Below are 69,520 nucleotides of genomic sequence, written 5' to 3'. Positions count from 1 at the left end.
AAATTCCCCAGACAGGCAGCCCTGATTGGAACATCAGACTTTCATTGAAAAAAAAAAACAAAACTAGTTTTTGCAAAACGATGATTTGGTGAGAGCATCTCATCAGGGGTCACTGAGTCCAGGCGGGGTTGGCAACACGGGCAGAGAAGCGGTTCCTACCTCAGTCTGCGTCCCTCCGAGACCTCGACCCTAGGAAGCCGTGGTTTTCTTAGTTTCGCAAGTAAGGGGTGTGTACATCTTGCTATTTTGAAAGTCAGAGATTTCCACCCAGAGTGTTCTAATTTGCACATTTCATTAAATAATTTAGATGTATGACCCGTCCTATTCAGTAAGAACTGAAATTGGAATATTTAATGGTAAGGAAAAGGCACCTGATTGGCCAAAGCATTTTTTTTTTTTTTGGCTACTCGATGATCATATTCGTGCACTAATGCCTGTTACTAACCGTGCACCCTAACCCGCCTGCCTGCGCCCCTACTAACACCGCATGCTCCCGCGGAGGCCGGCTTCCTTCTCGCTTGCTGTTCGTGACTCTGACTACTAAGTATGTTCACAAGCGCGTGACAGGGTCACGGAGGCTGGCCTGGATGCTTCTTTGGTTCCCTTCGGCCCTTTTCTCCACCCGGCAGGCTTGAGGGGGAGCCGAGCACACACAAGCTGTCGAGTCAGACGAGCTTGCCTGAGAACTCGAGCTCTTTGTCTGACGTGGGGCCGGGCACGGCCTCCCTCAGCCGTCTGTGAAACGGTGGCGTCTGTGAGAATTCTGGCGCAGGGACTGACGCGAGAAGAGCATCTTCTTGTTCGTTCCCAGTGTGCAGTGGGTCTCAGTAAATGGTGGCCAGCATCGTTTTTCCCCCAGAAGAATCCTCCGAGCTATGAATGAGATTTGCGGGTCCGTGTTTTGAGCTGGACCTCTAAGGCCCAGCCCCAGGGAGCCTCTGGATTTCACTGTGCTGTGTCACTTGGGATTCCCGACTGGTTGTTTCCTGGGCCGGAGCGGGCCGGCGGTTTGGCTGCATATGAGAGACCCCGGCGAGGCCAGGAAGGTCTCGAGCCTGAGGATGCCTGGTCCTCGTCTGTCCGTGGCACCGGGAGAGCCACGCTTCGTGGTGGTTTCCCGAAAGGACCCACCTGCTGGGTGCTCCCAACATTCTCTCTAGAATAAACCCTTTCCGTCACGATAGGGGTGTCTTTAGAAAGGGTAGTGAGGAGAATCGGGGCCCTCGGCAGAAGCCACCCTTCCTTGTTCACTGATCCTGTATCTAGTTTTCTCTTAGCTTTGTGATAGCACAGCGGGTGGGGCGTTTGCCTTGCACACGGCCAACCCAGGTTCGATTCCTCCATCCCTCTCGGAGAGCCCGGCAAGCTACCGAGAGTATCCCGCCCGCACGGCAGAGCCTGGCAAGCTCCCCGTGGCGTATTTGATATGCCAAAAACAGTAACAAGTCTCACAATGGAGACGTTACTGGTGCCCGCTCGAGCATATCGATGAACAACGGGACGACCGTGCGACAGTGCTTTCTACAGACAAGGGGGTCCGTGGCCACAGTTTGGCAGAGAGAGATTTGAGCTTCTCGGACAGGAGAGAGGGTGCGGAGGGGCAAGTTATGGCATGTCCGCCTCCGCGTGGCCAACCCTAGTTCAACCCCCAGACCCACGTGTAAACCCATTGCACTGCCAGGAGTGGCCTCTGAGCACGGAGCTAAGAGTAAGCCCCGGGCACAGCTGGTGTAGACCGAACCCACCACCACCATCAAACAAGCCCTAGAGACTTGTTCTTGCATCTGTATTCTTCTTAGACTTCATATGCGCTTTTCCGCATTGAAGTTTTTCTAACCATCTTTTTTTTTTTAATTAGTTTATTGATTTTTAATGAGTCACCATGAGATAGTGACAGACTTACAAACTTTTGTGCTTACGTTTCAGTCATACAGTGATCGAGTACCCATCCCTCCACCAGTGCCCATTCCCCACCACCAATGTTCCCAGTCTCCCTCCCGCCACCCCCACCCCTCCCTGCCCCCTGCCTCTGTGACAGTCACATTCCCTCTTTCTCTCTCTCTCCCCTTGGGGGTTATCTAACCATCTTTTTTTGGTTTTTGTTTTGTTTTGTTTTGTTTTGCTTTTTGGGGTCACACCCAGTGATGCACAGGGGTTACGCCTGGCTCTGCACTCAGGAATTACTCCTGGGGGTGCTCGGGGAACCCTATGGGATGCTGGAGATTGAACCCGGGTCGGCCACATGCAAGGCAAACGCCCTCCCCTCTCACTGTACTATTGCTCCAGCCCCTAACCATCATTTTTTTTTTTTTAATGGCTGTTTCATGAAGCAGCTACATATCGCTGATAGTCAGGCATTAATGGGGCCGAGATGTCTACTCACAGTTTATTTTCGTGAGCAGCTACTAAGCCGTGTGAAGGCACACACACACTGCCCTTGCTCATGAGCTCTCCTGTGACTAACACCAAGTTGACTCCAAGCCTCTGGGGTTCTGGAGAGCCTCGCCCCACCTCGCTGCGACAAGGGGAGTCACTGGGACTGGGCGGGGCGGGGAGCGTGGGCAGGGAGGGGTGATGGGGCCTGCAGTTGCCCCTGGCATGTTTCGCTTCCCGGAGGGGCTCGTGGCTCTGTGCCCTGTCCACGGGGCTCTCCTGACAGCCCAGGCGTGGCCAGCAAGGTCTGCTGCCTCAGGTCTGGTCACAGTGGAGGGAAGGATCCATCTTCTCAGGCTCAGGATCCTGAAGGCCAGCTCTGCCCTCGGAGGGCCGCACCCGCCATCCGAGCCCACTCTGAAGGGAACCTCCTCAGGCTCTGCCTCCGAGTTTTTCCCCCTCCTCCTCCTCCTCCTCCTCCTCCTCCTCCTCCTCCTCCTCCTCCTCCTCCTCCTCCTCCTCCTCCTCCTCCTCCTCCTCCTCCTCCTCCTCCTCCTCCTCCTCCTCCTCCTCCTCCTCCTCCTCCTCCTCCTCCTCCTCCTCCTCCTCCTCCTCCTCCTCCTCCTTCTCCTCCTCCTTCTTCTCCTTTTCCTCCTCCTTTTTCTCCTTCTCCTCCTTCTCCCCCTCCTACTCCTCCTCCTCCTCCTCCTCCTTCTCCTCCTCCTCCTCCTCCTTCTCCTCCTCCTCCTACTTCTCCTCCTTCTTCTCCTTCTCCTCCTCCTCCACCTCTTTCTTCTCCTTCTCCTCCTCCTCTTTCTTCTTCTTCCTCTTTCTCTTCTTTTTTAATATAATGGTATCCCTCATAGAACCGTAGCTCCAAGCAGGATACCCAAAGACCAATTCTTGGGGTACGTGAAAAGTACCTGACTTTGAAGCCAAGGAGTTTGGTGGTGGTTGTGGGTGGGGTCCCAGCAAAGGGGTTCAGAAAAATGCAGAGAGGTGGGTCAGAGTGATAGCACAGCGGGGAGGGTGTTTGCCTTGCATGCAGCTGACCCAGGTTCGATCCCCGGCATCTCATATGGCCCCCTGAGCACTACCAGGAGTCATTCCTGAGTGCAGAGCCAGGAGTAAACCCTGAGCATTGCTGGGTGTGACCCCAAAAGCAAAAATAGTTTAAAAAGAAAAGAAAATTGTGGAGAGGCTCCTGGGGGTATCAACTAGGACAGCCCCTTGTCCTTCCTCCTCGAAGGGGCCCGAATCTTTATGGTTCACGCCCATTTCTCCTCAGAGACTGTCTCCTTCAGGCACCTCCCATCCTGGATCTGGTCTGGCCCCTGTCCAGGCGCTGGCCGAGTGACCAGGCCTCGTGCTCCTGGGAAGCCCCCAGGGACAAGGCATTGCGTGAGGAAGTAGGGGAGGGTCGAGTCTCTGGGTGGATGCTCACCCGTGTCGCCAGGCCCGGTCTGGCATTCTCCTGCGGGAGGGAAGACTGAGCTGTCTTCATCCATCACCTGCCCGTCCCTCGGGCCAGCCAGACACAAGGGTCACCGCACCATTGACCTGTCCCTCTTCTGGGCGCTGGGGAGAGTCTGAGAGCGACATGGGCCTAGCCCCTGCTCTTCCCTCTTGCTGGCCTCTACCCTCCTGTGCACCCTGCACAGTGCCTGGGTTTGACAGTGACCACAGGCCCACCCCTTCAGGCTCCCGTGTCGTGCCCAGGAAACCGTCAGGAGTCAAGCGCGCGGAGAGAGACTTTTCCCAGAAGTGAATCGGTCTCACAGCTCACAAGTGAAGGGCCTGTGAGAGAAAACAGCCCCTAGCCAGGGCAGGCCTGGCCAAGTGAGCCTGCCGTGTCGAGCCTCCCACCCGCCTCCTGCCCCCGGGCCGAACTCCTCACAGGGTTCTCCTCCTCGCTTTCTCGAACCCGGGACTGCAGAAGAGAAGGGAGCGTGGGGGGCTTAAGTGAGGGCCTGTCCTGTCAGCTGCGGTCTCCTCAGGCAGGGCGCCTGAGGAAGCAGGTCGGTAGAGACGCCCCGGCCTCTCTGGGAGGTGGCCGTGGTTCCTGAAGTTGTCTGAGGAGATCTGAGGGTGTTTCCACCCATGCAATAAGATGTGAAGAAAAATAATTTTTTTTGAGGTAGAAGGACTTGAAAGAGAAGAAGTGACTCTGTGCAGGAGACAAGGCTGCTTGTCAGCTGCGGTCTCTTCAGGCAGGGCGCCTGAGGAAGCAGGTCGGTAGAGACGCCCCGGCCTCTCTGGGAGGTGGCCATGGTTCCTGAAGTTGTCTGAGGGGATCTGAGGTGTTTCCGCCCATGCAATAAGATGTGAAAAAAAAAAAAAGAAAGAATTTTGAGGTAGAAGGACTTGAAAGAGAAGAAGTGACTCTATGCAGGAGACGAGGCTGGTGGACGGCCTTGGTGGTGGCTGTCAGCCCCGGGGTGACTGCCCCAGGGGACTTTTGTCTGGAGACCGTCTCAGGTTGTCACCTTGGGAAGAGAAGACTCAGCATGCAGTGGCATCGAGCAGGGAACAGCAGGGCTGCGGGTAAATTCTGTGTGATGCTAAGGCTGGTCCCTCGACCCAGGATCAGGCACCTCAAATACCAGAGCCAGGTTAAAGGTCACAGCTGAGGGGCCCCCACCCTCAGTGGTGGAACTAAGAGGACAGTGCTCTTTGCTGCTCCTCAGTGCCTTCCAGAAGTTTCCGTTAGTGCCTCAGAGTCCTGTGGTCTCCTCTCCTGGCCCAGGGCGAGTAGCTCCTCTGAGGGCCGTACGTCTGAGCAGTGTCCAAAGCCCACAGGAAGGACCCCCCCATCCCCCCGCCCCCATGGCCAGCTGGGCAGGGCACACCCGACTGGGCCACAGAGATCTGCCTCAGCACCGAGGGCGAGGGATGGATGATTGTGTGCATGGCTGGACCCGTAGCCACCCAGCCCCCTCTTCTCCTCAGAGCGCCCCCCTTCCCACCCGCCCCGCCGCACCTCCACCCCGGGATGGCCGCTGGGGCGTTGCCGCCCACTGACCCCGTGTCTCCTCGTGTCTCTGTCCAGACGCCAACTCTAGGGTTTCGGATCCGCCTCGCAGCCTCTTCCCCGAGACGCATGCAGAGCCCACCAGCAGCAAAGACCTGCCCGGCCGCATCCTGCTGGACATGGACAATGACACAGAAAGCACGGCCCTGTGAGGACCCCCCCCCCCCGCCCCCTGCCCCTCCCCGGCAGGCGCACACCGCTCTGGCAGCCCACACAGCGACGGGCTTTCCGTGGAGGACGCGGAGGCGGCCACGCGAAGCTGGATGACCTGTGTCTCGAAGACCTCGGCTTCCCGGAGGCAGGAAGTCAGTCATGCCAAAAAGCGACACACAGACACAAAACAAAACAGAGCAAACAGAAACAAATCCCCGGCCATCCGTCCGTCCGTCCGTGGGAAGCGCGTCCTCTCGGAGACGAGGCCGGGGAAGCGACTGGGAATGACGCAAGGCGCCAACTCTATTTAATGAATCGGCCCGGATGATTCATCTCCAGACGAGCCCCCCTGCCGGCTGGCCGGGCCCTCAGCCGTGTGAGACCCTCTTGCAGACGCGTCCGGGATGACAGAGCGTCTTTTGTTTCTTCCCCGTTGCCCGCGCCACCCCCCCTCCCCCGCCTCCCTGCCCCGACCCTCGCCAGCTTTGGGGTGACCGCTGGATCCGTCACCTCAGCAAACCAGACGGGACTCGTGCTCTGTGGCATCCCCGGGACACAGACGCAGGAATGGACCGTCCTTTTTAAAAAAAAGAAAAAAGAAAAAAAAGGAAAAAAAATAAAACAACCAACAACAACGATGTAATTGCAACCTGATAAGGACCGAACGTTATTCTAGTTTCATGTTTAATTGAATTAAATATATTCTGTGGTTTATATAAAAAAAATTAATGGTTCTTGGAGGCAGAGCTGTGGGGAGAGCGTTTGTGTGGGGGAGTGTAATGAAATACCTTGGGAGGTAAGTTAGAATGATGGAGGGGACCTTTGGGGGTCGCGGGGGACCGTGAAGTGGGAAAGAAGAGAGAAGAAGGGGGCGGCAGTGAAACAGCCATCGGGTGCCCTGGAGGACGCTGGCGTCCCTCCGTGTTTGTGTCCTGTCATTCCTGATGAAGCGTCTCTTCCCACAGCTGGAAGCCGCCCCTTCCCTGGGTAGAGTCGCTCGTGAAGGGCGGGTGGGAGTCGCAGCGAGGATGAGGCTGTTGTTCCCCGGCCAAGACATGGGAAGAGGGGCTGGAACGATAGCACAGCGGGGAGGGCATTTGCCTTGCACGCGGCTGACCCGGGCTCGATTCCCAGCATCCCATAGGGTCCCCTGAGCACCGCCAGGAGTCATTCCTGAGTGCAGAGCCAGGAGGAACGCCTGAGCATCGCTGGGTGTGACCCAGAAAGCAATAAATAAATAAATAAATAGACGTGGGAATAGAGGGAGGCTCACTGGCCGGGCCACTGAGTCAGGCGGGGTGTGTCTGTGACCCAACCTGGCCTGTCTCTGGGCTCAGACACGGCATCTCTGTCCACTCGGAGCGGACGCAGCAGCTTTCCCTGGAAAAGGACAATCGCTTTCCCTCTGAACTCGGGCTTTCTCCTGCTTACTAATCACATGGGCAGTCGGGAGCTGGGGACCCGTTTTTTTTTTCTTTCTGTCTCATTGGTTGGGGGGGCGGGTGGGGGTGTTGGTTTGGACAGTGCCATGGGAACTGGACCCCGGCCTCAGCCCTCCCCACTGAGCCGCGTCCCGGCCCCAGGAACCCCTGGGCCCGGCCCTCGTTGGTCGTTGGTCAGTGGGCACTTTCCCCCGACCTCGTGCACCGTCTCACACAGTGCCGCCCTCCCAAGCTTGGCCGTGGTGTGAGTCTGGTCCGAGTGGTGGTCGCTCGGGGGCGGTGAGCCCCTGCCTCGGGAGCCCCCCTCCGTCTGTGATGCTCGCCCTGGGCCGGGCAGGACACAGGACACTGCAGACCAGGCCCCTGTAGGTGCTTGTCGCCCTCACCCGGGGAGGAGGCGCCTCACGCCCCTGCCCTAGGACCCCCCCCAGTTCCTGCCTCAAGGACGTAACCGAAGGGGGTGTCACAGGCGAGCACCAGGGAAAGGCCTCTCACCCCCGCCCCTCACTCAACCCCTTACCCACCCCCAAGCCCTATGCCCTGGCCTACCCCACCCCCTAGCCAAACCCCGTACCCCTACCCCAACTCCCAAGCTCTCTCCCCTAGCCCTACCCGCTACCCCACAGCCCTAATCCACAAACCGCTACTCCCTGCCACCCCCTCCTTCTCCACCCCCCGCCCCCTGTACCTCCTCCCTGCAATCATGCCATCACGACCCCCTGTGCTCAATGCTGCTCCCGCATCCTCGTGCCAGCCCTGCAGGGCTGCAGTCCGGGCCCCTCACCTTTCCCCAGGACCCCCCAGCGCAGGCTGCACCCCCTCCCCACACCCTCTGAATACGCATAGGTGCTTGACCGGGCCAGGCTGGGCCAGCGGGAAGCTGCCCATCTCCCCTTCCCGCCTCTCCCCTTCCCTGCCTGGCACCCACTGCCAGCCTGCCCCAGTGCCTTCCGGCCCCGCTTCATCTGGCTGTTGGAGACAGCGGTGGGTGGGGCCAGGGGCCGGGGCTGGGGGGGTGACTCCTGTGGTTCCTGGGTCCCCTGTGACCGCTACAGGAGGCACGTGCAGTCAGAGTGTGCGATCCCTGGGTCTCCTGGATCCCTGCAATAGCCTCTTTGTCCTTCTCTTGGACTCAGGCACACAGTGCTCCCCTGAATGGAGAGAGACTCTTGGGGGTCACCTTGGGGCACTTGCAGACAAACATCTGGCTTCGCCCACTGTGGTCTAGAAACAGGCCACGGTGACGGGCCAGCACACTCTTCTCTGACGTTCCTTCTCTGGAGGCTGGGGGCCTCCCCAGAGGGGCTGTGGGCCACCAGGGCTGCTACTCTAGCAGCAGTGCTCGGGCGATCGCGTGGGGCCAGGACCAAACCCAGGGCCCTGTCCCCCAAGGCACAATTTTCTGTGAAATTCCAGGATTCCAACCCAGGTGTGTTTTGCCAAGAGATTGGGAGGGGTGAGGGTCCGGGGAGAAAGCCTCGGGGAAACCGGCTTTCCTTCCCCGCCAAGGCTGCGGCAGCAAGGTCAGCCCTCGATCGCGGAAGGTCAGCTAGGGAGAAAGTTCAAGAGCTCAGCCCGGGGCTCGGAGAAGCAGCTGCTGTCGGCGGGAGGGCAGGGGTCTGTCTCTCCACCTCCCTGCATCTGCCGAAGGCGGGTGGCAAGACGAACTGGAACGGGGCACCCGCCTTTTGAGAGAAGGAAGCTTTTGCTCTTGTCCCCGCTCGTGCCCTCTGAAGAATGGAGCCCAGTGTCCCATTGAAAGTGACCCCCAGGAGGGGGCTGGAGCAATAGCACAGCGGGTAGGGCATTTGCCTTGCACGCAGCCGACCCGGGTTCGAATCCCAGCATCCCATAGGGTCCCCCGAGCACCGCCAGGAGTAATTCCTGAGTGCAGAGCCAGGAGGAACCCCTGTGCATCGCCGGGTATGACCCAAAAGGCAAAAAAAAAAAAAAAAAGAAAGTGACCCCCCAGGGGCTGGAGCGATAGCACATCGGAGAGGATGTTTTCCTTGCACGAGGCCAACCTGGGTTCGACTCCCAGCATCCCGTAGGGTCCCCTGAGCACTGCCAGGAGTGATTTCTAAGCACAGAGCCGGGTGTGACCCAAAAAGGCCAAAAAAAAAAGAAATAGAGCAGAATATGACCCCTAGGAGAGAGAGGGAGAGACACAGAGAGAGAAGAAAAGTATCTGCCATAGAGGCAGAACTGAAGGTGAGGGGTGGGGGAGGGAACTGGGGACATGGGTGGTGGGAAGTATCCACTGGTGAAGGGATGGGTGTTGCAACATTGCATGACTGACAGCCAATCATAGATAACCTGTAACTGTATCTCACAGTGATTCAGTTAAAAAATTAAAATTTGAGGGGCTGGAGCGATAGCACAGCGGGTAGGGCGTTTGCCTTGCCGACCCGGGTTTGATTCCCAGCATCCCATATGGTCCCCTGAGCAACGCCAGGAGTAACTCCTGAGTGCAAAGCCAGGAGGAACCCCTGTGCATCACCAGGTGTGACCCAAAAATCAAAAAAATCAGTTAATTAATTAATTAAAATTTGAAAAAAGTGATCCCCCCAGGGCCCAGGAGGTAACAGTGCTTAGGTTCCTGCTGGATTTTTTTTTTTTTTTTTTTGCTTTTTGGGTCACACCCAGCAATGCACAGGGGTTACTCCTGGCTCTGCACTCAGGAATGACTCCTGGCCGTGCTCAGGGGACCATATGGGATGCTGGGAGTCGAATCCGGGTCGGCCGCTTGCAAGGCAAACGCCCTCCCCACTGTGCTATCGCTCCAGCCCCTCCTGCTGGATTCGATCCTGGGCCTCACGGGGTCTCCTAAGGGTCATGGGTGCAGCCCTCAAGGCCCTTAGCAGGAGCCGTGCCCATGTGACCCTGGCTCCGTGGGGCCTCCCCTTGAGCCACCAGCCTGGTGGCCAAGAACTGCCTGTGGAGACCCCGGGGTCTCCTGAGCGCCATTCGAGAACCTTCTCTCCAATCCCACCAGCCCCCGCACCCCCCACAAAAAAATAAAAGTGATCCTTAGACTCCATGGTAAACAAAGTTTATTACTTTTTTCCTTTCACTTAAAAAAAAAAGGGGGGGGGGTGTGGAAAACAAAGCGAGAGCCGAGACCCCAGGTCAGGCGAAGTAGCCCCAGAGGAAGATGGCGGCGCTGAGGCAGAGGACCAGGTTGATGTCCAGGAAAGTCTTGACCAGCGGCTTCTCCTCCAGGGACATCCTGACGGGCTCCGCCTGGGCCTCGGGGGGCGGGGGCTCCTCCGGGCCTTTGCCCTCCATCCCGCACAGCCACAGCAGGGACTGGACCACTTTGGACCGCTTGGGGCTGGCCTCGCCTGGAAAGCAGCCCAGAGACGGGGGGTGAGGGCGGGCGGATGGGGGGGCGTGAGGAGGAGAGGCTGGGGTGGGGGGGCCACTCGCCTGCTGCGTGCCAGATGCTGGGTGAAACCTTCGAGAAAAGCCCCCCCCCCCATCCCCGAAGATCTGCGTGACGAAGGCTTTCCTTTGGGTTTAGTTTTGCTTTTCCTGCTTGTTTGGGGGCCACGTGCAGCGGTGCTCAGGGGGTCCTCCTGGCTCTGTGCTCAGGGGTTACTCTGGGCGGTGCTGGGGGACCTCGTGGGATGCGGGGTTAGAATCCAGGTTGGCCTTATGCAAGGCAAACGCCCTTCCCGTTGTATTACCGCTCTGGCCCCTTCTTTGGGTTTAAATGTTGGGGCTTTTTTGTTTGGGGGCCACGTCTGGGGGGTGCCCAGGGACTCTTTGTGACTGTGCTCAAGCAGGACCCCGGGAGATGCTCATGGGGAGCTTAGGTGGTGCAGGGGCCGCACCCAGGTAAGTCCTGAAGACTCGGTCAGGAGCGTTGCTAAGTTCTGACAGGGCCAGGGGCAATGGTTTCGGGGAAGAGGCGAGGGGTCCCCAGGGCTGGTGGGCGGGTACCGAGGAGACCCGGGTGTGACTGAGCGCCTCCACTTCACCTTGGCTGGGGGAAGCAGAGATGAGGCTGGGGGAAGCTTTCTCCCTGCAGAGCGGGGCCTGCGAGGCCCCTCCTGCACCCCCCTCCCCTCGCTGAGACCCCCTGAGTTTTCATAGTTCATGGGAGCCAGAAAGATAAAACAATGGGCAGGGCTCTCGCCTTGGGTGCCGCTGACCTGGGCTTGGTCCTCCAGCACCCAGTAGGGCCCGCTGGCCCCGCCAGGAGTGGGCCCTGGGTGCAGAGCCAGGAGGAAGCTCCGAGCAGTGTTGAGCTCGGAAACGGGACAGGGATGCAGGGGGGAGAGATGGTTGATTTACATTTGACAAAGCAGCAGGTGATGTCAAGGATCTGCATGCAGAAAGGCCTGGGTCTGAGCCTCAGCACCACCACCACACACACACACACACACACACACGCACATATACACACACATATACGCATACTATACACATATACACACATACATACACACAATTACACATATACACACACATAAACACATAAACACACATACGCACAACTACACATACACACATATACATACACACATGCACACATATACACACATACACACATACATACACACAATTACATATACACACATATACAAACACATACACATATACACATATATACACACATACACATACAATTACACATACACATACACATAAACACATGCACACATATACACACATGCACATATACACACATACACACATATACACACATACACACATACATACACACAATTACACATATACACACATAAACACATACACAATTACACAATTACACATACACAAACACATACACACGTACACATATATACACATATACATACACACATATACACACATACACACATGCACACACGAACACATATACACACATACACACATATACACACATGCACACACGAACACATACACACATACACATATATACACACATATACACACAATTACACATATACACACATACACACAGACATACAGACATGCACACATATATACACACATACACAAACACATATACACACATACACATACACAAACACATATACACACATACACAAACACACATACACACACAAAGTAAACAAGGCACAGATATAAAGTATATCTACACAGGTGTAACAGTATAAAAAACAGTACGTGGGCTGACCCCAAACCTGCTGTCTGGCAGTTGTGGGGCTGGGGGCCCCGTGGGGCTCCACGCCCTGTTTTGTAACCCCTCGAGCTGTTCTCATCCGCCTGCGGGTCCTGTGGACGGTCCTGGCTGGGGCGACCAGACCCCGGGCAGTGAGGGGCCTCCCAGTCCCCGCTCTGCTCAGGCCGGCCCCCGAGAGGCTCGTCCCGGGACTCAACTCACCACCGTGGGCTTTGGCAGAGCTTTCCGGGAGCCCCTCGGGCTGGACTCCGCTGCTGGCCACGGGCACCAGAGGGGGCGCGGGGGTGAGCGGCACCTGCTCCTTCTGCAGCACCGGGTCGTGACGGGTGGCCCAGGTCAGGCGGCTGACCTACAGCGCACAGGCTGGTCAGCGACACTGGCCCCCCCCTCCCCACCCCTGTCCCCACACGCTCACCCTCTCTGCAATCTGGGGGGCCGGCTCCCCCACCCACACGCCCTCTTCCTCCCGCAGCCTCTGTTCTCCTACCGGGATCTCAGGCTTCCCGGGTTTCTGTCCACCTGGGGAGTAGGGGGGACCGGCCCGGGCATTCAGCTTATCCCGATCTCCGGCCCCTGGGACCTGGTTCCTTAGCAGGGGAGCCGGTGTCTGGAGCTGACCCATCAGTGGGACGCAGGAACGTGGCCGGCGACGGTGGGGGCCCTTGGCTTCCTGGGCAGAAGAGGCTGCACCCCTCCGCCCTGCCCACCCACCCCAGCCCTGATCAGAAGAACGACGTCGGATGCAGCGTGCACGGTCTCCTGAACCCCAGCTGCCCTACCTCCCGGCCCCGGCTGTTTCTGCTTTCGGAAGTCCCCTCCTCTGTCCAGTTGGACTCTCCCGAGAAATGCCCAGTGGCCCCTAGGGGGTCCACCCATGGCCATTAGCCCCAGCTGGGCTGCCAATTCTACAGAGGGCCCCTGAGGATTTGGTGTTGTTCCATGGTACCCAGGGCCACCCTGGTGATGTACAGGGTACCCAGGTCAGACCCGTGCTGTGCAGCGGCCCTAACCACTGCACTCTCTCCCGGGCCCTCGGTCCCTCCCCTTGGCTTAAGCCAGTTTTCTGCCACAGCGAGGCTCTGCCTCAAACCCGAACGTACCATGTCGGTGGAAGGGGGTTCTGTGAGCCAGCTGACAGTGAACACGATGATCAGCGTGACCGAGGACAGGATCATGGAGAAGTAGAGGTAGTGGACCTTCACCACCTCCGGCCGCTCGTCCTTCTCGTCACACAGAGGCGCCACGTACACGAAGTCCAGGATCAGCCGGATCAAGCCGAGGAGGAGGCCGAAGATCAGCCCCGAGAAAGCCCCCTGCAAGGCAGAGCGAGGCCGTCTTAGGGCCCCGGGGCCGGCGAGGGCCTTCTGGAGGCCACCTCCAGAATCCGTCCCTCTGGCAATGGTCACAGAGGGCCAGTGAGTCAGAACCCACTGAATTTCTTTACCTTTCCCAAGGGAAAAAGGGGTCGCTCCCGTCTAACTTACTCTGTCCCTGTTAACCCAGCCTACCAGTTTGTCTTCTGTTCGTTTGTGTTTTGTTTGGGGGGCTACACCTGGCGATGCTCAGGGGTTCCTCTTGGCTCTACACTCAGGGATCACTCCTGTCGGTGCTCTAGGGACCACATGGGATGATGAGGATTGAACCCCAGTTGGCCACATGCACAGCAAGGGCCCTGCCCACTGACCCACTGTCCTTTTATTGGCCACACCCAGAGATGCTCAGGAGTTACTCCTGGCTCTGCACACAGGAATTACTCTTGGTAGCACTTGGGGGACCGTATGGGATGTTGAGGACCGAACCCGAGTTGGCCACATCCAAGGTGAAAACGCCCTCCCTGTCCGATCGCTCCGACCCACCTACCCACTATCCTATCATCGTTCCGGCCCAAGCCTCCAGGGTCAACGACAGAATGAACCTTCCAGGTCCAGACATCTCTGGAGGCTGCCGGTCCTCGCGCTCCCCCCTCCTCGTGGACCCTCGGACCCAGCCGTGGTGGGGAGGCGGGGCCAGAGCTACCTTCTCGTTCGTTCGCTTCCAGAAGCAGCCCAGGATGAAGACGATGGCCACCGGGGGCTGCAGGTAGGAGCTGATGGACTGGATATAAATGAAGAGCTGCCCCCCCTGGCTGGCCTGGACCACGGGGATCCAGAGGATGGAGATCAGAACCAGGAGCAGCACGAAGACCCTGGCAGAGACGGCCCCGTCAGTGGCGAGTTCTCCAGAATCCCCCTTTTTTTTGGGGGGGGGGTTGCTTTTTGGGTCCCACCCAGCAATGCATTTTGGGTCACACCGGGGATCACACTCCGGCTTTTTGGGTCACATCAGGGGTCACTCCTGGCTCGGGACCCAGGAATTAGCCTGGCAGTGCTCAGGGGACACTATGGGATGCCGAGGATCGAACCCAGGTTGGCCCTGTGCAAGGCAAACGTCCTCCCTGCTGTACAACTGCTCCAGCCCCTTCTCTTTTGTTTGTTTGTTTTTTTTTTCTTTTTGGGTCACACCCAGCAATGCTCAAGGGTTACTCCTGGCTTGCACTCAGGAATTACTCCTAGCAGTACTCAGGGGACTATATGGGATGCTGGGAATCGAACCCAGGTCCGCCACTTGCAACGCAAATGCCCTGCCCGCTGTGCTATTGCTCCGGCCCCTCTTTTATTCTTAATAGCACTGTCTTCCCGTTGCTCATCGATTTGCTCGAGCAGCCACCAGTCACGTCTCCATTGTGAGACTTGTTGTTACTGTTTTTGGCATATCGAATACGCCATGGGTTGCTTGCCAGGCTCTGCCATGCGGGCGAGATACTCTTGGTAGCTTGCCGGGCTTTCTGAGAGGGGCGGAGGAATCGAACCCGGGTCAGCCATGTGCAAGGCAAAGGCCCTACCCCCTGTGCTATGGCTCCAGTTCTTTATCCGCCCACCCAGGGACGGAGGTGCACATTTTTATTCTTAATAGCTTCACAAAATATAGAGGTTTTTTTTTTTTAATGGGGGAGAGGCACACACAGCAGTGCTCAGGGCTCCCTCCTGGCTGTGCCTCTAGAAGCCTGTCCTTTCACAGCAAGCCTCGGGCCTCCTGACAGTCTGCTCTGCAGAGCCACCCCCGGCAGCCCCCCGTGTCTGCTGCTGACTCAGCTTTCTGGACAGTTCAGAGCATGGTCTGAACTATGAGCTTCATGGCAGTATTCACTCCGAGAGGATGCACAGGCCGGCCGGGACCCTCCCCCATGACCGAGTATTTGCATTATTCCTCCTTTTCGGCTGCTGGGGGATGCTACTGTCAATGCTGGCTACAAACAATCCTGGTGTTTTCACTTCTAGTAGTTGCTTTGTTTTGTTTTCAATTTTTTTTTTTTTGGGTCACACCCGGCAATGCTCAGGGGTGACTCCTAGCTTTGCACTCAGGAATTACTCTTGGCAGTACATGGGGGACCATATGGGATGCCGGGGATTGAACCCAGGTCGGCCACGTGCAAGGCAAACGCCCTCCCCGCTGTGCTGTCCCTCCGGCCCTGTTCTTAATTGTATTAAAGAGCACTAATGCAATGTCTCTTTTTGTCTGTTTGTGTTTAAACCACACCCAGCTGTGCTCAGGGCTTACGTCTGGCTCTACACACTCCACCATCACTCCTGGTAGGACTTGGGGGACCACATGGGGTTCCGGGGTTCAAATCCGGGCTGGCCGTGTGCAAGGCTTGCCCTCTGCTCTATCTCTCCAGCCCTACGAGACAGTGTTGTGTTTTGATTTTTTTTTTGGTTTTTTGTTTTTGTTTTTGTTTTGCTTTTTGGGTCACACCTGGCGATGCACAGGGGTTACTCCTGGCTCTTCACTCAGGAATTACTCCTGGCGGTGCTCAGGGGACCATATGGGATGCTGGGAATCGAACCTGGGTCGGCCGCGTGCAAGGCAAACGCCCTACCCGCTGTGCTATTGCTCCAGCCCCCTGTGTTGTGTTTTTTTTTTTTAAAAAAAAAACTACCCAATTGTTATGAACCGGTGAAGCATTTCTCACTTCCATGTCTGAGTTTCCGTTTCCCCACCTCTCTGATCACAGCCGTTTTAGGGATTTTCCGTGGGAACTCACTAGTCTGTGGCCATTACAGCACCACAGGGCCATAGCTGGGCCCCAGCTCCTTACTCAGGGATCCAACTAGCAAACACGCATGTCCCTTTACCTACTTCCAACGCTCAGTGATCCAGAGTGATGTTTCCCACTGTCACTGTCATACTGAGCCCTTGGTAGCTTCTCAGTATCTGGTTTGCAAATCATAATGCCCAAAAGGAAGGAGAGAGGGAGGGAGAGAGAGAGAGAAGGAGAGAGAGAGACACAGACAGACAGACAGAGGGCGATAGAGATAGAGAAGGAGAGAGAGAAGGAGAGGAGGAGGAGGAGGAGGAGAGGGAGATGGAGAGAGAGGAAGAGGGAGAGAGGAGAGGAGGAGGAGAGAGAGAGATAGAGATAGAGAGGGAGAGAGAGGAGGAGAGGTGGAGAGAGAGGGAGAGAGAGAGAGAGAGAGAGAGAGAGAGAGAGAGAGAGAGAGAGAGAGGTGCCTGCCAGGCCAGGGAAGGGGAAGAGAACCGGGGACATTTGTGCTGGGAAATGTACACTGGCGAAGGCACACCACATGACTGAAACCCAATCATGAATAACTCTGTAACTGTGTATCTCACTATGCTTCAATTAAAATAAATAATTTTTTTTTAAAGAAGAACTCGCAAACACCTTTTTGTCATCAGCAACGTGCTTCTTATTCCCTTACTGCCATCCTTTTGTTCCCCGTGGGGGCCACATCCAGCAGTGACACGGGCGAGGGCTACCCCCAACGCTGCTGAACAGGGTTGTGCAGTGCCTGCGTCTGCACTGGAGCCGTACCCCAACCCCCTTTGGATATATTTTGAAGCGATTCAGACCTGGGGGGGGTCTTTATCTTATTTTTTTAGTAGATTATACTTTTCCTGCCATATCTAAGAACTTGGGCTGAAGCAATAGCATAGCGGTAGGGCGTTCGCCTTCCACGCGGCTGACCCAAGTTCGATTCCTCCGCCCCTCTCTGAGAGCCCGGCAAGCTACCAAGAGTATCGCGCCTGCATGGCAGAGCCTGGCAAGCTCCCCGTGGTGTATTGGATATGCCAAACACAGTAACAACAAGTCTCACAATGATGACGTTCCTGGTGCCCGCTCGAGCAAATCCATGAACAATGGGATGACAGTGACAGTGACAGTCATCTAAGAACTTGTTTCCAAACCCAGGCTGACAGAGCCCTCGGAGAATTTTTTTTTTCTTTTTTCTTTCTTTCCTTTCTTTTTTGGTTTTAGGGCCACACCCCGTGGTGCTCAGGGCTCACTCCTAGCTCTGTGCTCAGGGATCACTCCTGGAGTGTCAGGGGACTTTTATGCCATGCTGGGAGGGGACCTGGGTGCAAGTTCATGTGTGCCAGGCAAATGCCCTACCCCTGCCCTATCTCTCCTGCCTTAGGGCGCACTTTCTCGGGGGACAAAGTCCCAACCTGTTTATCAGCGCATAGCAGGACTTTGCAGAAGCCATGAGAGGGTGACCTTCGAGTCCCCTCCTCCTCGTGACCCACTTCCTATCTGTCCCTCGGCTTCTGATCCGGGCTGGGGGCTCCCTGTCTGGGTGCTAAGGGCTTCTCCTGGCCGCAGCCCCTCTGGGCTGGCACCTCCCTATTTCACTGACCCTTCCCTACCACTGGCTCCAGACGGGCAAAAACAGAGTCTGTGCCCGTTGCTGGTGTCTAAGCTGTTCCTGCAGGAGTGAACCACTGCACATCTTTTTCTTCTTTTTTTTTTTTAACAAATGCACTGTCATCCTGTTGTTCATCAATTTGCTTGAGCGGGCACCAGTAACATCTCCATTGTGAGACTTGTTACTGTTGTTGGCACATCGAATACGCTACGGGGAGCTTGCCAGGCTCTGCCATGCGGGCGGGATACTCTCGGTAGCTTGCCGGGCTCTCCGAGAGGGACAGATGAATCGAACCCGGGTCAGCCACATGCAAGGCAAACACCTACCCGCTATGCTATTGCTCCAGTCCAAATGCACTGTTGTTTGCAGTGTTTTTCTACAGGGGTCCAATTTCTTTTTTTTTTTTCTTGACTTTTTTTTTTTTTTTTTTTTTTTGCTTTTTGGATCACACCTGGAGATGCCCAGGGGTTACTCCTGGCTCTGCACTCAGGAATTATTCCTGGCAGTGCTAGAGGGACCATATGGGATGCTGGGAATTGAACCCAGGTTGGCCATATGCAAGGCAAATGCCCTATCCGCTGTGCTAACACTACAGCCCTTTCCTTGACTTAAAAAAAAAATGTTTAGTGAATCACCATGAGATACAGTTACAGACTTATATACTTTCGTGCTTATGTTTCAGTCACACAATGATCGAGTACCCATCCCTCCACCAGTGCCCATCCTCCACCGCCAATGTCCCCAATATCCCTCCCGCCACCCCCACCCCCGCCCTCGGTGGCAGGGCCTTCCCTTTTACTCTCTCTCTCCTGGGTGTTATGGTTCACAATACGGGCACTAAGCAGCCATCGTGTTCAGTCCATAGTCTACTTCCAGCACGCATCTCCCTCCCGAGCGAGCCCTCCAAGCACCCTTTACTTGGTGGTCCCTTCTCTACCTCCCACTGCACAACTCTCTTTCTTCCTCCCCCACTGAGCCCGCTGGGAAAGCTCGCCAGCTGGACTCTGCTTCTCCCCCTGGACTCCGGACGTTGGTCACCCTGCCCGGCCGCGCCCAGCGGACCCTCACCTGCCCACAATCAGCAGCTCCTTCTCAGAGGCCCGGGGCCGGAAGTGAGTCCAGAGGTCCATGGTGAAGATGGTGCTGGCACTGTTAAAGATGGAGGTCAGCGAGGACATAAGCGCAGCCACCATCACGGCCATCATGAGCCCGCGGAGTCCTGGAGGCAAAGGGAAGGCGGTGCCCTCAGGCGGGACCCGGGGCTCTGGGGAGGCGGAGCCCCAGGCCCCCCTCGGCTTTGTTCAGGGGTAGCCGCCCTCCAGCCCCAGAGTCTGTCCTCTCCCAGCTGTCCCCACGTCGTGTTGGGGGGACGAATCGGGGCCCAGCCAGGGCTCGGGACTCGGGGGGGGGGGCCTCACCTGTGGGCAGCAGTTCCAGCACGAGCTTGGGGTACGCGATGTCAGAGCAGCCCGAGGGGTTGCCGCACACTTTCTTGCAGATCTCAGGGACGGCGCATGCCACTTGGTCTGCAGAGACACAGAGCCCGGGGCTGAGCTGGCCGGAGCCAGCCCAGAGCCCGGACCCCGAGGAGCCCGGGGGAGCCCCGTGTGCTTGTCTTGGCTTCCATGTGGTTGCCCAGTGGCACTGGGCTATTGACGATGCCTCTAGATCATAGGCTGTGTGTGCATGTGCGTGCGTGTGCGTGTGCGTGCGTGTGTGTGTGTGTGTGTGTGTGTGTGTGTGTGTCTGGGGGAAGCCAGAGGAGCACTGTGACGTGATGGAGGGAGGTAACACTGGTGGAAGCTGTGGGGTTGGAATGTTTCTTGCATGCCATCAGCAATACTCTGGATCAAAGTTAAAAGCTTAAAAACTTTTTTTTTAACCTCTTTTGGGTCATACCCTTTGTTGCACAGGGGTTACTCCTGGCTCATGCACTCAGGAATTACTCCCGGTGGTGCTTGGGGGACCCTATGGGATGCTGGGAATTGAACCCGGGTCGGCTGCGTGCAAGGCAAACGCCCTCCCCGCTGTGCTATCACTTCAGCCCAAAAACTTAAAAACTTTTTCTTTTTTTTGGGGGGGGGGGTCTCACCTAGCAATGCACAGGGGTTACTCCTGGCTTTGCACTCAGGAGTCACCCCTGGCAGTGCTCAGAGGACCCTATGGGATGCTGAGGATCGAACCCTGGTTGACCACGTGCAAGGCAAACGCCCTCCCCACTGTGCTATCGCTCCAGCCCAAAGCTTAAAAACTTTTTAAATGGGGGCTGGAGCAATAGCATAGCGGGGAGGGTGTTTGCCTTGCATACGGCCTACCGGGGCTTGATTCCCAGCATCCCATAGGGTCCCCTGAGCACTGCCAGGAGTAATTCCTGAGTGCAGAGCCAGGAGTAACCCCTGTACATCGCCAGGTGTGACCCAAAAAGAAAAAAAAAACTTTTTAAATGACCCAACCTAGGGGCTGGAGTGATGGCACAGTGAGGAGGGCATTTGTCTTGTTTGTGGCTAACCTGGGTTCGATTCCCAGCATCCCATAGGGTCCCCCAACCAGTGCCAGGAGTGATTCCGGAGGGTAAATCCAGAAGGAACCCCTATGCTGTGCATCACTGGATGTGAACGCCCCCTACCCCCCCAAAAAAAAGACCCAGCCTAGAGCCCAGCACTAAGCCAGAGCACAGTGGGACCCAGGCCATCACCAGGACACTGACAGGGTCCTGGAGCCGTCACACCACCAGACTAAAAGCGGCCCAGCTTCTGTTCCAGGCCCATCTTCCTTGGTTCTCTTGGGCCGTCAAGGAGGGACAATGAGGCAACTTTGCTTCCTGAGATTCTCGACGGGGTTGATGGAGAGGAACGGGGTGCCCCTGAACGGTGGGGTCCCGCAGGCCGGAAGCTGTGCGTGGGCTCCCCCTCCTCGCACTCCCCAAAGACAGTGGAGACGGCTCAGCTCACTGCCAGCACCGGCTTCAAGCTCCATCCCTGACGCTCCCCCGCCCCGTCTCTGAAAGAGGACACACAGCCCTGGCAAGGCTGCCCCTCCCTGGAGGCGCCAGGATGCTCCGGTGTGCCCCGCAATTGGGACGTTCCTATCCCCGGTGCCTGCTCAGAGCTCTCGTCACCCAGTGCCCCTTCACGCTGGACTCCTACGTCCCTAGTCACCCCGGCAGGGATTTCCCTCTCTCTCCGCCTCTCTCTGCTATTTTGGGCTTTTTTGGTTTTTGCTTGTTTTTGTTTTTTTTTTCCTTTTCTTTTGGGGGACACACCCGGTGATGCTCAAGGATTCCTCCTGGCCCTGCATTTAGGAACTATTTCTGGCAGTGCTCAGGGGACCCGAGGGGATGTCGGGGATCGAACCCAGGTCAGCCGTGTGCACGGCAATCGCCCATACCTGCTGTCCTATCGCTCTGACCCCTCTTTCTGCCATTCTGGATCAACAGGGTGTTTCTCTGAGCACTCGTCTGAGATTCTTTTTTTTTTTTTGGCTCTTTTATTTGGAGGGGCTTCCCACGAGGTGCTCAGAAGACTGGCAGAGCCCCCCTGGTGATTCTCAGCCAGCTGGGCGTTGGTTTTATGCAAGGGCCTGAGCCTGCGGTGCTGCTGGGTCCCGGTGGGGCTGGGAATTCCCCAGGGGCCACCCTGGGCGCTGTCGGGGACAGGGAGGCTCCAGGGTGGTGCCTGGCGCTGCCTGGAGGACGGTGAGGTGCTGGGGATGGTAGCGGGGAAGGTGCTTGCCGTGCCCACAGCTCACCTGGGTTCAACCCCCGGCATCCCACCTGGTCCCCCAAGCACCACCAGGAGTGACTCCCGAGCACAGAGCCATGAGTCACCCCTGAGCATCGCCGGCTGCGGCCCCAAAGCCAAACAGAACCAAACCCGAACAAGAGGGGGTGGGGCGGGGGAAATGGTCACGGCATTTGATCGTAAGGAGGGGTCAGGGCGTGGGCCTAGGACAGGTCCAAGCCCGGGTCAATCCCTGGCACCACACAGGAGGGAGCCCTGAGCATGGGGCCAGGAGGAAGCCCCGAGTATTGCTGGGTGTGGCCCTCAAACAAAAAGGAGGAGGAAATGCCCCCAGGGAGGTGCAGGGTCTCCTCCCCTAGGGGGCCACCCCGGCCTCTCCCGGCCCTCCCCGGAGGGGGACAATTTGGTGCTCATGACCCCTGTCTCTTGCTCATCCCCGTGTGACCTTGCAGGGACAGTGGCCGGTTGGCCAGGTGTCTGAACACTTCCCCCCATGCCCCCTGCCCCTGCCCGTCCCTCCCGGGCGGCCTCTTCCCGCACTGGCCTCTCACCCGGGAAGAGGATTCGGCTGACCATGCCGGGAAACACCATCATGAACAGGGGCAGCACCTTCAGGTAGGCGGCCATCAGCGAGCCCCCCTTGGCGTGGGACAGGTCCTTGGCGGCCAGCGTCCGCTGGACAATCACCTGCGGAGAGGGTGGGGCTGGAGCTGAGAGGCCCTGGGCTTCCCTGGGGGGCTCTGGCTTCCCTCCGGGCTGCAGGCTGAGCCTCAGTGAGCCTCAGTCTCCATCCCGGGGGGAGGGGGGGCCTGGGAGGAGAAACGACCCTGTCTTCCCACCCACCCGTTCCTTTCCCAGGCCTGCTGGAATTGCGCAGGAAATGAGGAAGTGGGTCCCTTCTCTGGAAACCAGGATCGGGGACGGAGACTTCAGAGTTCGCCAGGCCCAGGGCAGATCTCCCTGGAATTTCGACCCAGGAGAGGCAAAGGAAAGGACGCCCACCAAAATGGGAGAGAATAATGGGGGGGGGGAGAGAGCCTCCCTCTCCCCCCCCCCCCCCGCATTACTGAGTGTATTGCAGGCTGTAGACATTAGCTCAAAAGAAAGAAAACCAGGAGAGGGGGCAGTGGGGGGAGGGAGGGAGAGAGTGAAAGAGAGACAGACAGATAGAGGGGGGGTGAGAGGGAGGGAGACAGAGAGAGAGAGAGGAGAAAGAAGACAGAGACAGAGGAGGGAGGGAGGAAGGGAGGGAGGGAGGGAGGGAGGGAGGGAGGAAAGAAGGGAGGGAGGGAGGGACGGAGGGAGAGAGACAGAGACAGAGACAGAAACAGAAATAAATTTTACTTTGCTGTTGTTTAGGGGCCACACCCAGCGGTACCCGGTACCCAGAGGGGTCTCTCTCTGTCTCTCTCTCTCTGTCTCTCTCTCTCCCCCCCCTTCTCCATCTCTGCACCCCGGTGTAAATTTGTAATGGCTGTAACAAAAGGACGAAGATGAGATCCTCGTGGCCCCTGTGTGTTGAGCCTCTTGGTTCCAGACAAGAGACAAGAGGCTGAGAGGCAGCGAAGAGTGTCCCCGGGTTAGGCAGCTGGGACGTGATTCCAGGCCTGGGATTGAAATGCCAGGCTGAGCTGGTCAGATGGGGGCGGCTCCGAGCGCCGAAGCACTTGCTCTGCAGGTAGGAGGCTTAGGTTTGATCCCGGACACCCGTGATCTCCAGAGCACTGCCAGGAGCACTCCCTGGCACAGAGCCAAAAGGAGCCCCGGGGCATCGCTGGGCATGGCCCCCAAATTTTAAAAAAATTACATAAATACAGCCCAGGCTGTGAGGTCAGGTCTCTCCCTCCCTCCTGAGGTTTGCTAGGGAGGCGTTGGGGGGGGGGGGGGAGGAGGAGGCCGTGGTTTCTCCCTTAAAGGGCCACAGCGCATGGCGCCCACTGCCCTGGTCCTAGCTTTATTTCTTGCTGTTTCCTTTACCACTCGGGAGCCTGACTCCATCATTTTGCTCTGTCACCCCGCCTCTGCATCACAGTTTCTGCGCGCCTCTTTATCTTTCCCCCCAGGGTGTTTCGTATACTCCCAAAGCAGTGCTCGGAGGGCCAGCACCACTCATGACAGTACTTCATAAATAAAACGGAGCTTCTCTGTAGCCAGGGGGAGGGGTCCGAGCTGTAACGCCTGCTTTCCATGCAGAAACTCTGAGTTTCTACTGAGAAGCTACTCCAGCCTTACTGTCCGGATAAAAATACTGAATGCCCTGAGCAAGCACCTTGACCTCTTAGCACCTGTATTGCAAACCATCACGCACAAAAGGAAAAGGAGAGAGAGAGCATGAAGGAAAGTGTCTCCCACAGGGGGAGACTGGGGGTGAGAGAGGGAGGGGGGGTGTTGGGGGATGGTGGGAGGGAAGCAGGGGACATTGATGGTGGGAAACGTACCATGGTGGGGCGATGGGTGCTGGGTCATTGTATGACCGAGACCCAATTATGAACAGTTTTGCAGTGGTCTATCTCACGAATATTCAATTAAAATTTTTTTTGATTTAAAAAAAAAAGCAATGTGGAGTTCATGCCCAGTTCAATCGGCTTAATCAATGACTGATTGGGGCTGGAGTGATAGCACAGCGGGTAGGGCGTTTGCCTCGCACGCGGCCGACCCGGGTTCAATTCCCAGCATCCCATATGGTCCCCTGAGCACCACCAGGAGTAATTCCTGAGTGCAGAGCCAGGAATAACCCTTATGCATCGCCGGGTGTGACCCAAAAAGAAAAAAAAAATCAATGACTGATTAAATAGCAGTACTCCTACTGTAAAAATAATTATGAAAAATAAAAAAGAGGGGCTGGAGCGATAGTACAGCAGGTAGGGTGTTTGCCTTGCACGTGGCCAACCCCAATTCGATTCCCAGCATCCCATATGGTCCCCCAAGCACCCTTGACTCACTCCCCAGTATCTTGTGGTTCCCCCCAGGCTCCCTAGGGATAACCCTTGAGTACTTTGCTGCAGTAGCCCCAGGAATGGTCCCCTCCTGCAAACCCTGCCCCTCCCCCCTCCAATTAATAAAACAAACACCAAAAGACTAAAGTCACGTCTCTTGCTTCCGGGCACTCGGAGGATGAACTCAGCTTTCCCAGGCAGGAGTCAGGTGAGGTCACAGACAGAGCAAGAGGGAGGAGGGACAGTCAGGGGCTCGGGGAAGGGGTGGGGGGGAAGCAGAGATGGAGAGAGGGATTAAAAACCCAGCCTCAGCCAGGCTGGGACACTCTGGCATGCGCCCCCCACCCCCCAGCCCCGTACCTGATCCGTGCACCAGTACCAGAGGGACGGGATGGACATCCCGAACAGGATCCCGGGCCACGGGAGGTCGGACGTCAGCGGGTCCCGGAACATGTGGAAGGCGTCCTCCCGGGGCAGCCCGCAGCTGCTGTTCTCGCTGCGGTTGCTGGCCACGGCCGAGAAGTACTTCTCCTGCAGGCCATCCAGCCCGCCCACCGCAGCGAAGCCTGCAGAATCAGACAGAAGCCCCAGTCGCCAGGAACTCACCCAGCGGGTGCCTCGGGAATGGCGGGGGGGGGGGGGGTCCCGATCAGGGCAGAATGTAGCCCTCGAGCACTGTCATCCCATTGCTCATCGATTTGCTCAAGCGGTCTCCATTGTGAGACTTGTTACTGTTTTTTTGGTATATCAAATATGCCAGGCTCTCCCATGCAGGCGAGAGGGATGGAGAAATCAAATCTGGGTCAGCCGGGTGCAAGGCAAACGCCCTACCTGCTGTGCTATCGCTCCAGCCCCAGGGCAGAATATAGGAGAGAAATTAGTCTTAAAGATTCTTAACTGGGGGGGGAGGGGTGTGCTGGAGTGATAGTACAGCAGGTAGGGTGTTTGCCTTGTACTCGGCCAACCCGGGTTCGATTCCCAGCATCCCATAGGGTCCCCTGAGCACCGCCAGGGGTAATTCCTGAGTGGAGTGCAGAGCCAGGAGTAACTCCTGTGCATCGCCAAGCGTGACCCAAAAAGAAAAAAAAAAAACCAAATGATTCTTAACTGAGGCTGGAGCGATAGTACAGCAGGAAGGGCGTTTGCCTTGCACGCGGCCAACCTGGGTTCAATCCCCGGCATCCCCTAGGGTCCCCTAAACACCACCAGGCGTAATTCCTGAGTGCAGAGCCAGGAGTTACCCCAGAGCATCGCCTGATGTGACCCAAAAATAGAAGAAAAAAAAAAAGATTCTTAACCTCCTCCTCCCCACATTTTTGTGCCTCTGGCAGCTACTGTGAAAAGCTTCTCTGAAAGATATGTCTAAGTGCTTGATGCAAAATACTAGGATGGTTAAAAGACATCGGTGTGGAGAGAGAGAGAGAAACAGAGGCAGCAACATGACAGGCTCATAGAGAAGCCAGAAGAAGCGAGGCCGAGGTTTCGGTTTCAGAATTCCTGGAATTGAGCACAGATACCTGGAATTGAGTCATGATTCCCCCTAAGTGAGATAGCCATGGTGAGGTCAACTAAGGGTGACCAGTCAGGTGCAGGTAGGGAAGCCCCCCCCCATGTAACCCATATGTAACACTTATGCAACCCTTATGAAACCCCAATTTATACCCAATCATCTAAGTACAAATAGTCGAAGCCCCCCAGACTGGCCAAAAGGGTGGTCCACGGAAAGTCCCTTTTATATACTGGTATGGGATTAAAAGCCCCTCACTTTTGAGACTCGGGCCGCTCGTTCCCAGAAGACTGCCGCTGTGTCAGGGAGCCAGACAAGGGCCCTCACTCAAGCTAGCCAGTAAAGACCCTTTGCTTATTGTATCGCAGCTTGTCTTTGTGTGATTCCTCTGGGGAGACCTTGGCCAGGTAGTGGAGCTACCGTCAAAAGATAAAAACTGGGAAAGGACAAAATCTTGTGGAAAGATAAAATCTGGGGACACTGGTGGAAGGAAAGTGACACTAATGGCGTGATCGATGATAGAACATTGTATGTCAGAAACCCAACTGGGAATAACTTTGTAATTCACAGTGCTTTCCATAAAGCAAATTTTTGAAGAAAAAAAAAGTGACTTTAAAATTTTTTTTCTCCATTTTTATTTTCCCCATGAAATAATCAGACCAAGCAATAGAGCTGACAACAATTTTGTTTCAAAGAAACCACAAACAAACAATACTTTGGTGCACTAGGTTTGATTTCTGGCACTGCACGTACACACACACACACACACACACACACACACACACACACACCTACTTGAGATATATTTTCTGCACCTAAGTCACAAGTGCTACTAATTTTACTGCAGCCTTTTGGCTACACTGACAATTAGAAAATGCTCAATTTTCATGATAGACTTTGAAAATTAGAGACAAAGTGTTACTCTAGCCCAGGTTACACCTCCCCTGATTTCCTGGGCTCCATGGGCTCCATGTTAAGAAACCTGCCCCCCAAAAAGCATCCCATGAGGGGAAATAGCTCAAAGGGCTGGAACCCATGGTTTTCATGCAGGATCAATCCCTGGGAATTGTTAGGAGTAGCTGTAAGCACCAGTGGGCACACCACACACACACACACACACACACTTAAAAAAAAAAACTTTTATGGGGCTGAAACAATAGCACAGCGGGGAGGTGTTTGCCTTGCACAAGGGGCAACCCAGGTTCGATTCCCAGCATCCCATAGGATCCCCCGAGCACCACTGCGGGTGTTTCCTGAGTGCAGAGCCAGGAGTAACCCCTGTGCATTGCCAGGTGTGATCCAAAAAAAAAAAAAAAACACTTTTTTTTTTTTAAAGAGAAATCTTCTCTGATATCACAGTATCCCAACAGTGAGTGGTCCGAGCAATTGCAGACCTTGAGCAAGTGACTTCCGCTCGGCAAGACTCACTTCCTTCCTCCCTGCTCGTAGAGGAAGTGGGTGCATCAGCTTCCTGGGGTTGGAATGGGGACGGGAGCAACTCGTGCGCAACGTGCAGCGTCTGGACCCAAAGGGTTGGTGTGTACTCTCGTTCCCTCGACGTTTTCCAGGTCATTCCTAAATAACATTATTCTCCTTGGATTACATTCTGGAAGGCTTGGGGCTTTCTTTTTCCTCCCTTTTCCTTCTTTATCCAGGAGAGGCACATGCTGTCCTCGGGAAGAGAGGACTTGTAACTCACCAGCTGCCTTATCTGCTCAAGATTGTGGTAAGCAATGGTTACGGGGGTGGGGGGGGGGGGTGTTCAGGAAGGAGCAGCAATTAGCCTGATGATAAAAACTGGGCCCGCTGAAAATCACTTGGTGGTGCTGGGGTGGGTGGGAATGTTTGTTTGTTATTTAATCAATAGTTGGCCCCGCCCATCCAGGAGCCGGTGAACATCACCCAGCCCATCGATCGATTTCTAGCAGGCAGAGAAGCCGAGACTGGACTTGCCCAGCCTGGGGAAAAACCAAGAGCGCAGAGCGTCAGCAACGTGAATGTGAATCACCGGGAATGACTAACATGCAATTTCTGAGCCACGGGTCTACAGTGCGGCCTCAGAATCTGCCTTTCACGGATGCGGGCCGGGCCCCAAGCCACACGGAGTAACAGTGATGCGAGAGCCCAGTTCCCGGGGCGTCCCCAAGAGTGAGTGACTCGAATATTCATCTTGTTTTCAGCCACTTTGCTGGATTGCTCTCTAGGCCAGCTTCTCTGCGCCTCTGACTTATCTAAATGGCCAAGTACCACCTGCAAATGGTGGTACGTGTGGCTCCTTCTCTCCACTGTGTGTGTTCATGGGTTTTCCGTTTTATTGGGTAAAGAGAAAGGCTGTTCGTGTCTGATTCTCATGGGGCTGCTCATTTTGGTCTTTAGTTCTTAAGGTTTTTACTTTTTCTTTTTTTTTTTAAGTTTTTTTTTTTTTAAATTTTTGTCTTCAAATTTGGTTCTTTAGATTTTCTTTCTCTTTGATTTGGTTTTGGGGGCCACACCTGGCATTGCTCAGGGTTTATTCCTGGCTCAGCACTCAGGGATCACTCCTGATGGGGGACCATATGGGGTTCCTGGGATCAAACCCATGTCGGCTGTGTGAAAGCAAGAGCCCTTTCCTCCATACTAGCATTCCAGCCCCCTCATTCAGGGTTTCCTAGAAAAATACAGACTTGAATATTTTTTGTTCAAACTTGTATACTCGGCACTCTGAGGTTTTATACTTACTGGTACAAAACTTAGTGTATCGTATTCTTATAACCTACTTTCCCTCCTCTATGCTTTTAGCTCCTTTTCTTGTTCCAAATTACACAGCCTTGTTTTTTTCTCCCTTTTCCTTGAACTGTGATAGTATTTTTATCACTGTCACTGTCACCCAGTTGCTCATTGATTTGCTCAAGCAGGCACCAGTAACATCTCCATTAGGAGATAGACTTGTTGTTACTGTTTTTGGCATATCGAATACGCCACGGGGAGCTTGCCAGGCTCTGCCATGTGGGCAGAATACTCTCAGTAGCTTGCCGGGCTCTCCAAGAGGGACAGAGGAATTGAACCCGGGTTGGCCACTTGTAAGGCAAACGTCCTACCCGCTGGGCTATCACTCCAGGAAAAGATATTAAAATCATTCCCTCTGTTGTTTTCCTTTTTAATTGACTAGATTATATTTTTCTCTTTATGGTCCTGGACAGCTGGCCTCTTTATCTAAAGTACAGCTTTGGCTTCATCCTTGAGGCTCAAAAATGTACTGTCTGCAGCACTATTTCTAAATTGCCTTTAATTACACTTTTTATGTTCTCTTTGACTCGGGCACAACTTAAAAGACTCTTTTTAAAAGTTTCCAACTCGTTAGCTATTTGTAAAATGGACACCCTTCCTAACGAGTTAACTTTAGTTTTGTTTTATCTGGGGGAGATCCTCTGAGCTGTGTTTAACATCGATGTTTTTTTGCCAAATTTTAAAAATTTTTCTATGGTTACTTTTTGTTGGGGGTCCACGCCCAGCTGTGCTCAGGGCTTACTCCTCGCTCTGTGCTCAAGGATCACTCCTGGAGGTGCTCGGCTATGCGGTCCTGGGGATTGAACCCTGACCAGCAAGCCGCATGCAAGTGCCATCTTTCTGGCCTCTGTTGACTTTTGTCTGTTTCTAAGTAACACCAGCAGTTCTCAGGGTTACTCCTACCTCTGTGCTCACGGATCACTCCTGGCAGTGCTCGGAGGACCGTATGGGACGCCAGGGATCAAAGCTGGCTCAGCGGCATGCGAGGCCGATGCCCTATTTGCTGTCCTATGGCTCTGGACCTGCCTAAAAGTTTTCTAAAGATGGTTCTTTGCCGATGGGAATGAAGGAGTCACTCTTGTCCTGCCAGCGGGGTGGGGATGGGGGAAATACATACCTGGAAGTGATCAGGGATCACTCCTGGGGGGCCTCAGGGGACCATATGGGGTGCTGGGGATTGAACCCGGGCCGGCTGTGAGCAAGATAAGGGCCCTTCCCCACTGTACGATCCTCTGGCTCAAAGTATTCACTCTTATGAGAGTGCTCACTCCTAACTTTAATCTGGTGGGTGCTCCCAAGCAGTGCTCGGAGAACCCAGGTCAGTTGGTCAGTTGGGTCTGCAGCTCAGAGCTAGAGCCCTCAGTGGTGTTACTCAGCTCTCTACTGCCAGGGACCCTCAGGACCACCCCAGCAGTGCTCTGGGGCATCGAGGGCTTCCCCCAGCGATGATCAGGAGAAACGTGATGCCAGGAGCAAACCCGGGTTCGAGCTCCTGCTCTCTCCCTGGCCCTCTTGTATCAAGTATAACTTCTAAATCCTTTGGGCTTTGTCTTCTTGCTCAGTCTCCTTTAAAGTATCTCCTTACTCGGGGCTGGAGCGATAGCACAGCGGGGAGGGCGTTTGCCTTGCACACGGCCAACCCGGGTTCGATTCCCAGCATCCTATAGGGTCCCCTGAGCACCGCCAGGGGTAATTCCTGATTTCCTTACTCTATTGACTTCTGGTGATTTCTCTTATTTCTTTTATTGTTGGCTTTTGGGCCACCTTCAGCGGTGCTTGGGATTGACTCCTGGCTCTGTGCTCAAGGCTGACTCCTGGCAGTGTTCAGGGCACCATATGTGACGTCAGGGATCAAAGCTGGGTTGGTCACGTGCAAGGTAAGTGCCTTTCTTGCTGAACTCTCACTTCAGACCTAATCTCTCTTATTTCTAACAATTTTTTCAACAACTTTTGTTAGAGTAAGTAACCTTGTTACTTAATCCATAAAGGTTATATCTTTGTTGTAAGTTGACTATGTTGTACCTTTTGTACTTTGACACAGTCCACTTGAAAATTTAACAAGGTTGGCTTTTTCACTGGTGGTGGGGTGGAGACACACTTGGTGATGCTCAGGGCCTCCTCCTGGCTCAGACTCAGGGACCACTCCCGAGTGCAGTCACAAGGTGTTGGCGAGTCTGGGCTGTAGTGGTGATCGGGACCACGTAGGGTGCTGGGGATCGGGCCTGGGCTCGCCATGTGCAAGGCAAGAGCCTTATCCACTGTACTGTGTCTCTAGCCCCTAAAATTGGCCTTTTTTTTTTTTTTGCTTTTTTTTAGGTCACACCTGGTGATGCACAGGGGTTACTCCTGGCTCTGCACTCAGAAATTACTCCTGGTGGTCCTCAGGGGACCATATGGGATTCTGGGAATCGAACCCAGGTTGGCCGAGTGCAAGGCAAACGCCCTACCCGCTGTGCTATCGCTCCAGCCCCTAAAATTGGCTTTTCTTAACCCAAACTGTGATCCTCGAGTTCGGATGGATGGAAAAAGTAAATCAATAAGTAACAGTATAGGGGCTGGAGCAATAGCACAGTGGGTAGGACGTTTGCCTTGCACTCGGCTGACCGGGTTCGATTCCCAGCATCCCACATGATCCCCAAGCACCACCAGGAGTAATTCCTGAGTGCAGAGCCAGAAGTAACCCCTGAGCATCGCCGGGTGGGACCCAAAAAGCCTCCCCCCAAAAGTAACAGTACAAACAGCTATACACCCACTCCATACAGATTTCCCCAGGTTTTCTTTCTCTCTCTCTCTCTCTCTCTCTCTCTTTTTCTCTCTTCTTTCTTTCTTTCTTTCTTTCTTTCTTTCTTTCTTTCTTTCTTTCTTTCTTTCTTTCTTTCTTTCTTTCTCTTTCCTTCTTTCTTTCTTTCTCTTTCGTCCTTCCTTCCTTCTTTCCACCTCCCTCCCTCCCTCCCTCCCTCCCTCTCTCCCTCCCTCCCTCCCTCCCTCCCCCCCCCTCTCTCTTTCTTTCTTTCTTTCTTTCTTTCTTTCTTTCTTTCTTTCTTTCTTTCTTTCTTTCTTTCTTTCTTTCTTTCTTTCTCTCTCCCTTCCTCCCTCTCCCTCTCCCACTCTCTCCCTCTCTCTCTTTTGTTCTTGGGCCACACCCAGTGGTGTTCAGGACTTACCCCTGGCTCTGTACCAGGGATCACTCCTGGCAGGTTCAGAGACCATATGGGGTGCCAGGGATTGACCCTGAGTCTGAGTCAGCTGCATGAAAGACAAATGCCTTACTCACTGTCCTATCTCTCAGGCCCCTTTCCAATATTTCTTATATCTGTACTTGGGAAACTTTTGTAAATGGACAGGCACCTTCACCCACTGTGGAAGAACTCACTTCCTTTCCAAGAATCGTAACAGTGATCCCTTTCTTTCTGCAAGGATGGGAGACACAGGGGTCAGAGCGATGGTACAGCAGGTAGGGTTGCAGCAGACCCCGGTTTGCTCCTCGGTATCCCACGGGGTCCCCTGAACACTACCAGGAGTAATTCCTGAGTGCAGAGTCAGGAGTAGGCCCTGAGCATCAGTGGATGTGACCCAAAAAGAAAAATTAAAAAAGTATAGGGGAGCAGGGAACAATCAGGGGTGCATGAAAATAAGGCAAGGTCGAAAGGAACCAGAGCTCCTTAGAAACCACCTTTGTCTCTTCACCCCCAAAGGAAAGACAGGTGCAATGTAGAAGGGAGAGAACCATTTCGGCAGTGCTGACTGAGGACAAACCTCGAGACAGGGGCTGTGGGCTTATCTTTCACGTGAATAACCCCACTTGAGCACTGCCAGAAGCAACCCCCAGACACACAGCAGGGAATAACCCAAGCACTGCCTGGTACAGTGCCCCCCCCAAAAAAAGAGCAGATAGAGCAGATTAATGAAGCTCATTTTTCTCTGGACTGGTTCATGAGAATGATTAAATAATGATCTCGGGGCTGGAGTGATAGCATAGCAGGTAGGGTGTTTGCCTTGCACGTGGCCGACCCGGGTTCGATTCTCAGCATCCCATATGGTCTCCCGAGCACTGCCAGGAGTAATTCCTGAGGGCATGAGCCAGGAGTAACCCCTGTACAATGCCGAGTGTGACCCAGAAAGCAAGAAGCAATAAATAAATAAATAAATAAATAAATAAATGATGGAGCTCCCCCTGTGAACCCCACACTTTAATGGAGAAAGATCCAGGGATTTGGCTACAAGTAACAGACCCCGTGAAACGGTCTCTTGGCCCTGAGGTGTGGGAGTCAAGGAGCGGGGGTCAAAGGTTGACTCTTTATGATCGCCACCACACCAGGCATGCTTCAAGTAAGAATGGACTTTTGCGCTTTATGTATTTATTGCTCATTTGTATTTCCTTCCTCTAAATACCAGCAGTTTTCTTCTTTGGGAGGATCTGAAGCATTTCTCGTGAAAGGTAATAACCAGGATCTTACAAATCATTTTTGCTAGGCAACGTATTCGTTAGTCTGCAACTACTTTTTGACTTTGGGTTTGAAAGGTAAAAGTAACAGAAAGAGGGGCTGGAGCGATAGCACAGCGGGTAGGGCGTCTGCCTTGCATTCGGCTGACCCGGGTTCAAATCCCAGCATCCCATATGGTCCCCTGAGCACCGCCAGGGGTAATTCCTGAGTGCATGAGCCAGGAGTGACCCTTGTGTATCGCCGGGTGTGACCCAAAAAAAGCAAAAAAAAAAAAAAAGTAACAGAGAATTTTAAAGGTGCAGAAAGGGACGCCATGGAAGCATGTTCCAAGCAAAATCCTCGTCGATGGCTTTTGCCTTCTGACCTGAGAGGCCCACGAAAGTTAATACCATAGATAATCTACCATTAGGCTGACCCAGAAATACGACAGTCACAGGACATCGGGTCTAAAGCGGCTCTCCTGGGGCTTAAAAATCCTGACTTTGGTTCTTGCTTCTGTGACTTAGTCGCTGACAAGTTCAAACTTTGACTTTCCGATCCAGTAAGAGAGTGACAATCAACATTCTATCAGGTCAGCGGGCGGTTACGAACATCACAATCCGGATCACGTGCGTTTCGATAGCGATTAATTTTTGATTAATTTTTAACGTTTACTTTTGAGATAAGTTCTGGCACACGGGAGAGTGTAGAGTACGTCCAGTTGTAAAGTGGTCCAGAAGGACCTATACACCCTCTGCCCGATTTTATCAGCTCTACACCCACAGGACCGTGATCAAAACAAACGCGCTGACACTGGAATCTCGCTGCGGACCACACTTTGGACTGTGGGGATTCCATGACTCAGGTTCTCGCTCTCTCCTGGCATTCAGCCAGCATCTGAACTCCACGGGCCGTATCCTCTGTCCTACCGTCTCAGTCTCCCACTACTGTGTCTGCTCTTGTTTTTCCATAACCTCAACGCTTTGGAGGAGACCGAGTTGGGTATGCTATAGAATGTTCCCCCGTTTGAATGCGTCCCTCCTGCCTCAAGGGAAGGCTGTGCATTTCTAGCCAAGCTGGTGTAGGGGGGGCACTTGGATTGGAAAAGGAATGTGAGAACGAGACCTCCAGGGCCCAGAGGTGCTTTCAGCAGGAGCACAGACTGGGGAGCTAGTGTTACTTTTGCCTCCTAGAAATCTCTGAAGTGACAATAATGGTAGCCAGTGCACCCGTGTCCGGGGAGAATAATACTTCCAGTCTCGGCCCTTCCCTCCCCCTCTCTCCCTCCTTCTTCCCCAAGCAAAAAGGACACATCTGCTATCAACAGGCTTGCCTGTGACCAAAGTCCCTATGATGATGGGGCTGAATCGATAGCACAGTGGGTAGGGCATTTGCCTTGCACATGGCTGACCCGGGTTCAGTTCCCAGCATCCCATAGGGTCCCCTAAGCACTGCCAGGGGTTATTCCTGAGTGCAGAGCCAGGAGTGATCCCTGTGCTTCGCCAGGTGTGACCCAAAAAGCAAAAAAAAAAAAAAAAGGTCCCTATGATGTACTCTCTCTCTCTCTCTGGAGCACATGTATTGATCAATATGTCTGATTACCAATGAAACTGTCCTTGATCACTCAGTTTACAGTAAATGATGTCAGATTTCTCCATTATAAAGTACAATCTCCCCCTTTGTAATACATAAATTTTTATTTATTTATTTATTTATTTATTTATTTATTTAATTATTTTGGCTTTTGGGGTCATACCCAGTGATACTCAGGACTTACTCCTGGCCCGGCACTCAGGAATTACTCCTGGCAGTGCTTGGGGAACCGTGTGGGATGCTGGGGATCGAATCCAGGTCGGCCGCGTGCAAGGCAAACCCCCTACCCACTGAACTATCGCTCTGGCCCCTGACTCAATATCTTAGACACCGCACTTTGAGATCCTGCCACTACCCTGTTTCTTTGTAAATTTTCTCCCACCCACTTTAGCCTTTCTCATTGGCCCTTGTCTGCAGCCCTCATGGCAACGGTGTCTGGTGGCACCCTGCCTACCCTCACCTCACCTGCATTGATTCTTGGCAATTCATCTACAGGGGTAAGTCACCCGGATGCCCTCTGTCACTGGTTCATTCAATCACGTCTCCATGTCCAGAGAGGAAGAGCTATTAAGTTGGACTCAAAACTCAGTCATTTCCCACAAGAAACCCAGTTCCCTTCTAGCTGAAATAACCACGCGTCCAGCAGGCGGGACAGGAAACCCCAATAAACCAGTCTTTGGGGCGCAGGGTGGGGGATGGGGCGGGGGGTGGCTGCTGACGGTGATCGATCACTGCCCACGGAGGCCCACTTACTGTAGCCCATCAGCGAGAGAGCGCCTATTAGCATGATGAAGGTCTGCAGGGCGTCTGTGTAGATCACCGCGGCCAGGCCACCTGGAGAGAGGAAGATGAGCACTGACATGAGAGTCCGACTCAGGAAAGGAGCTACTCTGGGGACATTACTGGGCATCTCCCTCCTGCCCGCATGCCTGTGTGGCAGCGTGGCTCTGCTGCGCCCGTCCGACTCTCAGACACCGGCCCGGCCTGTTGCTGAGACCAACAGGAGGTGGCGGGCGTGGCACTGGGCAGCTCTGTGCTGGGTGTCCAGGCCGACCTGCCGTTTCTGCTTTTGCTCCTGTGAGGCTCTGAGTCCACCATGTTTTCTCAGCTGCTGCAATCGAGCCTTCAGTGGGGGGGAGAAGATCCCCTTCAGTGGTGGGGAGATGGCCCAGAGGGAGGGGAAACTCGGCTGACAGCCGAGGGAATCACCAACCTCACCGGGAGGCCACCTCGTTCCGGCTACCATCTGTCCCAGACCCCAGTGAACTGCACTGCAACGGAGCAGGTGTGGCCAGGAGAAGAACAACTTCCCTGGGGAACTCGCTGTGGGAACGAATGAGCCACGAAAAGCTTACATGTGTAACTGGCTGCTTGCACACACGGACACGCATGCTGGGTCTACTGGCCCATGGGGCCAAGCACCTTTTTTTGCTTTTTGGGTCACACCCAGTGATGCTCAGAGGTTTCTCCTGGCTCTGCACTCAGGAAATACTCCTGGCGGTGCTTGGGGGGGGGGGGCCATATGGGATGCCGGGGATCGAACCCGGGTTGGCCACGTGCAAGGTAAATGCCCTCCCCGCTGTGCTAGCACTCAGTCCCCGCCAAGCACGTTTACTGTTAAGAATGGGCAAAGGACATCAAGCCGCAGGCATTGAGAACCTTAATAAGATTCCCCTGCCAGGGTCCTGCCGGCTGGCCTTGGTGAGTTCTTACTGCTTTTTCTACCTAGAAAGACAGTGGACCTGACACTGGGGGTAGCAACGTTAGCGGTAACTGGAAAATGGTGGTAGCAAAGTCACCAACACTCTTTCCCACCTCTCCTCTCTGCCTCCTTGCACCCCTTTTCCCCAAAGGGAAGGGACACACATCTGGGAAATAAGTGGATAAAGGCGCTGTGCCGTGTGGAGTCAAGAAAGCATGTGCTTCCTAAGGGCCTCCAGACTCCCTGAGTTCTTTTAGGAGCCAAAATATACTAAGGAAAACAAAATCATAATAAGGAAAATCTCTTGCCTGCATGCCTGGCTGTCTTCCCCGGGGCCCCTCGGAGGGGATGGGCTCCAGCTTCCCTCCCCACCCTGAGCAGACCTCCCGGCAGCCGAAGACCACTGGAACCTAGCTACAGCCATGCTCGAGGCCCCTCTCCATACCTTTGGACAAGTCTCATGCATGAAGGTACTGGCAGAGGAACCCAGGTGTGTGTAATCCCATCAACAGCCCACATCCAGAGACTTAAAAGCAAGCTCCCAGAAGATATCTTGTAGCCTACTTCTCCCTCTGGGAGAAACTGGCAAGCTTCTGAGAGTTTCCTGCCCACATGGGACAGCCTTGCAAGCTTCCCATGGTGTATTCATATGCTAAAGCCAGTAACAAGCTGGATCCCATTCCCCTGACCCTGAAAGAGCCTCCAGTGCGACATCGACATCGTTGGGAGGGCCGAGTCGAGAGAGACTTCTAAGATCTCAGGGAAAGGACGAATGGAGAGGTTACTGAGCCTTTGGACGACAACCAGAAGAAAATATTATTGGAGTCACTGGGGTCTAGGGGGTGAGTATCTTCACATACAGGAAGGAGCGAGATGAGCCAGGAAGACTCGGGTGGCCCACGGCGCGCCCCCCATCTCTCCGGCACCCCCTGGCTCAGTCTCACCTGCAATGGTGTAGACGGCCGTGATGGCCAGCAGCCCGATGACGGCCAGGTAGAGATCCAGGTGCAGAGACTGCTGGATGAAGATGGCGCCCGCGTACATGTCCACCTGAGATGGGCAGGGAACGGGCGAGTCAACACAGGCAGAACCCCGGGCCCAGACAGGCTCTGGCCTGGATCCTGACGACCACCACGCAGTGCACACAGCGGGCCCTGGGCCGAGATCTCAAGCCAGGGCCTCCGAGCAGTGATGTTCGCGCCTCCCTCTTGGGCGGATGCGGTATCCCCCAGCGGCCTTCTGGCCTCTCTTCTTGGCCTCGCCACACTCCATCCATCCTCCGTGCCCCTCACCTCTCCCCCCCTGCTCCTGACTCTGCAGTGACTCCCATGAGCCCTAAGGTCCTGTCTCCACTAATGAGTTGTGTGCCAGACCCCGCCCCCCATATGCCCACCCTTCGGCCCTTTCCTTTCCTTTATTGACATCTGGTCCCTCGCCCCCCCCCCCCCACTTTGCCCCCTCCTCCTCCCCATTCTGGGAAACCAATGAGGTCTTTTTTAAATTTTTTTTTTTTTTTTTGCTTTGTGGGTCACACCCGGCAATGCTCAAGGGTTACTCCTGGCTCATGCACTCAAGAATTACTCCTGGCGGTGCTCAGGGGACCCTATGGGATGCTGGGAATCGAACCCGGGTTGGCCGCGTGCAAGGTAAACGCCCTCCCCACTGTGCTATCACTCCAGCCCCGTTTTTTAAAAAAATTTTTAATTATTTAATAAACATTTATTTATTTTTGCTTTTTTTATGGGTCACACCCAGCGATGCTCAGGGGTTACTCCTGGCTCTGCACTCAGGAATCCCTCCTGGCTGTGCTGGGGGGACCCTATGGGATGCCGGGGATCGAACCCGGGATGGCCACGTGCCAGGCAAACGCCCTCCCCGCTGTGCTATCGCTCCGGCCCCTTCAGTGAGGTCTTGATGTCGATGCCGCCTCTGAACTTCTCTGTTATCGTGCGCCCAGTGGCAAAGCCTTTCTCCCTTTCCCTGGCTGCCAACGCGCCCCCTGCCCCGTGCGCCTTCCCCTGGGGGGGTCCCTCCTCTTCTACGCGGGGTCCTGGACCCCTTATTGCTCCGGTCCCCTTCCAGCCTGCCCGCGGGCTTGTCCTTCCCCTGGAATCTTTGCGGGCACCATGCAGTGCCCGCTGGCGGATGCACGGGCACGTCAGCTGCCAGGCAGCCGCTGTGCCACCCTCAGGAAAGCTGCGGTGCCAAAGGTCCAGGCAGGCCGGCCCCGGGACCACAGCCTGCGCCAGGGTGGGCAGGACTCCCGAGTGCCACCCCGGGAGGTCACTGAAGCAGCGTGGGCAGGAGACGGGGGCGGCGCGGGGGGGGGGGGGTGGTGGTGCTGAGTCCTCCTGACTGGATGCTCCCACCCTCGGCCGCCCCCACCCCGAGGCTTCCCAGGAGGAGGAGAAGCTGGGGCGCGGGGCGCACCCCCACCCAACAGAAGCCAGGCGGTGCCCCCCCATCTCACGGAGATCTTGGTGAAGATGTAGATGAACAGGTAGAGCACGGCCAGGGTGAGGGGGATCCTGGTGCCGCCGAAGCGTTTCCGGAGGTACTCGGGCATCGTGGTGACCTGGGGAAGGACACACATGATGCCTCCGACTCACGGGGCCAACCCCCCCCCCAGGCGGCCACCGCGCCCACCTCCCCACCCTGCCCCTCCGCCCACACAGACGTGGTCTTCTTCCCTGCGGGAGATGGAAGCGGGGAGGAAAACGGGGGTGAAGGAGGGAGTGCGCCACAGAGTTAGGCTGCTGTGCGCCCAAGACTCAGATTTCCTAAATGCAAAGCATCTGAGGAGTCCCCCCTCTCATGTTCCGGCGGGGGCGGGGGGGTTATCCCCAGCAGTGGCTGCAAAATATGCGGACACCCCTGGCAATGCTCACCCAGGAAGTGCAGGTTGACGGCTTAGTGTTCAAACCAGGCAGTGTGGGGGCTGCGTGCGTGTGTGTGCGTGCGTCCGTGCGCGCGTGCGTGCATGCATGCGTGCATGCGTGCGTGTGTGTGTGAGGTACGGGATAACCCGGGCCCCAACCAGAAGTGCTGGGCAAAGGGCCGGAGCAATAGCACAGCGGGGGGGGGGGGGGGGGCGTTTGCCTTGCACACAGCAGACCCGGGTTCAGCAGATCTGGGTTCCATCTCCGACCTCCCCTATCATCCCCCGAGCACCACCAGGAGTGATCCCCGAGGGCAAAAACCCAGAAATGCTGGGGTGGGGGCGGGGGGGGTGGACGGAGAGGAGGGGTGTCGGCTGGTGGGTCGAGCTGGGGCCGTCAGCAAGGCGAGGTGTGAGTCCCTGACTTGCTGCTATTTATTTTCCTGGCCCTCCCACCCCATCACCTGGATTCCTAATAACCTCATGTTTGTCTCGGGACCCCCCTACCCCTGTATTCTTTATGTGGGGGACCCGACCGCTGGCGAAGTGCTTGGGGGAGTTTCCGAACCCCCGCCCCGTCCCACCCAAAGGCTCACCTGGCCAGCAATGTAGATCGGGAGGAAGACCCAGGCCAGCATCAGCACGAAAAACAAGCCCTGCCGGAGAAAGAGAGTCACGAGGGATGCGGTGCCGGGGTCCCGGCGGGCTGGAGGACCTGGAGCAATCAGGGGTCCCGGGCCCAGGGGAGGAGAGCAGGGGGAGGCGCCCTGCGGGGAGCTGGCAGTCAGGGGAAGGGGGACAGGCTTCGCCTCGGGTGAAGTTCAGAGGCCACAGCGTCAGGACCCCGTTGAAGTGGTTTCCCAGGACGAAGGGGGGGACAGAAGGGGGGAGCGAGGGACCGGATGGTCATGCCCTCCGCAGCGTGGAGAAGCTGGTTTAGATTCCCCCTGCGCCCGCCCTGGACGGCCCTGCCAATCTCCAGGTCTCTGGCTGACGCTTCCAGGTTTCGGCAGGAGAAGGGGCTGGCGCAGAGGGGAGGGCAGGGCGCGGCTGGCTTTGCTTTTGCTTCTTGCATATCTGCAGCGGGCAGGTGGGTAGGAGGGCACCCAGCCACGAGCTCTCGACAAAGCAAGACCCGACCCGATCAGATACGCTGTCACTAGCCCTAGGGCAGCGAAAGCATCATGGCCAGACCCACTGTGTGGACGCAGGAACTGAGGCCTGGGAAGCCTCCCACTGGGGCCAGCAGGGGCCCAGAGAAGGCCGGACCCTGCTCCGGGGAGAAGCGCCAGCAGGAACAAAGGGTGGTCATGAGGACACGCGGGTGGACACCACAAGGTCCCAGCTCTTCCCCCTCATAGCGCCATAGCAACAAGCTCTGATCTAGGTGGGCAGCCCCACGTGGGGCAGCGGGGGGCAGGGGGGAACCTGTAAAATGAGCCCTGCAAAGGCAGGCCGCTCCCCCACCCCGTCTGGCTGGAGGCCCACATCTCCACCTGCAACGTGAACTCTGCTCGTTCGCTCTCTCCTGCTCTCTCTCCCTTCTCTCTCCCTCTCTCCCTCCCTCTCACTCGCTCTCTCCCTCTCTCTCCCTCCCTCTCCCTTGCTCTCTCTCCCTTCCTCTCCCTCCCTCCCTCTCGTCCTGTGTTGTCCTGGGTCACCTCCAGGCCTGGCAGGGCCTCATCCATTGTCCTGTCTCCCCAGCCCCGACTTTGAGTTTTCTTCTTTTTGGCCACATCCGGGCTGGAGCGATAGCCTAGTGGGTACGGCGTTTGCCTTACACGCGGCTGACCCAGGTTCGATTCCTCCATCCCTCTCAGAGAGCCCGGCAAGCTACCGAGAGTATCCCACCCGCACGGCAGAGCCTGGCAAACTCCCCGTGGGGTATTCGATATGCCAAAAACAGTAACAACAAGTCTCACCATGGAGACGTTACTGGTGCCCGCTCGAGCAAATCGATGAGCAACGGGACGACAGTGCTCCAGTGATTCGCCACATCCATATGGCCCCCTGAGCCCACCAGGGGCGACCCCTGAGTGCAGAGCCTGGAGTCAACCTAAGCACTGCCTGGTGTGGCCCCAAAACAAAACCCCAAAAGACCGGCTGAACCCCGTGTTGTGTATTTGGCCAAGTGCTCTAGAACACAGAGAAACGCCCTCCCGCCTTCCGCCAGAGGGAGGGACGCTGACCCCTCTTTTCTGTGCCCCTGCGGAGGGGCCCCCGGGCAAGCAAGCAGAGCCCTGAGACTTGCAGAGCAAACGCGGCTGACCACGTCCTGCTCGTGTGCCCGGGACGTCTCCCTGCGCCCTGTTGCTGGCGTTGGACAGAGGGGTGGGCTGACGGGGTGCACTGAGCAACATCAGGCGGAGCTGCCCGGGGTGAAACCCAGGGGGTCCCACATGCAAGTCTTGAACCCCCTCTCTGGCCCAGCTTGAAGCCCCTACAATTCCCCCCAGGCACACGCACGCACGCGCGCACGGACGGGCGCGCGCTTGGCTCTCGCTCCTGGGTAGAGGCGTGCGCCGACCGTGCCCGGAGAAACACTCACATTGAACTCATAGGCAGCCGCAGAGAGTCCCGCGGCGGCGCCCGATCCCGCCAGGCCCACGAAGTGTCCACTTCCGACATTGCTGGCGAACAGGGATGCGCCCACCTGCGGGGGGTGGGTGGGCAGTGAGACCCCCCCATCCCCGGGCTGGGCTCACTGCAGAGGAATCAGGCCCCAGGGAGGGAGGAAGAGGAGGCAGGGCCGTCCCGGGCCTCTTGGCACCGTTTTCAAATTTGAGAACAAGATCGCCGCCTGCTCCCGGGCGATTTGCGGTCAGCCTGGCGCTCCAGGTCTGTCTCCGGGGGTGCCTGAAACGTGCCGTGTGAAGCATCAGGGTTGGACCCAGCGCACGGCTGCTTCCTGGGATGCCACGAAGTGGAAACCCATGCTCCTGGTGAGAGTCAGGCTGCATCTTCCCCCTGCCTGCCTCCAACTGAGCCGAGGAGCTAAGCCCTCCTTTTGGGGAACCCCAAGGCGGTCCACACTGGAGCCAGTGGCCCCCATCCCCGGGTCAGTGGATTGGGCAGATGTGCCTGGACCATCAGCCCCACGTGGGCTAAGTGCGTCTTTCTCCTGGGAATTTGGAATGGAGCCTCCGTCTGCTGGTCCCTCAGACTGGGCTGTGTAAGCAAGAAGACCTGCAGAGAGGCAGGCCCAAGGAAAAAGGAGAGTGGGGAAGGGAGAGGAAGGGAGAGAGAGAAAGAGGAAGAGAGGGAGGAAGAGAGAGAGGAAAGGAGGGAGGGAGGGAGAGAGAGGGAAGGAGAGAGGGAGGAAGGGAGAGAGAAAAAGGGAGAGAGAAGGAGGGAGAGAGAGATGGAGAGAGATGGAGAGAGGGAGAGGGAGAGAGGGAGAGGAAGAGAGAGGGACAAAGGGAGAGAGGCAGAGAGGGAGAGAGGGACAGAGAGAGGGAAAGGGAGAGAGGGACAGAGAGAGGGAGGGTGAGAGAGAGGAAGAGAGACAGGGAAGAGGGAGGGGGAGAGAGGGAGGGAGGGAGAGAGAGAGGAGAGGGAGAGAGAGACCCACAGGCCCTCTGCTTTTCCTTTTGGCTGGTCAGTCTCTGTCCCACCGAGCTCTGTACCACCCACCCATGCACACACTTGTTACTGGTTACTTGAGATGTTACTGGATACTAAATTTGGGAAATCTGCTGGGGTCAGAGAGATAATAGCGGATTTAAGGAGCTACCTTGCTGGACGCCAGAGCGACAGTACAATGGGTAAAAGCTTGCCTTGTATGCAGCCGACGCGGGTTCAATCCCTGGCACTCCATATGGCCCCCTGAACCCACCAGGAATGAGTGCAGAGCCTGGAGTAAGCCCTGAGCACCACCAGGCATGGTCCAAAAGCAAACACATGAAAGGGAGTTCGGGGCTGGCGCAATAGCACAGCGGGGAGGGCGTGTGCCTTGCACGCGGCCGACCCGGGTTTGATTCCCAGCATCCCATAGGGTCCCCTGAGCACTGCCAGGAGTGATTCCTGAGTGCATGAGCCAGGAGTAATCCCTGTGCATCACCGGGTGTGGCCCAAAAAGAAAAAAAAAGGGGAGTTCCTGGGGTATAGGTGAACCTGGTTTGAACTCCAGCACCACATATGGTCTCCCTGACACCACCAGGAGTGACTCCTGAGCACAGAACCAGGAATGGTCACTGAGTACCACTGATGTGGCTCAAATCTACCCTCACCGATAAACTAAAATAGGGGCCAGAGCAATGGTACAGAGGGCGGGGCATTTCCCTAGCATATACTGACCCAGGTTTGATCGCCAGCATCCCAAATGGTCAGCCCAGCCAGGAGTGATCCCTGAGCACATAGTCAGGAGTAAGCCCTGAGCAATGCTGAGTATGCACTGGAGCACTGTCGTCCCGTTGCTCATCAATTTGTTCGAGCAGGCACCAGTAATGTCTCCCTTGTGAGACTTGTTGTTACTGACATATCGAATACGCATATCAAATACGCCACGGGGAGCTTGCCAGGCTCTGCCATGCGGGCGGGATACTCTCGGTAGCTTGCAGGGCTCTCCGAGAGGGGTGGAGGAATCAAACACAGGTCAGCCATGTGCAAGGCAAACGCTGTGCTATTGCTCCAGCCCAATGCTGAGTATGGCCCCACAAAACAAACAAACAAATAAGAAACAGGAGCCAGAGAGGTAGTAGAACAGGGAAAGCTGGCACCCAGCTGCAAGTCCAATCCCCGTCACCACAAACGGTCTCCTGAGCATTGCCGAGAGTAAGCTCTGAGCACCAGCAAGTGATCCCAAGGCCAAAATAATAATAATAATAATAATAATAATCACAAATAAAATAAAATTTGGAACTGTGAATTCTCCATCATCCTTTCTTTCTGTTTGAGGGGGAGAGCTGGGGTCATGCCTAGCAGTGCTCAGGGGCTTGTCCCAGCTCAGTGCTCGGGAGTAACTTCTGGCAGGGTAGCAGGGCTGGAGCCTGGGCCTCTTGCATGCAGAACCGCCCCCACGCCTGCTGTTTGATTCCCAGGCTGTTCTTTCCTAAAGCTGTTTCAATTTGCACATGGCTGCCTGGGGTTCGATCCCCAGCATCCCATAGGGTCCCCCGAGCACCGCCAGGAGTAATTCCTGAGTGCAGAGCCAGGAGTGACCCCTGTGCATCGCCGGGTGTGACCCAAAAAGCAAAAAAGAAAAAAAAAGTTTCTCATGCCTTTTTCCCATGTACTGAGGTTGTGTTGTCCGAGCTTTATTTTATAGTATGGTATATTACAAATTGGCTCTTACTGATTTATTTTCTGATCGTTCAATTTGCCAGTTCTTGAAGTCGTGGTGCAACAAGCAATATAAAGTAAGTTTATTATGTGCCAAAAGGAGCAAGTTGGGATTGGGAGGGAAACTGGAGATATGGGTGGCGGGAAGGTCACACTGATGGTGTGGGAACAGTAAATGCTTGAAACAACTGTATCGTGAACAACTTTGCAAGTAACAGTGAACTTAACAAAAATTAATTCCAAAAATGTGTCGATTACATTGATTAGCCTTTATTTTGTATATGGTTCAACCTTGCCATCTAGAAAAATCTCACTCTGTCATGAGTATAATGTCTTTTATAAGTTATTGTTATTTTAGCTTGATAAGGACTGTTGAATCTATATTTAGGAGAGACATAGATTGGCTCAATTGTTGTGCCACAGGCTTTGTTTTGGTATCATTTTAATACCACGTAGAATAAATCAGAGCGTCTTGAAATTACATTTTGAAGAATTGGTGTCAATTCTTTATTTTAAGAAACATTTTAGGGGCTGGAGCGATAGCACAGTGGGGAGGGCGTTTGCCTTGCACGCAGCCGACCCAGGTTCGATTTCCAGCATCCCATATGGTCCCTTGAGCACCACCAAGGGTAATTCCTGAGTGCAGAGCCAGGAGGAACCCCTGTGCATCACTGGGTGTGACCCAAAAAGAAAAAAAATTCGCTGGGAATATGTTGATCATTTTCATTTCTTTGGTGTGTTTTAAATTATTTTGATGATTCATTTTAATGGGGGCGGGGCATGCCCAGTGCTGCTCAGGGCTTACTCCTGGCTTTGTGCTCGGGGTTCCTCCTGTGGTGCTCCAGCAACCACAGAAGGGGTGGCAGAGATCAAATCAGGGTTGACTGATGCAAGAGACAAGCACCTTGGGGACTGGAGCAATAGCACAGCGGGTAGGGCGCTTGCCTTGTACGCGGGTTCAATTCCCAGCATCCCATATGGTCCCCTGAGCACCAGCACGAGTAATTCCTGAGTGCAGAGCCAGAAGTAACCCCTGTGCATCGCTGGGTGTGACCCAAAAAGAGCAAATAAATAAATAAATAGATAGATAAATAAATAAAGCTAAGGATGCAATTTAGTGGTGGAGCATTTGCCTCATGGGGGAGGCCTGGAGTTTGGTACCCAATAGCAGTAATGATTAATAATAATAATATGCAGCAAATTTATGGTCTTTGACCAGTAAGTCTAGTATCTGGGATTCTTCGGGAACTCTTGTATGCCCTGTTAAGTAATTGTCACTGACTGCTGTCTTTTTTTTTCTTTTTGGGTCACACCCAGCAATGCTCAGGTTACTCCTGACTCTGCACTCAGGAATTACTCCTAGCGGTGGTCAGGAGTGCACCTGAGGATGCCGGGGAAGGAACCCAGGTTGGGTGCGTGCAAGGCAAACACCTTAGCTGCTGTCCTATCACTCCAGCCTGACTGCTGTCTTTAACAGGAGCCTCGCTGGGAAGGTTGTTCACCCACAGAGTGATCCCTGAGTCCAGCAGAAGAAGTAGAAATCTCACAGGCGGGCTTTTCCTGGGAATTGCTGGGTTACACCTGCTGATTCTGTTCAGCCCTTTCTCACGTCCAGAGCAGCTTAGCGGCTTGCCTTCAATTCATCTGGGAAGAAGACACTCACGGGGAGGCTGCATTTGTTTGTCCCTCCACGTCCATCCCGCCTTGTCCTGGGAACGGACCCCAGTTTCCCTTCAAGATCTAATCCCCTCATTTCCTCTCACATATTTTTCAGCTGTGTCTCTGTGTCATGCAATGCTGTGGGAACTTGCAAGCAAGAGTGACTGGGAGCAGCCGTCACCATTTTGGGGCCATGAATGAACCTGTTTAGAATTGTGCCAAATCAAAAGAAGAGACGGTGAGAGAGATTAAGAGATAGAAGGTTATGGAGAGAAGGAAGGGAGACAAGGAGGAAGGAAGGAAGGAAGGAAGGAAGGAAGGAAGGAAGGAAGGAAGGAAGGAAGGAGGAAGAGAAGGAGGTAGGAAGAGAGGAAGGAAGGAAGGAAGGAAGGAAGGAAGGAAGGAAGGAAGGAAGGAAGGAAGGAAGGAAGGAAGGAAGGAAGGAAGGAAGGAAGGAAGAGAGGGAGGGAGGTAGGAAGGGAGGAAGGGAGGAAGGAAGGGAGGAAGGAAGGAAGGAAGGAAGGAAGGAAAGAAGGAAGGAAGGAAGGGAGGGAGGGATTGAGGGAAGAGGAAAGATGGGAGGAAGGAGGAAAAGATGGGAGGAAGGAGGAAAAGAAGGAAAGGAGGAAGGAAGGGAGGAAGAAAGAAAGGGAGGGAGGGAGAGAGGAAGGAAGGAAGGAAGGAAGGAAGGAAAGGAGGGAGGGAGGGAGGGATTGAGGGAAGAGGAAAGATGGGAGGAAGGAGGAAAAGAAGGAAAGGAGGAAGGAAGGGAGGAAAAAAGAAAGGGAGGGAGGGAGAGAGGAAGGAAGGAAGGAAGGAAGGAAGGAAGGAAGGAAGGAGGAAGGAGGGAGGGAGGGAGGGAGGGAGGGAAGGAAGAAAGGAAGGAAGGAAGGAAGGAAGGAAGGAAGGAAGGAAGGAAGGAGGGAGGGAGGGAGGGAAGGAAGGAGGGAGGGAAGGAAGGAAGGAGGGAGGAAGGAAGGAAAGAAGGAAGGAAGGAAGGAAGGAAGGAAGGAAGGAAGGAAGGAAGGAAGGAAGGAAAGAAGGAAGGAAGGAAAGAAGGAAAGAAGGAAGGAAGGAAGGAAGGAAGGAAGGAAGGAAGGAAGGAAGGAAGGAAGGAAAGAAGGAAGGAAGGAAGGAAGGAAGGAAGGAAGGAAGGAAGGAAGGAAGGAAGGAAGGAAGGAAGGAAGGAAGGAAGGAAGGAAGGAGGGAGGGAAGGAAGGAAGGAGGGAAGGAAGGAAGGAAGGAAAGGGAGTGTAGAGACTGAAGGACAGAAGGAGGAAGACACAGAGAGGAAGGAGAGACAGGAGGAAGGAGGAACAGGGGAAAGAGAACAGGGGGAAGGGAAGGGAGGAAGGGGAGGGAAGCAAGAGAGAAATCAGGTCCTAGTGGTATCACTAGGGAGCCCTGAAAGCCACTGAACCCTAGACTTGTCCCCTCGGCAAAGTGACGAATTTTCCGTTTACTGGAATGAGTCTGATGTGGCGCTGAGCCTTTCCTGGCTTTGGACTCCAATTTCCAACAAACCCGAAACCAAAGGGTACCCAGAGCGCATCAGTGCTGGAAAAGCCTCAGAGAAGTGACTAACTTACGGGCCACCACACCATGTCCCCTCCGGCGAGGAAGTAGCCTTTCACGGTGTCTTTTTTGGTCCTCACCGTGGACTGAAACAGAGAAAAGGAGCGGGTGAAAGAAGTCGCCGTGAGCACAGCCTCCCGGGATGACCCAGAGCAGGAGTCACCCACTGGACACCCGGGGGGTCAGCCTCGAACATCAGAGTCGTTGTTCAATCAGTGGCTTTTAATGTTTTCATCAGAATTAAATCAAGGAGGAGATGAAACCCCTGTAGGTCTCCACCCGTTCTTGCCACCCCCTGATTGATACTTTTTCGATTGCCTACTCGAAACGCATGGACATCTGAGCCTTTGGCCCAGGGTTTGTCTGCACTTGCTCCTCTCGGTCAGCATTGATCCAGTGTGGGCAGCCTCGCTAAGTATTTTAAGATACAAGAGTGTAGGAAATGCACTTTAGAGCATCATCTAATTTTAAGCCTTGCCAACTCTGTGAGGTTGGTGTCATTGGGTCAACCTAACAGATGGAGAAACTCTGGCTCAGAAATAAAATCACTTATCTTGAGCCATATTTTCCATGGAACGGCTCAGAGTACTAATCCAGGTCAACCTGACTTAGGACATCAGCAAGGTCTTAGCTGGTCTTAAAATGTAGTGAGATTTCAGAGTGTCCTGCCGAGTGATATGAGTCAGAAGGAGAAAGACAGATATAGAATGGCTGCATTCACTTGTGGTAGGAACAAGGAAGCCCTGAGCACCACTGGGTGTGCCCCCCACAAAAAAATAAAAACAAAACCCAAACCATATTCTTTAGAAAAGAAATAGGTGATTCTTAAAAGTCAAGGTTTTTTTTTTTTGGGTCACACCCAGCGATGCTCAGGGGTTACTCCTGTCTCATGCACTCAGGAATTACCCCTGGCAGTGCTCAGGGGGCCCTATGGGATGCTGGGAATCAAATCCGGGTCAACTGTGTGCAAGGCAACACCCTACCCGCTGTGCTATTGCTCCAGCCCCAAAGTCAAAGTTCTTAAAAGTCAAGTTTCAGTTAGAGTGTCCAGCTTCACTTGTTATAAGATAAATGCTTATTCACAAAGCAATGATTTTGTAGAGAGTGGAAGGAGAAGGTGGACTAAAAATGACCTAAGGACAATGGTGGAGGCTTTGGACACTCTGGTCGTGATGAAGGGGCAGTAACTTAGAACATCAAAACCATGAATGTTAACAGTATTGTAGCCACGCTATGCTAACTCAATTTAACAGACATAGAGACAGTATTGTTTTCCAGTCAGTTTTACAAAAATGAAAGCATTTGCAATACTGTGTGGGGAGAAAACCATTTTAAAAACTAGGCTTTCTCTCTCATATATTAATGATATGTGTGTAAATTGGTACCACATCTGAGGAAGACAATTTGACCCAAATGTATCATTATTTAACTTGACAATTCCACAGAAAATTAACCCCATTATTGTAGTTTCACACACACAAAATAATGAATGTACATTTTTTTTAAATTGCAGGTCAATCTATAATAGTAAGGCATGAAAACAATCCATGTGACCTTTAGCTGGAAATAGGTTAAATCAGTGACAGTATGACAGTATACAGAACAGGGTCGGAGGGATAATACAGCAGGTGAGACGCATGTCGTGCACACATCTGACCTGGGTTCAATTCCTGGCTTCTCTTTGGTGCCCTGATCTCAGCAGCAGTGATCCCTGAGCACAGAGCCAGGAGTAAGCTGAGCACATCTGAGTGTGTCACCTACCAAAAATTACACTAACTATATATATATACTACATATTTATAAATAATAAAAGTTTTATCATCATCATCATCATCATCTCATTGATCATTAATTTTCTCGAGCGGTCTCAGTAACGTCTCCATTCATCCTAGCCCTGAGATTTTAGCAGCCTCTCTTTACTTGTCCTTCCCAATGGTGCTGCTTTGGAGGCTCTTCCAGGATCAGGGGAATGAGACCCATCATTGTTACTGGTTTTAGCATATGAATACACCACACATTTTATAAATTATAAAAATTTTATATATACAGTGCTGTTCAACTTTTAAGGTGAGTGCATAGTAACTTCTATGTACTGATACTAAAACATATTCAAGAGATACTTGTACGTGAAAACTAAAAAGATAAAAAAATATATATTAAGTTATCCTCTATGGGGTTTGCAACAAGAAACTGGAAAATACACAAATGTACTAAAAATGGCATCAGTGTGACTTCGACCCTTTTTTGCCTCCTTCCCTCTCTCTGTATCTTTCCTCCAAAGTGAAGAGGTTTTCTCAGGGCCAATACAGGTGCTTCTCAGGCTGGAGCGACAGCACAGCGGGGAGGGCATTTGCCTTGCACACGGCCGGCCCGGGTTCGATCCCCGGCATCCCATGGGGTCTCCCGAGCACTGCCAGGAGTGATTCCTGAGTGCAGAGCCAGGAGTAACCCCTGTGCATAGCTGGGTGTAACCCCCAAAGCAAACAAAACAAACAAACAAAAAACAGGTGCTTCTCTTCACACACCCCCCACCTGGCTTACCCATAATCCAACAGCCAGGACAAAGAGGAAGTACAGAACCAGCACTGCTATGTCCCCCGGCTCCAGGCTCTTTTGGGGAAAGGCTTCCAGGGGGTCGGATGCTGTGGGCGGAGGGCTGCTGGGGGTGCTCTCCATGGTGCTGAAGCTCTGTGGCCTGGGGAAGTGCAAAAGCATGTGTCAGATGCCACAACCTGTAGCCGTTCTTCTTGGGACACATGTGGAGGGAGGAATGATGGAAACAGAGAGTTGCAGAGAAAGATCCGCCCGCCTGCTGTACCCCCAGCTGTTTGCTCATCCATGCAGCGAATACTCACGACAAAGTTTCCGCAATCCCGCAGCTGACTTTTTACCAATGCGACCTCTGAAGAAGAATCAATTTAGACACACAGTGGCTTCACCGCCCTCTTGAACTTAGTCTATGCGTGTCCAAGAGGGAAAAGCACATAAGTCGGGCTCTGTCCTCCAGAGACCTCGCAGCTGGGTGCAGGTCAAACCAAGCACTTTTCTCGGGTGATCTCTTTTGTTCCTAGGCTGGGTATACCATAAAATGGCATCTACATAAGCAAAATGTATAACCCACCAGGCTTCATTCTAAGGGTCCACTGTCACTGTCACTGCCATCCTGTTGCTTATCTATTTGTTCGAGTGGGCACCAGTAACGTCTCTCATTGTGAGAATTATTGTTACTGTTTTTGGCGTATCCAATATGCCACGGGTAGCTTGCCAGGCTCTGCCGTGCAGGCGTGATACTCTCGGTAGCTTGCTGGGCTCTCTGAGAGGGGCAGAGGAATCGAACACGGATTGGCTGAGTGAAAGGCGAACGCCCTACCGCTGTGCTATCGCTCCAGCCCTAAGGGTCCACAGTCCTGTGAAATGAACATTACTAACCATCCTTGTTATGTTAGAGTCTAGGAGGGAGAATTGAGGCATCGACAGTTAAGTGATTTTTTTTCAGTTACTCAGTACAGCTCAGGTGCTGGTGTGGGATTTGAGGTCAAATAGTGTTTCTCCTAAATTCAGGCTCCGAGTCACTCTCCTAAGCTGTTTATGCACAGACTGCCCGTGTGAAGGCTATACGCAGTTGTACTCAGGGCTTGCTCCTGGCTCTATGATCAGGGATCACTCCCGGAGAGCTCAAAGGACCATCATATGGGGTTCCCAGGGCAGCTGCACACAAGACCAAGCACCTTACTCCAGCCTCTGAATATAATACTTTTTTTTTTGCTTTTTGGGTCACATCCGGCGATGCACAGGGGTTCCTCCTGGTTCTACACTCAGGGATTACTCCTGGTGGTGCTCAAGGGAATATATGGGATGCTGGGAATAGAACCTGGGTCGGTCGCATGCAAGGCAAATGCCCTCCCCACTGTGCTATTGCTCCAGCCCCTGAATATAAATTCTTAATGCCCCGTTTTGCAGCTGAAAAGGGTTTAGGGAACTCATTTCCATTCTCAGGGATCAGAACTGGGGGAGCCTGAACCTGGGCCTCTAACAAAAAGCCTCCAGAAGTCCTGGGAAGAGGCACAGGGTCATCAAGCCCTGTGTGGGGACTTTCCCCCACGGTTTTCCCATGGGGGAAGATAGTCGGAGTCTTTTCATTCTGGATCTCCCAGAAACTGGTGCTGCCAGAGAGAACTCACATCCAAACATGGCACCAGCTCCCTGCCAACCAACCAACTGCCTAGACGCAAACATCACTGTCACTGTCACTGTCATCCCATTGCTCATAGATTTGTTCGAGCGGCACCAGTAACATCTCTCGATTGTGAGACTTATCTGTTACTGTTTTTGGCATATCCAATACACCACGAGGAGCTTGCTAGGCTCTGCCGTGCAGGTGAGATACTCTTGGTAGCTTGCCAGGCTCTTAAGAGGGGCGGAGGAATAGAACACGGGTCAGCTTCGTGAAAGGCGAACACCCTACCGTTGTGCTATTGCTCCAGCCCACATCACTCTCAGGAGTTGGATTGGTTCCAGATTGCCGCTCTAAGAAATTGGGGCTGGAGCGACAGTACAGAGGATATTCGGCGCTGGCCTGACATGCGGCCTATTCAGGTTCAATCCCCGGCATCCCATAGGGTCCCTCAAGCACCGCCAGGAGTGATTCCTGAGTGCAGAGCCAGGAGGAAGTTCTGAGCATCGCCAGGTGTGACCCGAAAAGCCAAAAGTGCTCAAACATAAAAGAAATGATCACACTTAGTCCCTGAAAACAAGACCCGTCTGCAATCTAAGAGCCCTGGAACCCAGAAGTTTGGGATACGATATTAAACACCCAGGTGATGAGAGGCCAGGTTCCTGCTGGGGGCTCTGAGGAAGAGCCTTGCCCCCCGGGCTCTCCCCGGTCTGGGCCCTTCCTTTCCTTCTCAGAGCCACACTGGCAGAGGCTCTCCCCTTCCTGCCAGCTTTCCGGCTCTCGCCCCACACCCCTGCTTCACCATGAAGGACCCGTGGGATTGCTTCCAGCTCTTCCTACTTTTTTCATCCTGGGGGACCTTCCAAGCTGCACTGAAGGAGCCTGCGGCCCCTCCTCCTGGCGGGCTGGATGGACCAATGCCTGGATGCAGAGCTGACTGGGTGCCTTGGTTCCAGGGACCCCGAAGGCCTCCCCGACCCTAGAGGTTCTCAGGGGTCTTCAAGACTACGTCAGGCAGGACTTGGGGGGCCAAGTGGGGCCAGGGGTTGAACCAGGCTGCTGTGAGTGCCCAGAATGCTTTCCCTGGCCCCATGCTGTCTCCCAGATCTAATATCCTTATTTTATTTATTATTATTATGATTATTATTGGGCTGGAGCGATAGCACAGTGGTTGGGCTTTCGCCTTTCATGCGGCTGACCCGAGTTCGATTCCTCCGCCCCTCTCAGAGAGCCCGGCAAGCTACTGAGAGTATCGAGCCCGCTCGGCAGAGCCTGGCAAGCTCCCTGTGTGTATTGGATATGCCAAACACAGTAACAATAAGTCTCTCAATGAGAGACGTTACTGGTGTCCGCTCGAACAAATCGATGAGCAACGGGATGACAGTGACAGTGATTATTATTATTATTAGGTTTGGGGGACACACCTGGTGGTGCCCAGAGGTCACTCCTGGCTGTGTGCTGAGGGATTACACCCGGCAGTGCTTGGGGGACCCCAGGGGGTGCTGGGGCTAGAACTCAGGCCGGCCGGTTGAACTCAGCACCTTACCCTCTGTACTATCCCTCCGGCCCCTGATCTTCTTATTTTATTTTATTTTGCTTTGCTTTTGGGGTCACACCCGGCAGTGCACAGGGGTTACTCCTGGTTCTGCACTCAGGAATTACTCCTGGCGGTGCTCGGGGGACCGTATGGGATGCTGGAAATCAAACCCGGGTCAGTCACATGCAAGGCAAATGCCCTCCCCGCTGTGCTGTCGCTCCAGCCCCATCTCTTTGTTTTAAGAACTAACTAGTAACCTTAATTCCACTCCCTGGACACAGGTGACACTGGTGGCCTTTGCGCCCTCCTCTGTCCCTCTCCTGGGGCTCCATCACACCGTCCTGCCCTTCCTCTGCCCCCTTCGCGGTTAGGGGCATCCGTCCTGGCTCCGGAGGCAAAGGGGCTCTGTGGAATACCCGTGCGTACCAGCTGTGGACACTGATCAGGAACCCGCCGTGCGTGGGCTCTGAGCATGGTGGCCCCCGGCCCTGACCTCGCGCCTCCTCAGCCTGGCTCCGGGCGACACCGTGTGTGCCCAGGGCCACCCTATGAAGGGACCCGAAGCACTCTTTGCCCCTTGCACTGTCCCCGCCACGCTGGGGCGTGAGCTGCTGCCCCACCTGGGGTACCCGCCCATCCCCGTGTGGGAGACAGTGGCCCCACTAACCGACAGCTTCTGTGCGCCTGGAAGATTTTACAGGGAAGGGCACAGGAACGGAGGGATGCAGAGCTACTCCCGACACCGCCTCCAGACATTCGCTCCGTCCCACGATACGGCGACGGGAAGGACGCGGCTGGCTGCCAGGGCAGAGGTGGGTCGAGACGCGGGGACGGAGGCCAGAGAGGGGCCACAAGAGGGACGGGCCTGTCCTGACCCAGGAGGACAAGAGCCGCAATGACAAATCCCCAGGAGAGGCAAATCGCTCCAGGAAGGGACCAGAGTGATAGCACGTCGGGGAGGGCGTTTGCCTCGCATGCAGCCGGCCCAGGTTCCATCCCCGGCACCCCAAAGGGTCCCCCTGACCCCGCCAGGAGAGGCCCAAACAGACAAGCAAAAGCCACTCCAGGAAGTAGGTGGGTCTCAAAAAAAAGTGTCAGGTTGGGGGCTGGAGCGATAGCATAGCGGGGAGGGCGTTTGCCTTGCACACGGCCGACCTAGGTTCGAATCCCAGCATCCCATAGGGTCCCCTGAGCACCGCCAGGGGTAATTCCTGAGTGCAGAGCCAGGAGAAACCCCTGTGCATCGCCGGGTGTGGCCCAAAAAGCAAAAAAAAAAAAAAAGCGTCAGGTGTTAGAGCATCACCTGCTCGAAGCCCTTCTCGTCTCCGTGACCCCCAGAAAGTCACCTCGAAGCCTCTCGGGGCCTCTTTCCCCCCTCTCCAAAATGGGGGGGGGGGTGGCAATCAGCCAGGGCTCGCAAGTTTTGTTAAGAACACAAAGTGAAAAGGGCCAGGGAGATGGCTCAGTGGGCTGGGTCACTCACCCCTGGGAGTGACCCCAACCCCCAAGCCAGAAGCCGCCTGATTGAGCAGAGATGGGCCTAAGTCCCCCAAATCCATTCTTAGCACGAATGCGCCCTTATTATATAAGGTGTCTATTCTTGGTTTTTTTTGGGGGGGGCAGTGGTTGGAGTGTTGTTTTGTTAGGGGAACATGCTCAGCTGTGCTCAAGGCTGACTCCTGGCTCTGCACTCAGGGATCACGTCTGGTGGTGCTTGGGAGACCCTATGGGATGCCGGGGCTCGAACAGGGTCAGCCGTATGCAAGGCCAACGCTCTCCCCGCTGTGCTATCGCCCTGTCCCCATGTTTCTGTCCTCTTCTGAAAACCCTAAAAGCTGGGGCTGGAGCCATAGTACAGCGGGGAGGGTGTTGGCCTTGCACGCGGCTGACCCGGGTTCGATTCCCAGCATCCCATAGGGTCCCCGGAGCACTGCCAGGAGTCATTCCTAAGTGCAGAGCCAGGAAGAACCTCTGTGCATCGCCGGGTGTGACCCAAAAAGCAAATGAGTTTTGGGGTCAGGCGGCCCCCGTCCGGGCACCCGTCCACTGCAGAAGGCGCCGTCTCTCTGAGCCCGGTCTCTCATTAACCCCACTGGCCAGGACCCAAGCCAGGACCTGGGTTCACCATGCTGGTAAATGACTGAACCGGGGCTCGGGCCCGGCTCCAGCCTTCACGCTGTCCACGACTGCTTGGCACATGGCCCCACGCAGGGAACATCACCACGGTGACAGGTGGGGCCGGCACAGCCCGTCCCCGCCTGGCTGCCACTCACTCCTGCTCCTCGTGCTCACCCGGAAGAGGCCGGCATGCAGAGCTCAAGAGTTTACCGTGGGACTCAGGAGCAACAGGCCTTGGAAGAGAAGTTAAAATAAAGAGTCACAGGGGGCTGGAGCGATAGCACAGCAGGGAGGGCGTTTGCCTTGCACGCAGCCGACCTGGGTTCAATTCCCAGCATCCCATAGGGTCCCCTGAGCACCGCCAGGGGTAATTCCTGAGTGTTTGAGCCAGGAGTAACCCCTGTGCATCGCTGGGTGTGACCCAAAAAGCAATTAATTAATTAATTAAAATAAAATAAAGAGCCACAATATCACTCGGCTCTTCCCAGTGCTCAGCGCTGAGCCCTGGACAGCAGGCAGGAGGGCAGCTGCCCAGTTAGTCCCTGTCACCCCTGGGAGGGGTCTCCCGCCTCCACTGGGCCCCCACCCGATGCATCCCTTGCAGCTTTCACACTGACACGCCCGCACCCATCGGGGGCCACCAACCGGCACCGATCTAGAAATATCCTTATTACAGACCGTGTTTGCTCTTCCTGCCTGAGCAGCCTGCAAACGCTCCCTCCCATCTCCCCCCAGCCACCGGCTGGGAAAGGTTCAAAGCCCCGGGGGTTGAGAAGGGCCGGAAGTCTCTCCTCTGCCAGCTGGCCCCCTTTAAAGCTGAACTCATTCCGTGGTCTCTGGACAGAAGAGACACACCCCAGACCACCTCTGAGCCCGGAGCCGTCTGCTGCTGCGATGCCAGGTGGCACCTCCCGGGGCTGCCCGACAGCTGCCTCCAAGCTCGGGTCTGTGAGAGAGAGGCGGGCATCCCGAGAGCAGGCAGGAGGTTTCCCCCAGGAATGACAAGCTCGCCGCCACCCCGCCCCTACCCCCTGCTGCTCACACCCCAGAACCAAGACTCATCCTTAAGCCGCGCGTGCCCGCACTTCATTTGTTCGCCCAGGCATTCATCCCTGCCTCCCTTCATGCGGCACACATTCATTTGTACGTTTGTACATCGTGCATCAACCTGAGCACGCGAGCACACGTCTGTTTGTTTGTTAATGCAGTCATCCGTGCGGTCATTCGTTCATGCACGCGTGCACGCACACGTTTGCTTATAAACCCACACATTTGTTCATGCCTGCACACACTTGTCTATCTGTGAATGAATCCACGCACGTATTCGTGCACCCACTCGTTTGTTAGTTCATGCATGCTCACGTCACTCATGCACGTATGCAGTGATCTCTGAGTCCCCGCTCTGTGCCAGGCACCGTGCCTGAGTGCCAAGGATACCCAGGCATGCAAAAATGCCTCCAAAGAAAGCAAACTTCCCAGGGCCGGAGTGAGAGCACAGCAAGTAGGGTGCTTGCCTTGCAAGCGGCCAGCCCGGGTTCCATCCCTGGCACCCCAGGAGGTGCCCCCGAGAATCCCCAGGAGGGACTCCGGAGCACAGAGCCAGGAGTAAGCCCTGAACACAGCTGGGTGGGGCTTCAAGTCAAAATGAAAAAAAAAAAGAAGAAAAGCAACCCCCGTCTCTCCGCTCCCAGAATCCTGCTCTGTTTTCCTGCCCGAGCCAGGCCTGAGCCCACCGCCTCTCACCCCCATCCTCCTCCACTTTCTTCCGAGCCCCCCGCCCCCACTTCTGCCTAAACTCCAGCAAAGAACCTTCCAAGTGGCCTTTTCCGCTTCCCCAGGCTTCACACGGAGGCTCCGTCCCTGCCCCTCATTGTGGCTCAGCACCGGCACCCCCCCGCCCCCACAGCGCAGGCCGCCTGCCCCCGGAGTGGGGTGGGTAGAGGGGGGTCTTACCCGGATCGTGGTGCCCGCCTGCCCTGGCACCTTCCGGGAGGTTCGGAGGCAGGCCGAGGCCGGAGATTCTCCCTACTGCACCACCCGCGGTGCCCGAACCTCCTTGCAGATCAAACTCCAAACTCCAGTGGCCCCGGCAGCAGGCCTGGAGAGGAATGATCGCAGGGACAGAAGAGGAGTCGAGCCCTGAACCCTTGAACTTGAACTCCGGGCTGGCCCCGGGCAGGCAGGGGGTAGGCCGAGGGGCTACTGGAGTGTCCTGATCTTCCTCCATGCAGCCCGCGTCAGGGGCCTCGCCAGGGGGCGGAGGGGAGCCCCGGGAGACAGGGTGCTGGCCTGCCTCACTCACCCACGACACCCCTGCCGGCCTCCGCGCCAAGAGGGGAGGACAGAGCATGCCCGGGGTGCTGAGGGAGAACCCCCCCCACCCCCGCGCAAGCAGACACGGCCCCCGAGAGAGGGGTCTGGGAGCCCAAGGAACTGTCAGGAGGGACGGTGAAGCCTATGAGTTGGCAACAGGCCGTGGGGAGAATTCCCAGGCCTCAGGCCAGGCTGGAGGGGCAGTGCGAAGGGTGGGGGTCCAGCGGCTCTGCCTGGTGGGGCCCAGGTTCCATCCCTGACACCCCCTGACTCCCCAAGGAGCAGCCTCCGAGCACTGAGCTGGAAGGAGCCCCTGAGCACTGCTGGGCGTGGCACAAGGGCAGACAAAGATGTTTCAGGGGCCAGAGTGATAGCACGGCCGGGAGGGCGTTTGCCTTGCATGTGGCCGACCCGGGTTCGATTCCCAGCATCCCAGCATTACCAGGAGTAATTCCTGAGCTCAAAGCCAGGAGTAACCCTTGTGCATCGCTGGGTGTGACCCAAAAAGCAAAAAAATAATCTGCCACCAGGGACTGCAGAGCTAATCAGGAGACGGCAGGTCTAGTCCCGACTTCTTTGGGGGGTATATCCGGGTGGCTCTGGGCATCTCCCCCACACAGGACCCACAGGTGCCGTCTGAGCAGACCCTGTGCCCTAGCAGATGGGGACAACCACCACCATTATCTCCAATTATTCCAGCCACCCCTTAAGCCTGCACGCAAAGCAGGCTCTCCCCTTAATAATTTATTTATTTTTATTTATTTATTTTTGCTTTTTGGGTCACACCCAGCAATGCATAGGGGTCACTCCTGGCTCATGCACTCAGGAATCACCCCTGGCAGTGCTCAGGGGACCATATGGGATGCTGGGATTCGAACCCGGGTCGGCCGCATGCAAGGTAAACGCCCTCCCCGCTGTGCTATCGCTTCAGCCCCTTAATAATTTATTTTATGTTGCTTGTTATCAATAATTTGCTAGAATAATAATTAAAAAAATGTTTCCTTGGGGGCTGGAGTGATAGCACAGTGGAGAGGGCATTTGCCTTGCACGTGGCCGACCTGGGTTCAATTCCCAGCATCCCATAGGGTCTCCTGAGCACCTCCAAGGGTAATTCCTGAGTGTAGAGCCAGGAGTGACCCCTGTGCATTGCCGGGTGTTACCCAAAAAAGCAAAAAAAAAAAAAAAAAAAAAAAAAAGAAAGAAAGAAAGTTAGTGAAGGTTGCCGTATCTCACCATGGAGTCCCTGAGCCCTTGGTTAAGAGATGACTAAGATGCGGGGCCGGAGCGATAGCACAGCGGGTAGGGCGTTTGCCTTGCACGCGGCCGACCCGGGTTCGATCCCCGGCATCCCATATGGTCCCCCAAGCACCGCCAGGAGTAATTCCTGAGTGAAAAGCCAGGAGTAACCCCTGTGCATCGCTGGGTGTGACCCAAAAAGCAAAAAAAAAAAAAAAAAAGAGATGACTAAGATGCTACAGGTTAAGCCTTCCATGTTCATCTTTTGTTCATTGACAATGGTGGTCTTCTACACCCCATCCCACCCAGTCTGGTGTGCTACTCCTGCTATACCAGTGCTGCAGTTTGGGAGGCCCCAAATTTTTAACTGGTGATACATTTGGAGTTCAATTTTTAACTGGGTGGCAGCTTTGGGGCATGTGGTGGCTGCCAGGGCTTCCGGAAGCACAGGGAGATGGGGGGAGGCAGCCCACCCTGACTCTGTGAAAGCCTGGAGATTTGTCACAAAGCCCGCATGCCTGAGACTTTCAACAGATTCATTTCCAGACGAGGCTCCTCCCGGGTGGTGGGAATCTGGCCGGCAGCATGGCGGCGACTGTGGCGTGCGGAGCTTTCGGCTGCCGGGGCTCTGTTTGGGCGGGCGCGGGACTCAATCACTGACAGACAAGCCACCGTGGTGGGAAGCCACGTCAGAGCAGGGGCAGCGGGCACCAACGGCATTTTGAGCACCTTCAGGAAACGGTGAGGAGGGGACGACAACAGGGCTGGAAGGCGGAGGGTGGGAGTGGAACAGAGCCGGGAGCAGGGCCCTGGGTTCTACCGGGGCCCCGGGAACACTTCCGCCTTGGCCTGCACCATCATGGCATGAGGCGCTTCGGACGGTCCTTGCAGGGGGTGAGGAATACCTGAGCCTGTTTCTGCCGTGGGACTTGGTGGTGTCCTAACTCTGCTCGAGAAACAGAAGCGGCGCAGGGGCAAGGAGACGGCCGACGGGCTGCCACACAGGCCTCTCGAGCAGGAGCCCCCAGGCGCACCCTCAGGACCCCCCGGAGGGACTCCCAACCTCTGAACTGGGGGTAGCCCCAGCACTGCTAAGCGTGGGCTACTCTGCTGCTCCCCCTGCCCTCCCCCTGCACGCACAAACACATGTAAGCACATACAGTCACACGAGGAGGGGGGTTAGGAAAGGCAAATTCAGCCGTGTGCAGAGAGGCCACAGCCAACCTTACTTCCAGGATTGCTTCCAGACTGTTTTCTCCTGGTCAGACTGTGGGTTCTGGGCTAGAGAGGTTGTACAAGGAGGTGAAACATCTGGGTTTTGCTTGTCCGTTTGTTCGGTTTTATATTTTGGGTCACACCCAGCAATGCACAGGGGTTACTCCTGGCTTATGCACTCAGGAATTACTGCTGGCAGTGCTCAGGGGACTCTATGGGATGCTGGGAATCAAACCCGGGTCGGCCACATGCAAGGCAAATGCCCGCCCTGCTGTGCTCTCGCTCCAGCCCCTGAAGCATTTGTTTTGCTTACCTGTGGCAGACCCAGGTTTGATCCCCAGCACCCCTCAGAGTCCCCTGAACATCACCTGGAGAGACTCCTGAGCACAGGGTCTGGACTGAGCCCTCAGTGCCCGTGGGTGTGGCCCCACCTCACCACCACTAATTGTCTCTATGGGCTGGGGTGGGGGGTGACACCCTGGCATGCAGGGAACCCAGCTGTGTCCTGGCATCACATGGTGCCCCAGCCACCTCTGGGTCTGGCTCAAAAGCAGAAAGGGCATTTAACACACGAGGTGAATTAATCACTATTTCGATCATTTTTTGAATTCAATGTCTCAATCAGTAAATATCTATAGTATAGCACAGCGGGTAGGGCGTTTGCCTTGCACGCGGCCAATCTGGGTTCAATTTCTCTGTCCCTCTCAGAGAGCCCGGCAAGCTACTGAGAGTATCTCGCCCGCACAGCAGAGCCTGGCAAGCTCCTTGTGACGTATTCGAAATGCCAAAAACAGTAACAACAAGTCTCACAGTGGAGACGATACTGGTGCCCTGCTTGAGCAAATCGATGAGCAACAGGACGACAGTGATACCGTGATAACCCAAATAGATGAAAGTTCTTAGCAGGGTTATTCATTGTAATGCAGGGGTCCTAAGACCCAAAAAGAACTTCCCTTGAACCGTGTTTGATAATTTTGGGGTTGATTTTTCGGACCATACCTGGCTGTGGTGCTCAGGGCTCACTCCTGCTGGTGCTCGGGGGACCATACGAGGGTCCCAGGGATCGAACTCGGCTTGGTCATGTGCAAGGCAAGTGCCCCGCCCCTCCCCCCCATACCCTGCACTCTCTTTGGCTCTCAAATATGTTTTCCTTTTTCTTTTAGTTTTTGGTGTTTGAGCCACACCCAGCGATGCTCAGGGGTTTCTCCTGGCTCTGCACCCAGGACTGACTCCTAGGGGTGCTCGGGGGACACTATGGGATGCCAAGGACTCGAGCCCGGGTCAGCCCACATGCGAGGCAAATGCCCTCCCCGCTGTCCTTTCAATATCCTTTTGATTACGACAGTTTGGGTCACATGGTCCCAACAGCACTGTCGTTTCCGGCTTTGATGTACAGTTACTGTGTCTTCATCACCCCAGAGTGTCCACGGCCGTCACCCTCTGTCCTATCTGTTCTGCTTCTTCCTCCCCTACCCCCAGCCTGGTCATCTCCGTTTTATAAGCCAAGGCTAAGAGTCCATCGTTGCTCACTACCATACTATTCCCTTGTTTTCTTCCTCTAAACACCACAGAAAATGTGTCTGAGAACAGTGGCACGTGCCACGCCCTGCTCTCCGGTGGGGAGCCGTGCTGCTCGGCCCAACGGACACAGAACCCGGGACCTCACACACACAAGGCAAATGTGCTACTGCTAAGCCACACTTCAGACGACGAGGTGTATTGTGATGAGCGTAGACACTACCACACACACACACACACACACACACACACACACCGGAAATCCGCTGTGCAAACAGGCCGTCGGTGAGAAACCCCTTTGCATCTCCGTGGAACGTGCTGGTGTGGCGTTTTAAGTGCGGGTGTGAAGATCGTTAGTGAATCAACAGCCCAATTAAATTAATCACTAAACGCTTTAACAGAGCCGTTGGGGGTCAGTGTGAACAGAACACCACTGGCGCGGGGGCCACGTGCTGGTTCTGCCGCTGGCCCGTTGGTGCCCATGTGAGTCCCAGGCGGGGACTGTCTGTGACAGGGGCCCCAGTGCCTGCGCTCTGCCTTCAGTGTGTGCTTAAGTCTTGGCTCTGGGACCGATGATACAGCAGGGAGGATACTTGCCTGGCACGCGGCGGCCGACTGGGTTCAATCTCCTGCAGTGCCGGTGGGGCCCGGAGAGGGGCACAGAGCCAGGAGTAAGCCCTGAGCACCGCTGGGGTGGCCCCCAGACAAAACATCTTGAAAGCCTAAATGTTCTCGCGCCACCAAGGAAGTGGTGGTGTGGTAGCTCATCCTAGGATGAAAATAATTTTGCAACTTACAAATGTGTCAGATCAAGGCTTTGTAAGCCTTAAGCGATAAAGTCCAGGCAGTGGTGAGGAATCAAACATTTCCTGCTGGCAACATTTCCTTCTACTACCACTAAGAATGGAAGACGCTCGCAGGCTCCCCGTGGCGTATTCGATATGCCAAATACAGGAACAATAACAGTCTCATTCCCCTGACCCTGAAAAGAGCCTCCAATCGTTGGGAGAAATGAGTAAGGAGAGGCTGCTAAAATCTCAGGGCTGGGATGAATGGAGACATTACTGGCACCTGCTCGAGTGAATCTTGATGAACAATGGGATGACAGAGTTACGATGTTACCATTAAATACTCATTTGCATGAAAGCTGCAGAAACCCCAACTTTAACAAGTCGAGGCAAAAATATTGGCTCACGGTTCGGGAATATCTGGTTTCAGGTCTGGCGGGATCCAGCAGCTCAGACCCCCTCCGGCTGTGCTTTCTTTGACCCCAAGCAGTTTTGTCCTTCATCATGGTCTTTTTTTTTAATTAATTTATTCTTTTATTGAATCACCATGTGGAAAGTTACAAAGCATTCAGGTTTAAGTCTCAGTTATACAATGCTCGAACACCCATCCCTTCACAGTGCACATATTCCACCACTAAGACACCCGCTAACATTACTGTAGGTTCAAGTCCGAGAGGAAGTGGAGTCAGTGACCGACACATGGACACGTGGACATGGAAAGGGGCGTGCCCTCCCCTCCCCTCCTTCTGGGCTGGGATGGGACTGTGGAAGGGGAATGCTGCCGGGATGAGGGAGCCCCCTTCGGGAGTGGACACTGGCAGATGTGACCGAAAAGCAAAAACAGAAAAAGAAAAAAATGAAAGAAAGAGAAAGAAAGAAAGAAAGAAAAAGAAAGAAAGAAAGAAAGAAAGAAAGAAAGAAGGAAGGAAAGAAAGAAAGAAAGAGAAAAAGGGTGATAAACCAAGATCAACCTGAATCTTTAAAAAAAAAATCTCTCTTCTCCTCTCCTCTCCTCTCCTCCCTCCTCCCTCCCTCCCTCTCTCTCCCTCCTTCTCCCTCCCTCCCTCTCAGGTCGGCCCAGAGACTCTGCTGTGAAGTCCATGCTCTTCCAGGCCTGAGTCCAGCTGAGATGCTCAGCACAGGGGCCTCCAACCAGCTGTCCTAACCCCACTTAGGGTTGCTCTGTGTGTGTGTGTGTGTGTGTGTGTGTGTCCATTGCAGGGTTGGTGATCAAACTCACAGCTTCTTGATTATTGGGAGACATGGTCTTGGGCCGTTCCTGGTGGTCTCAGGGCTGGCTCTGTGCTCAGGGGTCACTCAGTGGGGATGGGGTGGGGGGGAGGATGGTGGTCAGGAGGGTATGGGGGGGACCGTGTATGGTGCCAGGGATCAAAGCAGAGTCAGCCCCAGCAAAGGCAAGTGCCTTAATCGCTGCACTAGCTCCCGGGCCCCCTGATTCCTCATTTAATAATAATAATAATAATAATAAAAATAAAAACACCCCGGGGATGCCAAGCGCAGGGACGCTCAGGCAGACAGAACTCTCCGTCCCCGCCCCCAGGCCTGACCCAGATGATGGATATTTCCAGAAGCAGGGGACAGCGGTTTGCGTGGCTCTCTCGATTTGGATTTTGTGTGGGTTTATTTCAACCTAGGAAGGTGTGAGCGGAAATTCTGTCTTCATTATCACCTTGCTTCTCTGTGGTCCCTAAACTGGAAGGGGAGGGAGGGGGTCCTGGCGCGCCCCCTGGTGGCTGCTCCCCTTCTTTTCTATGCCAGAGGGTCCAGGGCTGAAGTTACAGCCACAGCTCAGGGTGCTGGAAGACGTGTGGGGGGCTGAAACTATAGGACGGTGGACAAGGCGTGTGCCTTACACGTGGCAGACCCTTGTTCGATTCCCCGGAATCCCATATGGCATAACCAGGAGTGATACCTGCTCGGGAAGAGCCAGGAATAACCCCTGAGCATTGCCAGATGTGACCAAAAAGCAAAAAAAGAAAAAGAAAAAAAGAAAAAAAAGATAACCCCAAATCAAACTGAGTCTTAAAAAAAAAAAAATTCTCTCTTCTCCTCTCCTTTCCTCCGCCTCTCCCCATCCCTCCCCCTCTCTGTCTCCCCCACCCTCAGTCTTTTAAATAATGACTACAAGGAACTGTTCGGGTCACACCTGAGCAGGTCACCAGAACTTGTCCCCGAGCACAACTGATTCTTCCCAGAAGCTGAAACTCACCGGAGCCGGCTGCTGGCGACTGCTCCTGCTCCCCATCACGGCCGACGACTCGACACCCAACAGGTTTTGGGTCGCGTCAGCTTTCCTGTGCCCTTCCCGTCAGGAGAATGGGATTGAAGATTTGATTTGGTACTTGGGTCCTCCAGAAGGGCAGCACCCATGTGCATGCAGAAGAGATGGATGCTTTTCCCAGATTCATAGAGGTCTCATAGAGATTTGGTAGGTTTAAGTGCATGTATGGGAAATTTCCCTATGTAACAGAGGGGTGGAGAGAGGACAGTGAATAGCACGGTGGGTAAGACCCTGCCTTGCTCCATGGCGAGATACAACAATTTTCAGTTCCTTCTAAAGAAACATTTCTTGATCATTCTGTTAGCAAATTATTGGTAACAAGCTATATAAAATAAATTATTGAGGGCCTGCTGCGGGGGCTTAAGGAGTGGCTGGGAAAATTGGAGACGATGGCAGAGGGGAGGTGGAATGGTGGGATTGGTGTTGGAATATTGAACACCTGTGACAAATCCTCATTAACTGCTTTGCAAACCACAGTGTCTATATAAAGTGTTAGGGGAAACTTTACATATGTTATTACCCTATTCCATGTAAACTCCAAAATACACTAACTGCAGAATTGCTTTAAAAGTTTTATTAACAACAGATGGGACATGCTTATTAGCATCATGCGATCCAAGTATAAAATAAAAAGTAATGGAATATCCTTTAGATTCTAGAGTTGGGGGCTGGAGCAATAGCACAGCAGGTAGGGCGTTTGCCTTGCACTCGGCCAACCCGGGTTCTAATCCCAGCATTCCATATGGTCCCCTGAGCACCGCCAGGGGTAATTCCTGAGTGAAGAGCCAGGAGTAACCCCCTGTGCATCGCCGGGTGTGACCCAAAAACCAAAAAAAAAAAAAAATTAAAAAAAATTAAAAAATAGATTCTAGAGTTGAAAAATGTATATATGTACATGAGAATTGGCACTTTTTACATTAAGTTTTTAAAAATTATTTACCTTGGTCAAAATCATACAGTCATCACTAATGAGACCTTCCCAATTTATTTTCTGATCATTCTACTTGCCAGGTCTTAAAGTGTCGTTGGAATGAGCAGGATAAAGCAAGTGTGTCATGTGACAAAGGGAGCCGGTTGGGACTGGGAGGGAAACTCAGGATACTGGTGGAGGGAGGGTCACACTGGTGCTGTTGGAACACTGAATGCAACAACTGTATAATAGACAATTTTGTAAATCATGATCTTTTTAATAAAAAAAAATAATTTTTTTTTTAAAAAGGCACTTGCGGTGCTGGAGCAATAGCACAGTGGGTAGGGCATTTGCCTTGCACAGGGCTGACCCGGGTTCGATTCCAGCATCCCATAGGGTCCCCCAGGCACCACCCGGGGTGATTCCTGAGTGCAGAGTCAGGAGTAACCCCTGTGCATCGCCAGGTGTGACCCAAAAAAGGCAGTTGCCTTGCATGTGGCTGACCCAAGTTCTATCCCCGGCATCCCATAGGGTCCCCCAAGTCCCTCCAAGCAGTGACCCCTGAGTGCAGAGCCAGGAGTAGCCCCTGAGCACAGCTGGATATGGCCCCCAAACACCAACAATCATAGATTCACATATACATACATAAAGAACACATGTACTGATTTTAACCTTTAATGAACTGGCTCGTGCATGTATGAAGTCCGCCAAGGCCCAAATTTGCGAGCCACAGGCCAGGGAGATAGTCCAAAGGTTGGGGTGCATGCCCAGCACAGAGAGGCTCTGAGCCCAAGTCCCAGCACCACACGACACCACCCCCCCCCCACTCCCCTCCTCCCAGTCGCCCTCCTGGGTCTGAGCACTGCACGTGGAGCCCAGTCGAACACAGTCAAAGCCTGAAACTCAGGTTGTCTGAATATCCCGGCGAGGGGCCCCTGCACCTCCTCAGCTGTGCACTAACACACACACACACACACAATCTGGAGATAGATAGGGAGATTGGAGGGAGTCCCGGGTCCCGGCGTCCCGGGTGCGTTGGGGGGAAATTCCCGCGAGCTTGGGGCTGCCTGATCTTCACGCCTCCTTGTGGCTCCTCCCGCGTCGGTCTGCCCACGTGCCCCCTGCGGCAGGAGCGAGGGTCCATTTCTCTTTGCACAGCATCGGCTCAGGGACTGGCGGGCTCAGGGCCAAACCGGGCAGAGCTCGGGAGGGGGGCTGCCCTGTGCGCAAGGCTTCCTCCCGCCGGTGCTCCGGGGACCCTACGGGGCGTCCAGGGTCAGCGGCACACAAGGCGAGTGCCTCAACCAGCAGCTCCCACGCGGTACCACATATGGGGGTCCCATGAGCACCACCGGGAGCCGGCCCCGAGCACTGCTGGCTGAGGCCCCCACAACGAAACAAAGACGGAATCAGCCAAGAACCAGGCGACTCGGTGGGGCGGCCACTGATGGGGACCGTCTGTGTCTTCGGCACTGAGGTGCGGCTCCCCTTGCTAAGGCGGCGCGGCCTGCAGGCATCTGAGACGCCCCTCGTGGACGTGCTTCCGTCCTGCTCCTGAGGGTGGGGGCGCAGGGGGGCCCCAGTGGCACCATCATCCCTGGGAAGCACCAGGCAGTTCTGAGCAGCTGGCTCCTTAGAACGCTCAGGGCGGGGAGAGTGGAGAGTGCCCGGGGCTGGTCCCCAAAGCAGCGCGGGGTGGGAATGGGGGGGCTGGGGGGAGGGGTGGAGGGGTGGGGTGGGCAGCCCGCCCCTGAGCAGCACACGATGACGCTTCAAACTCTGCCTCCTGCCCTCCGGGGGAACCCAACTGCCCGTCCTCCCCCAAGGGCAGGCGTGTGCCCGGGCCACCAAGATCCAGGGCCAGGCTCGGGAGCCGAGCAAGTTGGGGACAGGGCCGCTAACCTCGCGGCAGGGCACGAGGCCCGCCCAGGGTCAGTTTGGAGTGGGCGCTGCCTGTTGACCAGACGGGGCATCAAGCCCCACAGGCAGGAGCCGCTGTGCAGACTCAAAGCCCGGAAGTGACCCCTGAGCTCAGGGCAGCCCCCCAAGTGGCCAGTCCACCCCTGGGGGAGGGTGTGGGGCGGTGGCAGCTGCGGAGGTGGGAATCACTTCCTTAAAGCAGTTTGTTCCCTTAGAGCAGGCCGATTTCCAGGGCCGGCAGGAGAGTGGAGGGAAGGCCTCACGGTTTGCCAGACAGAGAACTGATCGCCCACTTCCAAGCTCAGCTCCTGCCCCAACTCTGCAACTGTCTATCTCTGTGATTCAATTAAAAAACAAATACAAGGGGCTGGAGCGATAGCACAGCGGGTAGGATGTTTGCCTTGCACGCGGCCAACCCGGGTTCGATTCCCAGCATCCCATAGGGTCCCCTGAGCACCGCCAGGGGTAATTCCGGAGTGCAGAGCCAGGAGTGACCCCTGTGCATTGCCGGGTGTGACGCAAAAAAAAAAAAAAAAAAAAAAAAAAAAAAACACCCAAATAAAAAATTAACAAAATTTTAAAAAATAAATCTGAAAAAAAAAAAAATTTTTTTTTCTTGTCCCCCTGAAAAGGGGTTGGTCGGCCAAGTCTGGGCTCTGAGACTTAGCAGGACGCTGATGACAACTGTTCAGCAACCGGCCCCTCCCGCCCCTGCACCCTAGCCCCCCAATTCCCAGACGGCACCTGCCTCTTGGGGCAAACTCCCCCCGACAAGCCCTCACCCCCTCTTCCTCCAGCCTCGAAGCACGGGGTGGGGGGGGGCCGCTGTCCCCCAGTACTCGGGGACAATGGGGGCTTCTTCCCACTATTCTGTGACCCGGGGCAGGCTGGGCACGGGGGAGCAATCCACACCCTCACCCTGACTCCTGGGGAGGGGACAGGTGACAGTGACATTAAGGACGGCTGACATTAAGGAGGAAGAGTCCCTGATGACGTACTGGCCAAAAAAAAAAAAAAATCAGAATCCATCTTGACCTTTTTTTTTTTTAAATCAAACACTTTTATTTCCACATAACAAGCGCAAAAAACTCCCAAACACTTGAACAATACAATGAACGCAGGTATGAAGTCAGTTTATATACTACTCAAAGCCCCACAAGGTCAGTCTGCTTAGCGGTCCGAACGTTTCCAGGTGTGGTTTTTCGAAGCTACCTTTGGTTTTGGAAAAACCAGTGTGGAAGTCAAGATCCGGGAAAGCACTGAACATCTGCTTGGATTAAGGTGTCCGACGACGTGAGCTCACAGCGGCAGCTGGGCAGGACTGAAGTCACACACGGATGCACGTACACAGGGGCGGCCCCCCGGCTCCGGCCGGGAACGGGGTGGGGGGGCCGGGGGGGCCGGTCAGAAGGCGGCCAGTCGGGGCTGTGGCGTTGCTCGTTTCGTAACAGAGGTATGAGGGTTTAACACTAGAACGCTGTCCAGTCACTGCGCGGCAGGGTCCGAGGGTCTCTTGCTGAGGCTTGAGGTGGCACAATGGTGGGGAGATGAGTCGCGGGGGTCGTCCGGCACG

At 54.7% G+C, this 69,520-nt stretch overlaps 3 protein-coding genes across 13 annotated transcripts in view; 1 reads left to right on the top strand and 2 right to left on the bottom strand.

Annotated features, from left to right (window-relative positions):
- Positions 1–6,284, top strand: part of ARHGAP17 (Rho GTPase activating protein 17) — a 98,407-nt gene extending 92,123 nt beyond the window's left edge. For 2 of the 6 annotated variants that reach the window (XM_055135945.1, XM_055135940.1), the window contains one exon: positions 5,423–6,283. In XM_055135945.1, the coding sequence (XP_054991920.1) occupies positions 5,423–5,556 (134 nt within the window). In that variant the 3' untranslated portion in view covers positions 5,557–6,283. Of the gene's footprint in view, positions 1–307; positions 357–5,422 lie in introns of all 6 variants that reach the window. The other 4 variants (XM_055135943.1, XM_055135944.1, XM_055135941.1 and 1 more) reach the window with 4 other exon arrangements.
- Positions 6,285–10,104: 3,820 nt separating this feature from the next.
- SLC5A11 (solute carrier family 5 member 11) lies at positions 10,105–50,592 on the bottom strand. Of its 6 annotated transcripts, XM_055136007.1 has the most exons (15): positions 50,458–50,592; positions 47,931–48,002; positions 41,951–42,055; positions 39,999–40,058; positions 38,995–39,099; positions 37,469–37,574; positions 35,576–35,656; positions 24,893–25,098; positions 22,148–22,283; positions 19,275–19,382; positions 18,925–19,075; positions 14,171–14,339; positions 13,255–13,467; positions 12,356–12,503; positions 10,105–10,343 (listed from the first exon to the last, which is right to left on the bottom strand). In XM_055136007.1, exons 1-15 carry the CDS (start codon positions 50,590–50,592, stop codon positions 10,129–10,131), a joined length of 2,010 nt encoding a protein of 669 aa, XP_054991982.1. In that variant the 3' UTR covers positions 10,105–10,128. The 6 variants fall into 6 exon arrangements, with proteins under 6 accessions (XP_054991982.1, XP_054991984.1, XP_054991985.1 ...); XM_055136009.1 differs by lacking the exon at positions 35,576–35,656; XM_055136010.1 differs by lacking the exon at positions 38,995–39,099.
- An 18,369-nt stretch (positions 50,593–68,961) lies between these two features.
- Positions 68,962–69,520, bottom strand: part of TNRC6A (trinucleotide repeat containing adaptor 6A) — a 189,648-nt gene continuing 189,089 nt past the window's right edge. The window contains 1 exon segment of the mRNA XM_055136611.1: positions 68,962–69,520. This exon segment is cut by the window's right edge and continues 2,838 nt beyond it. The gene's annotated coding sequence lies outside the window, so the exon portion shown is untranslated.

The sequence above is a fragment of the Sorex araneus genome, chromosome 4 (genome assembly GCF_027595985.1).
Source record: "Sorex araneus isolate mSorAra2 chromosome 4, mSorAra2.pri, whole genome shotgun sequence".
NCBI classification, from domain to species: Eukaryota; Metazoa; Chordata; class Mammalia; order Eulipotyphla; family Soricidae; genus Sorex; species Sorex araneus.
The sequence above is the reverse complement of the archived record's forward strand: the minus strand, read 5'-3'. Positions and strand labels throughout refer to the sequence as shown.

What these genes read in the sequence shown, in the direction of transcription:
- SLC5A11 (XM_055136007.1), bottom strand. Translation starts at nt 50,592, where the DNA reads ATGGAGAGCACCCCCAGCAGCCCTCCGCCCACAGCATCCGACCCCCTG. An exon ending in TCCTGGCTGTTGGATTATGG is followed by an intron (nt 48,003 to 50,457) that starts GTAAGCCAGGTG and finishes TCTCTGTTTCAG; the next exon opens with TCCACGGTGAGGACCAAAAA. An exon ending in TCTCTCGCTGATGGGCTACA is followed by an intron (nt 25,099 to 35,575) that starts GTAAGTGGGCCT and finishes CTGATTCTGCAG; the next exon opens with GCTTCGCTGCGGTGGGCGGG.